Below are 72,089 nucleotides of genomic sequence, written 5' to 3'. Positions count from 1 at the left end.
GATAAATTTCTCAGTTATTATTCTGGTGGTTTAAGCAGCCTAGGATGAAGTGATTAGAGTTAGTTTCTTCCTGGGAACTAAAGGGGTGCAGTGGTGCACCAAATGACCCTCCAGGAGCCTACTTAAACTACAGTTAGCCTATCTCGTAACTATTATCCACAGCAAATGTTTCCATCCAGACATGGTTTGATTTGCTTTTTTGACGAGAATGATAGCTGAGAAATTTATCACAGATATGACTAGACTTGTTTTCATTTTGCCCTTCCAATATTGACCTGGTGTCTTCCTAAGCCTGCTGAGTAGCCTGCTCTCCAATGTTGACCTTCTCCAGTTGCTCAGACATATACTATAAAAAGACTATGCTAAATCTAACCAAGAAGATCTATCCCAAATAGTCATATTCATCTGACCCTAAATAAACTAGGTCATTAGGATTAAAACAGGTCATTAGAAATCTTTTGTTAGTGCAATTATACAGAGTGTATGAAGTTATGGTAAAGGGAAGATAACGACAGGACTACAAAACACAGAAATAGAAGAAATTAGATCTCAAATTAATAATTTAAAGTGTTAGCAAAAGTTATGCACATCTTAATACCATGACAAGCATTATTTAGCAAGGGTGAATCAATCAGTGACAAACAGTTGGCACTAATAAATGCTGTTCGTAAGAGCTGTTCGACAGTGGAACAAACTCCCTCGGAGTGTAGTGGAGTCTCCTTCCTTGGAGGTCTTTAAGCAGAGGCTGGATGGCCATCTGTCGGGGATGCTTTGATTTGGATTTCCTGCATGGCAGGGGGTTGGACTAGATGGCCCTTGTGGTCTCTTCCAACTCTACGATTCTATGATTCTAAATGCAAAAAGTGAAGAAGGTCATTTTGATTTTGAACTCCCTATCACAAGCCTTCTAACTGGAAACATCAACATTTAGCATGTTAACACACTAAGTGTAAATACACTAACACTATGACGAATATACTAACCAGAAATCTGAAGTTAGAAATGGCATGCTCCAGTCTAAGGGAACACAATGGCTGTGAAGTGCTATCTGGGAAGGGGTTTAACAAGGGGATAATGATATTATTCTCTAGAAATAATGGAACAACTTGAAATGTTGGTCTTTTAAGTGTAGCAAGTAATTTTACATTTGTTTTGAGGTGTCATCTAGAGGAATTTGGGGGCAATTTTGTATTTTTAAGTATATTTTTATGCAATTTTAAAAATAAATATAATGTGTAAAGTGTTCCTTTCTAAATGACAACTATGATCTACTTTTTTTAAAAAAAAATAGCAAGTAGACTCATCCTTCCATATTTGCAGCTTTATTATTTGCAGCTTTGATTATTCACGGATTTGATTAGTATGTTCTCTCTAGGAATATCTAGATCCTCCAGTGCAACTCTATGGTCAACTTTAACTAAAAGTTGCACTGAAAGGCCTAGAGATTCCTAGATAGAATACTCTACTAGGCATTTGTAACTCCTCCAGAGCAGTTCTATGGTCAGTGTCTGTTGGATGTTGACCACAGAGTTGCACTGGAGGACCTAGAGATTTCTAGAGAGGTCTCCTCTCAGGTAAAACATGGTATTTTTGTTATTTGCAGTTTTTCCATATTCACGGGGGTCTTGTGCCCCTAACCCTAATGAATATGGAGGGACAAGTGTAATCAATTATTTTTTCCTGCCTAGATAACTTAAAGGCACCACATCCCATCCAACGCTGGAAGCTAAACAGCATCAGCTCTGCTTTGGATTTTGACCACTATGGAATACAGGTGCTGCAGGCTGTAGTTCGGAAGAAGAAACTGGAAAAAACACCTCTGAGTATTTCATCGATAACAAAACCCTATGAAAATCATGGGGTTGCCAAGAGCTTTAAAAGCACATTTTGTTGTTATTTGTTTGCAGTTGTTTCCAAAACACATACACACACACACACAATTATTTTTGGAGAAAAAAACTCCCAGTTCTGACAAAAATGCAGACCTAATCCATAGTACCTGCGTCAGGATATTTGTTCTCTTTCATTCCAGATTTCAATTAGTGATTCAGGGCATCGAAATATCCGGTTTGATTCTAAAGAACAGGTACGTGGCCAAGGGATATATTCCATTCTTGGATGATAGTCTCTAGAAACCAAAAAATGAAAAATCCATTGCTCCCTGTCCTATTCTCTGGAGCAGCAGAAAACAAGCTTGCTCCATCCTCAATATGACACCCCTACAAATACTTAAACAGGGCTATTATATCAGCTCTTAACCGTCTCTTCTCCAGGCTAAAGATACCCAGCTCCCTAAGTCTCTGCTTATACGACATGGTTTCCAGACCCTACACCATTTTGGTCACCCTCCTCTGGACACACTCCAGCTTGTCAACATCCCTTTTGAATTGTGGTGCCCAAAACTGGACACAGTATTCTAGGTGAGGCCTGACCAAAGTAGAATAGAGTAGCACTATTACTTCCCTTTGTATTATCTCCAAATAAAGGGATAACAAAATTGGCTAAAGTGGTAGTATGCTTCTTAGTCCCTCTAGGAACAGCTAGTCTTAGAGTAACCTTTTAGTAGAATCCAAAAAAGGTGAAACAGCTTTATTTCACCAGGGGCCCACACGATTAAGGCTACAAGAAGCTTAAAATGATTCACCAGGTTTCAGCAGGAGAAGATGGCATAATGGGTCCCCTATACAGGCTCTGCTGCAATACTTTGCCTTTTTCCTGCTCAACTATAACCTGGCAGCTGCCATTCCATCAAGCTGCAGCAGGAGAGAGATGTTGCTTTTATGGATCTGCAATCTACTCTGGGACCCTTTCCAGCTAAACAGCAGAGTATAAATGCTCTAAATAAACAGGCAAACAAGCAGAGTCACTCCATCAGCTCTGCTAGGAAACCAACCCATTTAGGCTCTTCTTCTCCCTGCATTATTCCTATCTCAGCTGTTCCTTATAAGAACTTTTTGGAACTGGTGCTCAAGTTTATCATCTTTCTTCTTCCCTCCTCACCACTTCTCCCTTGTGATGTTTCTTTTAGATTCTAAGCACGGCAAGAATCAAGTGTGACAACAGGGCATGTGTAAAATAAAAATGCTTTGAAAGCATTCCAAAAGTTATTTTGGCTTAATTGTATGATTGAAATGCACTGAATACATAAAACAGTTTAGATATTGGAGGCATTGTGCAGCCAGTTGTGCTTTAAGATGTTTATATAAATATATTTCCTGCAAAATATATATTATCTTTATATTTAGATAGTGTCTAGGTTTTTCAAAATTTAAAGGAACAAATCACAATGTAACAAGTACCATAATATTCACTTCACCTGTAAACTAAGTGATGGAATCATGTGACTCTCCTGGAGCTGTTGGACTGCAATGCTCAAGCCAGAATAATCAACGGTGAGCAATCTTAGGAGTTACAATCCAACATCATCTGTAAGGTAACGACTCCTACCATGTCATACAAATTCTTCCAAAACATAATTAGAGTCAGGCCAGGCAGCCAAATCTCGCTAACTATTTCCCCTTATTTAACAGTTTCAGATAACCCTCTTGGTCAGTGCTAATCAAAGCAATGGTCCGTGGACTGGTGCTGGTCTCCAAGCCATTTGCTACTGGTCCTAGGAAAGCTTTGAGGAAAGAAAGGAACAATTGTATCCAAGAGTCACAAATACGATACTGGTCCCTGGCTCACTCACCAAAAAAAGTCAATCATCCACATCAGACAGCTCAAGAACCATTGTTCTAGGTCTCTTGTTCTCTAACCTGAGAATTTCCTAATTTCCATTCAGAACAGCAAAATAAATCCTGATCCTCTGTGTGTGTCTGTGTGTGTGTGTGTGGTGATAAGTGAAAATAAGTCTCACCAAACCTAAAACCAATCTAAGACTGTTGTAAAACATAAAGAATTTTGGTTGGCCCATATGCAGGAATAATCAGTTACTATTGCAGAACACTGGTCTCAACTGGCCAGGACTCAAAAATAGGACATACTCTGACTTTAGTCCAGTGAGGCAAAGGGGGGAAATGGGGGGAGCCCTCAGTCCAAGTATTAGTGTGCAAGAAAGACAAGAGGAACCAGCAGCCTTTAGGGCCATGGGGGACATGAAACCTCTTTTCAGAATCCCTTAAAACCACAATGCAGTCTCAATTATAATTTTGTGCGGTGGTGTCTCCTGCTCTTTGCCTGCCCATACAAATTCAGTCCCTTAGCTGCATCTTTCACTGGTGGTGGCAGGGGCAGTTGGGAAACTCTTGCGAGGCTTGGGTGCAGGACGTCACTTCTAAAGTTTGGAATGGCCCCATTTAGGAACAAGCTGACTAACTGGGAGAAAGAGTTAGAGTATGTGGCTGTCAGGGAGACGTGGAGGCAAAAAGGAGCTTTCAGATTTGGAACTCTAATTAAACTTTGTGAGCTTTGCTGGGACTTGGCTGTCAGGTTGGAACTGCTCCTCTGCTCCTGGTTTTTTCTTTCATTTCAACAGTAATAGCATTTACATTTCAATACCACTTAATAATGAAATCAGCAGAACTCAGCTGTTAGTGGTTTATAATCTGTAGACCAATTGCCCTCAACAAGCTAAGTACTCATTTTACTGACTTACGCTGAGTCAACCTCGGGGGCCCTGGGATTGAACTCACAACCTTATGGCTGCAGTATTGGCATTTAACCACTGTGCCATTGGGCTCCTTCCATTGGACAGGCTGAGAAAAGAGGTAACAAAAGAAACAATGTTTGTATGTGTATGGGTGAACACTTAAAGCTGTGTGGGAAATACATGTCTCTGGTAAAGCAGAGAGAGGAATGTCTGAAGTTGATTCTTGGAAAGAGTCCATCACCTTAGAGTGGTTCCTGTAGTTAAATCTCTCCCTTTCCCCATCCACGCCAGTCTCCAGTCCCAAGCATGTGGCCTCTTGATAACTCTACCTACATGCACACTGGCTGAGCCCATCCCAGTGAAAAAGAATTGAGTTTCCTTCCTCACCAGGGAGAAGCTTCTTCCTTTGTACAGGTCACCTTGAGAGCAGAAACCGAGCAGCTGGCTGAGCAGCAACAGAAAGGCCTCTTGTCCACACTAGCCTTTGCTGGAGGAATGGCATGGTCGAGAGGCTTCTCAGCTGCAGGTCTGCCAGCTGCTTTGGTTGCTTGCATCCAAGGTGACTAAGTGCAAAGAAAGCATTGACCAAGATTGGTTGTTCTGAATCTGCAGTAGAACAATAGACCCAATATGAAAAAATAGTAATTGCCCTAGATGAAAGGGAGCAGTAGCAATAAAAGGTTTGGGGACCACTGGTCTAAAACAAAATATGGCTTAGCCCATAAGGTCCAGGGACATTCTTAAAATGCAAAATATAACAAGCATGCTAAAACTAGTTATGTGTTGGGTGAATGAGAATCCCCTATCTTTCTATATATCGGATTCCCAGTGATTGGGCGGTATATAAATAAATCCTATTATTATTATGTGACACTCAAGGCATAAAATACCTTGAGGTTCATATTGAAAGATGGGAAATTAAAACATTCAGTTAATATACAGGCTGAGTACCCCTTACCTAAAATGTCTGGGACCAGAAGTGCTTCATATTTTCAGATTTTTTTCCGGATCTTGGAATACCTGTATTTGCATACACATAATACACAACCTGTATGCAGAAAACTGAGCAGGCTTAGATTCAAAGGCAGGAGAAGTGAAGATCAGGGGAAGGAACACTGACAACCTAAGATATGCAGATGACAGAATACTACTGGCAGAAACCAACAAAGACCTGGAGCAATTACTTAAGAAGGTCAAGGAGAAATGTGTCAAGGTAGGCTTAAAGCTGAACATCAATAAAACAAAAATAATGGCCAAGGAAGAGCTACAAGAGTTCACCCTAGATAATAAGAAAATTGAAATAATCAAAGTTCCCATATCTTGGTTCAAACATTAATCAGAATGCAGACTGAAGTCAAGAAATTAGAAGGAGGTTAAGATTAGGAAAGTCAGCCAAGAAAGAAATGGATAGGAGCCTAAAGAGATAACTCTGAACACTAAAGTGAGGATCATACAAGCCACTGTATTTCCCATCACCATGTATGAATGTGAGGGGTGGGCAGTAAAGAAAGCCAACAGAAAGAAAATAAATTCTTTTGAGATGTAATGCTGGAGAAGAGTGCTGAGGATACCATGGGCAGCCAAGAAGACAAACAAATGGGTGCTTGAACAGATCAAGCCCGAACTATCTCTGGAAGCCAGGATGACTAAATTGAGGTTGTTGTATTTTGACCACATTAAGAGAAGACGTGATGTGAAATTGAAAAAACAAGCAAACAAAAGACAATGCCAGGTAAGGCAGAAGGAAGCAGAAACACAGGGAGGCTAGATGAAAGGACTCAGTCAGAGACGCTATAGGCCTAAACCCACAAGATCTTAGTTGAGCAGTTGAAGATAGTGGTTCTTGGAGATGGTTCATTCACTGGGTCGCCATGAGTCGAGGTTGACTCAAGGGCAGTTAGCAACAATACACAACACAAGTAGTGTAGTATGTACTGTATTTGCTAGGCTGGACAGAGACATAGTTGGATAGATTGTTGTTGTGTGCCTTCAAATCATTTGAGGACCTGTGAAATGGCATGAATCCAAACACAGCGCTCAACACGAATCCATGCCTCACACCATTTCATAGATACTCGCATCACTCTCCAGCCTTGCATCTTATTCATTTCCTACTTGTTTTGTGGATGAGATGCGAGGCTAGAGAGGATATGAGAGACAGGTCCAAAACACAGTGCAGGAATAATCCAGTTTGAGACTACTATAACTGCCCCTGGCTCAATGGTAGGGAATTCTGGGAACTGTAGCTCTCTGCGACATTTGAATTTCTCTGTCAGAGAGCTCTGATGCCACAATAAACTACAACTCCCTGGGTTTGCTAGCACTGAGCCAGGGCAGTTATATCAGTCTCCAATTGGATCATTTCTGCAGTGTTCTGGGCCACAGACTAACAGGAGCACTGAATCCATCACCCTGAAGGTGGAAGTGAGTGGCTGGTAGCAAAATATTTTGCTTTTTGGAGGTTTGGGGATTTCTGGATTAGGGATCCTCAACCTGTATTTATATTAGAGCTTTAAACATTTAACTGCGCACACTGGCTCAATGAACAAAGGAGATTTGCAAACAAGTATTACATGAATACTAAATGTTCAATAACTGCCACTCTACTTGAGCGCTCTACATTTCAAGAGAATCCCAGTTTCATAACCCTTCAAAAGAACTTGTCACACTTACACCACAGTAAGACTCAGCACTGAAGTATGGGAAAGCCTTTATGATCTGGGCCCTTCCTTGTTCTCATCAAGTTTCAGATGAGCCTCATTAATTGCATAACAGCATCTTTAACATACTTCTAACTCTACACTCATCCCTCCATATTTCCAGCTTTGATTAGTCACAAATTTGATTAATATGTTCTCTCTAGGAATATCTAGGTCCTCCAGTGCAACTCTATGGTCAACTTTAACTAAAAGTCACACTGAAAGACCTAGATATTTCTAGAGAGAATACTCTGCTAGGCATTTGTAGCAACTCCAGTGCAGTTCTATGGTCAGGGTCTGTCGGACGTTGACCACAGAGTTGCACTAGAGGAGCTAGAGATTCCTAGAGAGGTCTCCTCTCAGGTAAAAACATGGTGTTCTTGTTATTTGCGTTTTTTTCCATATTCACGGGGGTCTTTTGTCCCTAGCCCTAGCAAATATGGAGGGACAAGTGTACATCATATATTCACTCACTTGAAATTAAGTCCCTCTCAACTTAGGGCAACTTCCACCTCAACAAGGATAGGCTTCCTGCCAGGAATTGCCTCTTTTCAGATATATGAGGGAAGAAAGGCATAGCCTGGTAACATATACACTCAACCCGCCCAGGCCTTTTACACCCTTTGCAATACTCTGGTAGGAACACCCTCTTTCTGCACTGGTTGTTGCTGTTGCGTGCCTTCAAGTTACTTTCCCAACAAGTATAGAAAAAAGGGTACACACACCACATACACACACCACTGTCCTATTCAAGTCATTTCTGACTTACTGAGACCCTAAGGCAAACCTATCATGGGGTTTTCTGGGCAAGATTTGGTGGGTGGGTTGCCATAGCCTTGACCTGAGGCTGAGAGAGTGTGACTTGCCCAAGGTCACCCAATGGGTTTTATGGCCTGGTCTTCAGAGTCATAGGGCCCAAACAGACAGGCCAAAATAAAGCTGCTTCGGGTCACTTTGGAGGTATGCTGTTTAAATGATGCCTGCGTCCTAAGAGGCATGGGCCAAAGCCATGCTCCATTCCTAAGGACTGAGCACAGCTTTGGCGCAGCTTCTGGCCTCTTATGATGCGTGCATCATTTAAACAGCATACCTCCAAAGTGACCCGAAGAGTTTGGGCCCATAGTCCACAAGGGGGAGGGGGAAGGCAATTCATGCAGCCTTTTGGGACCTAAATTCCTAAGTGAGGCCCGAAACACACTGCAGAAATAATCCAGTTTGAGACTGTTTTAACTGCCCTGGCTGAGTGCTTGGGAATCATGGGGGGCTGTCGTTTATTGTGGCACCAGAGCCACAACAACAGATAACAGTAATAACAACAGAGAAGGCTAAGTGACTCACAGAACTATAGTTCTCCAATTTGGAGGGGGGTAAGCTGCCAAGGGAAGCATCGTCATTATCATCACCATTTCTTCATATGCCGCCTTTCTCCAGCAACAGAAGCTTTCAGCGAAGCGTTCCCAGGCGCTGCGTAACTATTATTTGCTATTTGGCGTTTTTAATTTGTTGCCTGCTTTACTTTATTGTACCTTTCCCTGTATTGCTATGTATTTTATATGTATTACCTTATTATTTCTTAGATTGTACTCCATGGGCAGGTTTACTCTTATCTATTTTATTGTTTTCACGTAGAGCGCTGGGTAAATCAGCAGCGCTATATAAACAAAGCATAATAACAACAACAATAACAATAGGTCCAAAGGACACTGCAGAAATAATAACAACAACCCAGTCTGAGCCTGCTTTAACCGCCCTGGCTGAGTGCGAGGGTCATTCCTGGGAGCGACAGCCCTTTGAGACATTGATCCTCCTCTGTCAGAGAGCTCTGGAGCCACAACAGACTACAATTCCCAGGATTCCCTGGAGCCAGGGCAGCTCAAGCGCTCCCGACCTGGAGCATTTCTAAGGGCTCTCAAGCAACCCTCCCCAGCCCAGTGGTAGGCGGCAGCAGCTCTCCACAAAAGCTCCCAGGGGGGCAACCATCCGCCTGCCTCCTCCCTCCTCCTCCCCTTCCCCTCAACAGACAACCTCCGCCTCCTCCTCCTCTTCGTCAGGCCAAGAGCCTGTTTATCTCTCTTGCTGGCTGGCCCTTTTCCTTTCCCTCTGCGCTTACCGTGGCTCCGAGCCCAGCTGTTTAGGGGTTGTATAGTAAGGGGCTGCTTGCCCTTGCCGAGGAGGAGGAGGAGGAGGAGAAGGGTGGTCCCCCTTCAGCCTTCGGCTCCGCTCCCAACCGCCGGCAGTGCTGCCGCCGTCGACGCCGCCCCTGCGCAGCAAAATGATGCCATCTCACGGAGGAGGAGAAGAAGGAGCGAGTCTCCTCCGAGAGAAGAGCTCGCGCCCCTCCGCGCCGGCGCTCCTTGGCCACTGGCCCGAGCAAGGGAGCGCGCACGTACACCTACGTATTACGCAAGCACGTATTACGCAAGAGAGGGCGCACGCACTCTCCCCGCCCCAACTGGCCGAACGGGGCCGCGCATGCGCACTACTGCCCCCCTCCCCGGCAAGGAAGGCAGTGAGGACTAGGCGGAAATGGATTGATTGAGAGACGGAGAGAGAGCGCACAGTGGTCTCTTCATTTCAGGGGCGATGGCGGAGGACACGCCCACTTCCGCACGCCGTGAATGTAGTAAAAAAAAGACAATGAAAAAGAGAACACAACACTGTTCGTTTTACCTGAGAGAAGGCCTCTCTAGGAATCTCCAGGTCCTCCAGCGCAACTCTATGGCCAACATGATCTGCCAAAAATGGATCACAGCATCTGTGCTGCTGGAAGAAGTGCCCAAAGAAGTGTTTTCTCTAGGAAGTTCTAGAGCACAACTCTATGGTCGACTTCCAGCAGAATCTTGCCAGGTTCCTAGGGAGAATGTACTAATGAAAGCCGCAAAAGTCAAAGCCGCAAATGTGGAGGGCTGACTGTAGTTGGGTTCCCTGCCCTCGGTCCGCGCTTAAGAGAGGTCCCTGGGCTGAACAGCAGTGTCTCTAAAAGTGAGGGGCAGAGGAGGTCCTGGAGAAAATGCACCAGCTGGCATGCAAACACATAAGTCCAAGACACGCTGCAGGGGTTGTATATATTGCCCCTTTCCTAATCAAATCAGGGCTGCGGCAATCGCACACCATTGCCCTGATACGGCCATTCCAGGGTGCAAAAAGGAGCCACAAAAAGCAGCTCCTTTTTGCACCCTGAAAAAGGTGTGATAGTGTGCCATTGTGGCTGTACGGTGCTCCTTTGGCGCTGCATTGTGTGGATGTAGTGCCAGAGGAGCGCAATGACACCGTGTGGTGTGTGGGGTGGCGCACAGCATCGGTGCACTGGGGTGGAGCCAGGGAGTGCGTCATGTGGACGCGACACCCCAAGTCCGCCCCCAAATCGCTCTTTCTGTACAGGGCCTGCAGAAATAATCTAGGTTGACACCCCTTTAACTGCCCTGGCTCAATACTAGGGAATCCAGGAAATCATAGCTGTTTGTGGCACCAGAACTCTCTAACATGTCTAAGGACTGAATGTCTCACAAAACTACAGTTCCCAGAATTCCCTAGCATTGAGCCAGGGCAGTTAAAGCGGTCTCAAACTTGATTATTTCTGCAGTGTGTTTTGGACCAGTGTTTTCAAGAATGAAGAAGCTATGGAAGAAATAATAATGGGCCCCGTACAGACAGGACAAAATAAAACTGTTTAAATGATGCATGTGTCCTAAGAGTTAGGACTGGAGCGTGGTTTTGGCGTGGTTTCCAGACTCTTAGGACACATGCATCATTTAAGCAGTATACCCCCAAAGTGACCTGAAGCAGCTTTATTTTGGCCTGTCTGTATGGGGCCAATGATACGGTTTATGGCTGGCCAGGGATGACTTTACATGTGTGTTTTATTATGTATGATTTTGTGTGAACTGTCAAGTTAACAGTCTGTAAGCCACTCTGAGTATTTGTTTCTGAAAAGTGGGGCATAAATACAATAAATTAAAATAAATACATTTTAGAGCATACTCACTTTTAGGCTCAATTGACTGACAGTCTGTGGAAATGAGCCTTGAACTCTGTATGTGGTAATTCTAAGCAAACCTGTTTGAGGCATTACTCCTTGTCTGAGGCTGCATCCACACTGCAGAAATAATCCAGTTTGAGAGCACTTTAACTGCCATTGGCCCATGCTATGGATTTCTAGGAAATTATAGTTTTGAGAGGCATTTAACTTTCTCTGTCAGAGTGTTCTGGTTTCCCACCAAACTACAGTTCCCAGAATTCCATAACATTGAGCCATGGCAATCAAAGCCGTCTCAAACTGGATTATTTCTGCGTATCGAGCTTAAGGAGGCACATAGTAGAAATAATGCAGCTTGACACCACTTTAAGTGCTGTAGCTCCATCCCTGGGATTTGTAGTTTTACATGTTCTGTAGCCTTTTCTGCCACAGAGCACCGATGCCTCACAAAACTGGAAGTCCTATGATTTTGTCAAATGGAAGCATGGCAGTTAAAGTAGTGTCAAACTGTATTATTTCTACAATGTAGATGCACCCTAAGTCCCAGTTAAGATAGCAGAAGCTACGTCTGAGTAAATATGCATAGGCTTGGGCTGCAGAACAGCTTTGGCCTACAGGAAAAGTACGGTCTGTTACCTAGTCAGTTGTAAAACTATGACCCAAATTGCATTTCCCACGCCCAAGCATTTGGCTAATGCTTAGTTTGAACTATGAAAGAACTATGCAACCTCAAAATGAAAATTAAATTTAAATTTATAGAGTGCCTAAGAATGTAATCCTAAAAATACCTACTAGAACATGTTGTGCCAATGAATATGAGGACATTTCACACTCTGTGCCAAGAATGGCCGACTAAAGCTTTATTTAATGGGGTGGGGGGAGGAGGGAAGAGGAGGAGATGGAGAAAATTGGGGATTGGAGACAAATGTAAAAGGCAATGGAAAGGGGGAAACCAATTGTAAGTGATAGTTTTCCAAACACTTGAGCTCCTGTCACGCACTTTGCCCTTTTACCCTCAAGATCCCTCCCTGGATCAGGTATTTGGGCCTCAAGGTGATCCCTATATGGACCAGTGGCTGGGTTAGTCTGTGAGGTCGCTGGAGTAAATGTGACCAGACCACCTATCAAAACGTAACAGAAACAGTGAGACACAGCTGTAAAAAATAACAAGTAGAAATGTATTAATACACAATTAAATCAAACATTGACCCTGAACTATTTAAATCATTCACAGCACCCCAAAACACTGTTCAGTTCTTCTTCCTAGCACAGCTCAGTTCTGTGAAGTTCTGGGAATTGGAATTCCGTGAGACATTTCGCCTTCTCTGTCAGAGAGCTTTGGTGCCACAACAAACTAACATCCCAGATTTCATAGCACTGAAATCTGCAATGCAGATGCAGCCATTGAGCCATGGCAGTTAAAATGGTGTCAAACTGCATTATTTCGGCAGTGCAGATGCAGCCTAGGCCACCCTTTCCCTATCTCTCTGCAACCTTTCCCTTTTCTCTATGCCATCTTTTCCCTTTCACATTTTCTATGGCCAGTCCATTACCTAATGGCCAAATGTCTGATGATGGCCCTCTGCATGCTTAGCAAGGCTGGTCTTTAGACAGCAGGCATCCATTTTGGCACGGGGTCCATACTCCTAGCCTTACAACCTTGGTAGAACCTATCAGCGTCTATTATTATTGTTATTATTATTATTTTATTTTCTTATATCCCACATTTCTCCCAATATAGGAACTGAAAGCGGCGAACAAGTATAAAACAATATACAGTCACCCCTCCTAACTCACGGATCTGGGATCCGAGCCCTTGAATATCCGCGGAGGGGCGACCTTTGCTATCTCCAATGGTGTGCGCACCCGACACATGCCCCATTCGAGCCTATGAGGCTTGAATATGTTTGAGCCTCCATTTGCATGCGAAAATGGAGGGCCAACTGTAATTTAAAAACAGTACAACAATATTAAAATATATAAATTTAAAATTTAAAAAACAAACAATTTTAAGAGTTAAAACAGTTATAAATTAAAATATAACATGTTAAAAATACAGACCATTAAAATTTATGTAGCACAACATCAAAAATTCAGACCTTATCAGCTTAAAAGGCCTGACTGCACAAAAACAGCGTTACCTGGCGCTGGAGGGATAGTTGGGGTGGCACTATCCTGGCCTCTCAATGCACTCTGGTGGCAAACCCAAGATCACTCCCATACCACAATACAGTGACAGAGTGTGGGCAGGAGTCTTAAGACATTTTGGTCTTCAAATCTGGACTGAAAATCCATAGTGTTGATTCCTGGATATCTTGCTACAATACTGTGCTCCAAAAAATGAGTATTCAGTCAAAACACATGGCTAAGTACATAGACATGACACTGCCCAGATCCAAAGTATAAATGGGACACCCTTGAATTTAGTGCCACACAGTCGCAGAACTAATATACCCACTATACCACACCAAGATCAATACAACTTCAAAGGATCACTGTGTTCTGATGTGGCACAATAATCAGGGTATCATATGCCACTACAGACAGGCCAACATACACCTTCCTTGCACTCCTACAGCGTTGTGACTTGCAGGAACTACATACAATACTTGGTTAGACAAAATAAAGTTAGAACACCATGGAGATTATCGCACTGCGTTCTGAGAACGTTCCTATCATCACGTGATGAGAATGTTCCTGGAACAGATATTACTGCATTAGTAAACTAGAACGTGATCAGAACGTGATCAGAACTGCATTTTACCGCACAGCGAAACCGTTCTCAGAACGGTTTGCTGTATTACGTTTTGTGGGCTGTGTTCTGATGACGTCGCCACTCAGAGGTTGGACGGCTCGGGAGAGGCGCTGCTCCCAGGAAAGAGGAAAAAGGGAGGCTTGGCTTACTGAAATCCCTCACCTCCCTTCCCCATAGGAATCAATCCAAAAACGGAGCTTAAAGAGCAGAGAGCCCTATGGGTCTTCATCTGAGGAGGCAGAGGTTGCTTGGCTATGGGGATGTCCTGCCATCTCCCCCTCTCCCCTCTTTCCCCATAGAAATCAATCCAAAAACGGAGCTTAAAGAGCAGAGAGCCCTATGGGTCTTCATCTGAGGAGGCAGAGGTTGCTTGGCTATGGGGATGTCCTGCCATCTCCCCCTCTCCCCTCTTTCCCCATAGAAATCAATCCAAAAACGGAGCTTAAAGAGCAGAGAGCCCTATGGGTCTTCATCTGAGGAGGCAGAGGTTGCTTGGCTATGGGGATGTCCTGCCATCTCTCCCTCTCCCCTCTTTCCCCATAGAAATCAATCCAAAAACGGAGTTTAAAATCTCTCCCAGATGCAGACCCAAAGGGCTTGCCTCTGCTCCTTTTAAACTCAGTTTTTGGATTGATTTCTATGGGGAAGGGAGGTGGGAGATTTCAGTAAGCCTAGGGACTCTGGCTGGGAGAGTGCTTCTCAGCCTCACTGAGAAGTCTTCCCTCCGAAGATTCTCTTGGGAGGAAAGGAAGGCAAGCATCCCCCCCTCCCATCTTGTCTTCCCTCCGAAGGGAGTCCGAGGATTCTCTTGGGAGGGAAGGAAGGCAAGCCCCTATAAAACGCTGGGGCTTCATATGCTGGCATATGTTTGAAGAAAATAGGATAAAACTTATGTAACTTGATGGGCCAAGGGCAGAGTCCCCTCCTTGGCAGCCTGGGCTTTAAGGGAGCTCCACGGAGGTCCCTTCAAGCGGAGGGAAAGGGAGGGGACTGGACCAAGGGGAGAGCCCCTGCAGCCATTGCAGCTCTTTAAACCGGTTAGAAAAGAAGAGTCCTCTGCTGTCATCCCATTTCCTCCTGTGTGTGTGCATGTAATGTGTGCCTTCAGGTTGTGAGCTTCCCTCCCCGCTTTAACTCTTGTCTGGCTCTTTGCTATGGAATTCTGGGAGTTGTTTGCTTGCTTTTCTGTGGTGCTCCAAACAGAGGAGCTTTTGTGGGTTCCCTCCTGGAGGGAAGGAGGAGAAGGTCCTGGGCATCCCTGCCTCCTGCATTGTGACAGCACAGGAGCCCCACTGGACATGACACTAGAGGCCCCCGCAGAAGCAGCCAGACCCTCTCCCTCTTGCTCTCTGCTCTGGCCCCCCTGTTTCCCTCTCTCTTTCTCTCTCTTTCCCTTCTTTCCTCTTCTCTCACTTGTCCCAACTTTCCTCCCTTCCCTCCCTCCTTCTTTCCCCCCTCACACACACACACCTTCCCTCACTGCAGTCGCTCGCCTGCCTGCCTCCCTCCCTGCCTGTCATTCTTTCAGCCAATCAGGAGACGGAGGAATGAGAGAACGGATTTGAGAACAGATAAGAATATCGCACACACTTCTGTTGGAACGTTCTCATCACGTTTCAGCTCTCTGGGAACACATTCATATCTGTACCCTCCTGGAACACATTTGGAACACATTTAAGCGTTCTGAGAACCCGATTGGAACACATACGTGCGGTATACTCAAATGCGTTCCGTTCTCATCACGGGATGAGAACGTTCTCAGAACCCAGTGCGATAATCTCCCATGTATTCTTTGGTCTGTCATCTCAGCAGGGCTATACCTTTCCATTATGCTGTGAAGAAATGGAATCTGCTTCATGCAGCACTCTTATTTTTTAAATTGACCTCGGGCTCCCAAAAGGGTATGTGTCAAGCCATAAATCAACCCATATTTAATCTCTGTGCAATTTCTTTCCATCCAAACTGATCTGAAAATGAAAAAGGAAAACCACAAGTGAGCAGAGTGCTGAAACCAAAATTGTTTCTGTTTGACATAACATTTTGGGGGATTGCCTTTTCTCAGCATGTTAAAGACAAGCTATATTCCAGTGTGTGTGAGAGAATTTCAAGAAAAAAATTCAGCATTCCTTATAACAGTTGGAAGTGTAGCTCCAACCTAATTTGTGCATATTCCAAAACTCCTAGGATATCCCATGCTTTCAGGCTGCCCCATTTTAAGCCATAAAAACTGGTGGTAAGAATACAACCTACAAAACCAGGTTAAAGGCAAAATATTGGTTGCCAAGACATTCATGAAATATGCCCAAATAAGATTTTCTCACAGCACTTTTAAACCAAATTAAACATTTGTAAGGTTGAATATGAAATGCTTTTGAAATAGATAATGAATAAGCAGCTTTCTGAAGTATAAACAACCAAGAGCCCAGGTTTAAATCACTATTCAGCCATGTAGTGGTGACCTTTGTCCATTCACTTGCACTACAACAAAGAACAATTGAGACAGTAAAATGGGTAGGGTGGGGGAATAGAACTATTCCTATTATCCTGAGTTCCTTACTGTAGGAAAAAATGGAAAATTAAGGTAATTAGCAAATAAGTTAACTTGCAGTATTGCAAGTTAGAGACAACTTGATCACATGTTTGTGAAACAAAACAAAAGCCCACAACTGTTTTCAAAAAGGGAATATGAAATACAAAGAATAGTAGTCATGTTCTGAACCATATTTCTGTTCCCAAGTGTTCACATTCCTTTGCTTGTACTGGACATTGGGCTGCAAGTTTCATCTTTGTAAACCCCAATGACTTGTATTCAGATGCATACTACAAATCTACAGCGCTATATAAATAATAATAATAATAATAATAATAATAATAATACCTCTGCTGAACCTAAAGGTGATACATGGCCATCAGAGCGAGTAGCTATGGTTAGTGTTATTCTGCATACATTTGCCTAGTTTCCTGTTAAAGCTATCCAACCTGCCTCAGGGGAGAAGGCAGACTGTTGTTAGGATAGGGGGGGGGGGGTGTTTTGTGGGTCAGGGCCAGCAGCATGGGCCAAGAGCACTGATGATTTGGAGAGGCCTGGGGGAACTCTGTGGAAAGTACGGAACAACTGAGAGGAAATAGTGCCATGAGCTGGATGGTGACACTTTTCTTGTTTGTTGTTGTGTGCCGTCAAGTCATTTCCGATGTATGATGACCCTAAGGCAAGCCTGTCTTGGGGGTTTCTAGGGCGGAGAGTGTGTAACTCAACCAAGGTCACCCAGTGGGTCTCTGTGGTCAAATGGGCAATTGAGCCCTGACCTCCAGAATCATAGTCCAATACTCAGACCACTATGCCATGCTGGCTCTCAGTGCAAATCTGCATAAGACAGGGCGGCTGTCGTGGCTGTGTATATATTTTAAATGGGGGGAAATTAGGAGAGTTTTAGCAGTGGGATTGAGAGATGAAAGCAAATGCTGGTGTGAAAAGTAGTTCAATCTGTTTTGCTTTTCTGTTATTTGAGAACCTTTGCTTTCTGCCTCTTTAAGGGAAACTGAATAGAGCTCTGAATGCTGGAAGGAAATGATAGATCATAGAAGAGTTGTGTTCAGTTTCACATTAAAAGTGGTACTCTGTTAGGCTGCTGCCAAGGTGTAAGAGCAGATTTTGTTTAATAAAGTTGAACTTGTTTGTAACTTGCTGGAACAGAATATAACACAATGAAGGTTATCGCATCAGTGCCTGAAACGTTTCTATTCTGTTCCGAAAACGTTTCAAGATGGGAACGGATATTATCGCATTCGAAAATGTAAAGCGTTCCAAGAACGTAACGGGAACACAATTTACCGCATTTGTCCTTATAGGAAGCGTGATAAGTATGAGAACGTTTCAATATTTGCACATGCGTATTTGTAACAGTGTATTCTTGTTCATGAGTACCACATACACAGAACAAAAGGCTTTTACAGGGAGATATTTGTGCAAACACAACCTAATCTTTTTATATACAAGATACATATAGACACACACACACACACACACACACGTATACACACATATAGTCCGCAATCTATATATACAAAAATTTATATATATATATATATATATATATATATAAAATATGCATATATATGTATATATTGTGTGTAATATATTTATATTATATATAATATATATTTTGTATATATTACATATTTAAAATATGTATATTGTATATATATTGTATGTATACTTTTAGACACACACACACACACACACACATATATATATATAATTTTTATACATATACATAAACATAGGGTTGCCATCCCTGGGGACCTCCAAACTAGGAAAAATGTAGGACAATGTTTTAAAATGTAGGACTTTTTTTTTAAATTTCCTGGCCAGGAAATTTTAAAAAGAAGGTCCTACATTTTTAAACCTTGTCCAGGGCCAGGCTAGAGCTGGGGAGACAGCCTCTCTCAAGTCCCAGCCAGGCTTTGGAGGACTCTGCAGTCGAAGAGCCCATCCAGGGCCAGGCTAGAGCTGGGGAGACAGCCTCTCTCAACCTCCAGCCAGGCTTTGGAGGACTCTGCAGTCGAGGAGCCCCATCCAGGGCCAGGCTAGAGCTTGGGAAACAGAATGCAGGGAGGGAAGTCCTTTCAGCCGATCACAACAAGGCAGAACATGGGAACGCAAGTAAGAACGGATTACATTACCGCTCTGACATTTCTTGGACCGTTTTAAAAACGTTTCCACAAGCTTGGATCACTTTCTCATCCGTTCCCTCCGAGGAACACATATGGAACACTTTGAGGGGTATGTAGAACGCGATGGGAACCCGATGGGGACAAAAATGTGCGGTAGAGTTGAAAGTGTTCCGTTCCAATCGGGTTCCAAAAATGTTCTCGGAACGCGATGCGATAAACTCCATTGTGTAGTGGTGATTCTGCATTTGCACAGCAGAAATAATCCAGTTTGACACCACTTTAACTGCCATGGCTCAGTGCTATGGAATACTGGGAATTATAGTTTGTTGGGGCACCAGAGCTCTCTGACAGAGAAGTTAAATGTTTCACAAAACTACAATTCCCAGAATTCTATAGCACTGAGCCGTGGCAGTTAAAGTGGTGTCAACCTGGATTATTTCTGATTTAGCCTTTGTTCTGCATATGTCTGTACATCTACTGTATTTTGTCTCCTAAAAAGCTATCTACCACCCCTTTTACCCAGTTGACTACATATTTCATTATTGCATTTACATCAGGTCCTTAGGTTCCTTTCAAACTGAAGCAAGCGTCACAGAACACACTGTGAACTAATCATTTAATAGGAGTTGGTGCATTTAAAACTGGAGCTGAGAGACGTGTTGATTTATGTTATGCTGACCTACAAGATAATAGCACTGATTTTGATATTGGCAGTTTTCAAACTATATAAGTACTTATTCTTTCATTAACCTTTTAAACACACTGTAGAATTTCCCAATATATTTGCACCCATCAAGTGGGCAAACATTTGGGCTTTTCTAGAGATGCCTTATATTTCTATTTGTGCTTTCACTGAAAATGGAAATATATATATATATATATATATATATATATATATGAAATTCTATGAAGTGGATAGTGAATACCACAAGTTTCCAATTAACCAAGTTTATTCTTCATTAGCAGGTTTTACAGGAAATTAAGAAATACAAACATAGCATCTGTTCAGTTTCTATAAAAAGAGATGGCCAGGGCCCCATTCACACTACATAATCATATGTGCAAATCCCATTATATACAGTGGCATAGTAAAACAGTGTCCCTTATATAAAATGGTAAAATCAGGGCTTTCTTTTTAGAAATTATATCGATAGGTAGATAGATGATAGATAGATGATAGATAGATAGATAGATAGATAGATAGATAGATAGATAATATTTTCAAGCCATTGATGGTTGAATCCGTGGATAAAGAATCTGTGGATACGGAGGGCTGGCTGTACATTCTGATTCTAGTATTATGACAGAGAGCAAAAATATTTATATCCCCTTTCTCAGAGCCATGCAGTTTTACTTATCTCGATCACATGCTCCTTTAAAAAGACTGTAACTTTGTTTCATAGGAGAGTTGGGCATATTGGTTGCCCTTCCCTGCATCATTTTCAGATGTACAATATCCTTTTTCAGATGCACAGAGTGGAGTTCAGTCATGTGATAGATTTCTATAAAGGCTTTATTGGCAACTTTATTTTCAATCTTGAATCATCTCCAACATAGAATTTGTCTTTTTCAAATCACACTATAGGTTGTTATGTTACACTACCAGAATATCTGTACTTTACCTTGAATGTTTGAGACCTTGAAGAATTTACAAATGGAAGAGGGCACTATTTGAGAACTGAAATTTTCTACCTTCAAACTATTATTCATATGCAAATTGGTATTGATGTATACAATTCAATTATCAGTTTGAATAACCAGTGGATTGTGCAATCCTAATTCTTAAAATGTGTTGAGAGGTTAGAATTAGGCACAAGCCGTTTTATCAGCAGAATCACCCACTGGGTGATCTTGGGCAAATCACACTCTCTTGGCCTCAAAGGAAGGCAAAGGCAAGCTACCGCTGAACAAATCTTACCAAGAAAACTCCATTATAGTTGGTTTTCCATAAGCTCGAAATGACGTGAAGGTACACAACAAATTGTTGACTCAGCTGGCCCCTTTTCATCTTCAGGTGCAACCCTGACTAGCCAAGATCTTATTTGGATCTGGTGTGACTTGGCTCCTTTACTACCCCATCCTACTTCACCCCTTCTCTGTTTCATGTTTTGGTCCTTCAGCTGCTAGATCCTAGTCAGCAGAGCAGTCCTACCAGCCAATTTCTCTGTTGGAAGATTTGTGAGATCAGCTGGCAGAACAGGATTTTAAAGGGTGAACAGTATTCCATAGGCCGAAGTGCATTTATGACTAACCTTTTAAAGTCAGCACTGTTAGGATTGTACTTTTACCCAGTTAGGATTATGCTACAATAAAGCTGCTCCTCTGGAATTTGTTATTTGAAATAAACATCCTCTTAAATACAGTTTAAGACTTTGTCCTCTTTTTTTTTAACTTTGCGGTGTGCCTTTACAGTTCTGGCTCATTTCTGTTCATGCTCATAGCAGCTGATGAACTATAATATGGGCAAACTGTCAGTTGTCATTGCCTTGACAGTTTTTCTCCAGCCATCATATGATTTACTTAGAAAAAAAGGATTCAATTTATTGTAATATTTTCTAGAAAATAGCTCTCTTTAAGAGGATTTAAAAAACAAAAACTTCTGCTTCCATTTGCCTCTGTAAAATGATCTCATTGCTCCATCCTGAATTGGTCATTGTTTGCTTATCATATAACAGAACACACTAAAATTGAATGAAAATTCAGTTATGCTGAATCAAATGTTTAGTCTCTCTCTTTCGATAGAGTACCCATATAAAGTTGTTTTGTACGTATATGAAATTTTGTCTTGGACTTGACTTTGGCCATAATTTAAATGATAATTAATTAGTCATACTTGTCTAATCACAAAAGATACATACAACCATGAGGAGGCCTCTAGTCACATAGACATTCCTAGCAAGAGACATGTGATCAACAATTCAGATACAGTGGTCCTGGGTTCAAGTTTCATGGAACTGTAATCAGCTCACAAGAGCTGAACCAGAGTATGTATCTCTACAGCACTTGCTGTTCCTGGGGTTTTGGCTGGTTTTGATGGTTTAGGGGAGTGAGAAGGAGGATCATATAGTGTTAAAGCAAAGTGCCGCATTTCGGTGGCACATGAGGGCATTTTATGGCATATTCCCCCCACACATAAAATTGGAAGTATCTGCAGGCTCTGGAGAGGGCTTGGGGCTTGAGAGCCAAAAGGGGTGGGGTGGGAATCTGCCTCAGAAGCCACATTGTCATGATTATAGCAGTAAATACACAGTAAATGGCATGGCTGCTCCTATGTAAAAAAAAAAAAAAAAATCTTAGGAATTATAGATGAAGAAAGTATACAAAATTCTCTAGCTAACTCATGGTATTACAGTTCCCAGAGTACCTCAATTGAAGGGGAGAAATATTAAATCTACATTTAAGGATACAGTCCTATGGACACTTTCTTGAGAGTAAGCACTACCGAATCCAGTGGGACGCATTTCTTTAGAGACACACGTAGGATTACCCTATTGCAGAGGAAAACTGCTAGAATGGGTTTGTCGATATGGAATCAACCCAACAGCTTTTGAGTTTTGATTCTCCTTGAAGGCTTGTCTATGTGGATTGTCATTATGAGCACCCCATTATCACCCATGATTGGATGCATTATTAAGACTCAAGGAGATATGCAACACAATGCTCTAATCATAGGCCCTATTGATTTCAAACATTCAAACATAGGCCCTATTGAATTCTGTTGGTAAATGGAGTAGTACACATTATAAATGTTCAAAGTGGAGTATATACAGAGACTAGATTATAGCATTAAAAAAGATTTCACTTGTTCATCCCCATTAGCTGTCTCACTATCTTCATTCCATAAACAATTTAATATTTCCTGAAGTCATGTGGGCAATATTTGCACATTCTCACTGCTATTTGCCACTATGGATGCACCACCACAAATTTACAGCCGTCGTTTTCTTGTCATTGCCAACAGTAGGGAAATTCTGTTTCCATGAACAGCCCTGTTTGTTTGGCTCACAGACTCAATTCAGCTACATTACTTACATTCTGCATGCCCAGTTGTTGTTGTTGTTTTACTCAAATGTTCCTATTCTGATGATTAATGGATGGGGGGGGGGGGTGAGGGCTGGAATCTGTTGCAAAGATGTGTTTAAATAGCTGCTGAGGGAACACAGCACTTTGAAAATGGTTTCTTCTCTTTGGCTTGGCTCAGTTAACACCACCTAAAATGATTACTTTAATTATCTAAAGCTGGTGCAGGCAAACCCCTGGAGATTGTTTTTGTAGTCCTCAACCCCTCCAGACTCCCCAGACCATCCATATTTCCAGGACCAGTGATTCATCCTTAAAATAGGTTGGAGAGTCACCGTGCACTGTTTAACAAAACAAATAAATAAATAAATATACTGTAGTGCAGCTGCTGATCTGGGAACTAATGAAAGAAAAACATTTAAATCCTGTAACATCAATGCCCTTTAATGTAAGTCTGGCAGAATCATTTCTGTTAGAAAGATGCTTTTTATTAAAGAATCAAACCAAAACCATAATCCATTTTGTGTCTTTATGTGTTTCATCCAGAGCTGTACATGGAAGAGAAAGATTTCCACAAGGTTTGATAAAGCCATTAACACCCCCTTGTTGCTGACTTTCACCTTGGCCTGCTGGCTGAGTGCATCTAGTGGTATAGTGACATCTAAAGTCACTACATTTTAAGTCGTTTATCTATCACACAGATAGATAGGTGCATCATTGCCCCACTCTGCTCCAGGGCCCCAGTTCCTAGGCAACTGATACTGCCTGTTTGAATAGCCTGTGTGCCAGAAATGGGAATGGTGTGACCATTCAGATACAGTTTGATTACATTTCTCATCATCCCCACCAGCTGGCTGGCTAAGAATAATGGGAGCTGTAGTGCAACACATCTGGTGGACCGTCACCCACTCCTGTTGTATAATGAACAGCTATGGCAGTTTGATAGCACTTTAATAGGAATGGGTCTGTCCTACTGAATCCTGGGGTTTAAGATTTGGTGAGATACTTAAACTCCTCTGTCAAAGAGTTATAATGAAATGTTAGATAGCTCTTTGACAGAAAATTTAAAGTGCCTCCCAAACTAAAAACCCCAGTATTCCATAGAACAGAACTGTGGCAGTTAAAGTGGTATCAAAGTGCTATAATAGCTTAGTGAAAATGGCAGTCTGCCACAGTGCATGTCCAGCTAATATTCAGCTGGCAAGTGAGGCTTTACAGACTCTCTGTATGTATCCCTTTCCCCCTGTGCAGCTGCATTACATATATAGGCAGCAGAGAACATTGTTTTTACCCAAATGGATCTGAACTTTTTATCCTACCTAACCCAAGCCACTCTGTAGCATCTTTCTTGCTTGACAAATGCACACTTAAGCATTAGCTGCCTGCAAAACGTTATTTTCTTTGACCAGTCTTTGAGACTGGTTGATTATGATGAATGTAGGAAGGTTATCGCATGGGGGCAAAACCGTCCCCCGATGTGTTCTAATGAGCACGAGCGCGGGCGCGCACGGAGCGTGATGGGAACCCGATGGGAACCAGAACGCTAGTTCACCACACGGTGGAATGCTGCCGCTGCCGCCGGCGTTCCCATCGGGTTCCCGATGTGTTCCAGGAGGCGCCATTTCTGGGAACACTTTTGAAACTGTTCCCAGAAATGGCGCCTCCTGGAACACATCAGGAACCCGATGGGAACGCCGGCGGCAGCGGCGGCATTCCACCGTGTGGTAAACTAGCGTTCTGGTTCCCATCGGGTTCCCATCACGCTCCGTGCGCGCCCGTGCTCGTGCTCGTTAGAACACATCGGGGGACAGTTTTGCCCCCATGCGATAACCTTCCTGGTGTCAGTAGAATGAGTGAAAAAAGATTTAGCATCAGAGGAATGGGATAAGGTGATTGATGGACTTAGAATCACTTGAAAAAATAAATTGGAATAAAGAGCTATACAGTTAGAGAAAAGGATGAAAAGCATACCACAGAATACATTTTACGTACAGGAATTCATAATGACAGCACCTTTAGCCACACTACCAAGGAAAACCCCAAAATTCAGTCAGCTATGTTCTTGTAGGTAGCTATGTTCTCTGTGTACATACATATCAATGAATACATTGGGGAGACATGCCCTCCCCTGATCAGCCATGCAGTTTGACTTGTGATCTTGACCCATGATGCATCTCTTATCTAACTTCTCTGGGTTATCTGATAAAGAAATGCCAGACCAGACACAGATAGCTTCAGATCTTCCCAGCAGAGCCTGGAAATTTACTTTTAAAAATACTTATCTAACAGGAGCTCAGGGTGAGGATTGGGGTAGGTCATTATTTGCTTACAAGTAGCCATCCAACTTGAAGAGGGAACTGACCAGCAACAACTGACTTCATAATAGTGATTACAGACACAGGAAACAGACCCCATAAGAGACCCAGGTTCCAGCTCTCCTTGAATGTCTATTCTCTGAAGCCAATGGAGCTTCAAAAGATTGCAACAAGTATGTTGTGCATTTCATTTGGCCAAGAAAGGTATCACTGTTTGGTGGATTTTTGTTTGAATGTACTAAGTGGCCAACACAGCTATCCCTGTAGTCTGAAAACAGTATTACAGGACCTGGTAATGTTGTCTCCTACATCAGGGAAGATGTGCAGACAGGTCAAATGCATTGGGATATGGTAATACGTTTTGTTTGCTGTATACTGCTGCTGCTTCTTTTCTTCAATCCAAAAAACACTTTCCTTATCCCAGAATGTTTTTATCCTTTTATGCTCCATTCTGAAATATTCCAAAGTATTCTGTTTCTACTCCAAGCATGATTTGTTAAAAACATTTTGCTCATCACATCAGTTTTTAAGATCCTAAATCCTTAAAGAGAGCCAGTGTGGCATAGTGGTTTGAGTATTGGCTATGACTCAGGAGACCAGGGTTTGATTCCCAGCTCAATCACAAAATCTGCTGCGCAATCTTGGACAAGCCACACTCTCTCAGCCTCAAGGAAAGGCAATGGCAAACCTCCTCTGAACAAACATTGCCAAGAAAACCCTATCATAGGTTTGCCTTAGGGTTGCCATAAGTCAGAAACAATTTGAAGGCACACAACAACAGCAACAACAACAACAACAGCCTTAAAGTGCTTGGTTTTTCATACTTAAAAAAACACTCCCTCCTCTTTCGCATTCACACACAGTTAAGTAGCTATGCTTGAGTATGCAACCAGGACCTTTTGGCATTATTGCCTGCAATTGGAATGGTGCTAAGAGAGGGGTCTTAGACCCACTGAAAAAGGTGCTGAAGGGAATGGGCACGGAGGAGGGCTGCTTGCCTCTTCCTAATCTACCTTTTGCCCTTCTAGGGCTGGAATGTGCAGCACCAGCCTGAAAGAAGCCTTGGAAAAGCTGAGTAAATCCACCCTTCTTGTGCAAGATTCTGAGCCTAGCACTTTAGTGCTAAAGTTTTAGTAGCAGCAACAATAGATGGTTTTAGATCACTGCTGACTTATGGCAGCTTATGAATTTTCTAGCCTTTTCTTAAGAGAGCCAGTGTAGTGTAGTGATTTGAGTGTTGGACTATGACTCTGGAAAACAGGGTTTGCTTCTCCATGCAGCCATGAAAACACATTAGATGACCTTGGGCAAATCCCAGCCACAGAAAACCCCATGATAGCTTCGCCTTAGGGTCGCCATAAGTCAGAAATGTCTAGAAGGCACACAACAACTTTCTCAAGGAGGTGATTTGCCATTGCCATTCTCCTTCACTACTTGGTATTCATTGGCAGACTCCCATCCAAGTACTAAGCACAGCTGACCCTGCTTAACTTCTGAGATCAGACAGGATCTGGTGATTTCAGGATATTTAGAGTATTAAAAATATTTAAAGCAAAAAAGTTGAGGCAATAAGATTTTGGATGGAGGCTCAACAAGAAATAGCAGATTTATGTGAGAGAGTTTAGGGAAATTTATTAATCCAGAGAAGCCCAGCATGTCACACATTTGCTCATCCTGCAATACAGTATATAATTCTTTAGTCTGTTATGCCTCAATGCATTTTGCATAGGACAAACATAGGTTCAGTCAGGGTGGCATATCATTTTTGTTTGCTTGCTTTTATCTCTATGCCAAATAATAAATCACAAATCAGACTTCCAAAAAGGGATATATTTTTTAAAGTAGAGGGATACTTCAGCCTCACAGAACACTCTGTCTCTGCCCTCAAGGAGGCCATTCTTCAAACAAAAGAATTTCCAAGACAGATTACAAAAACAAAAACAAACAAACAAAAAAAAAACACAGCCAAATGAGAAACCATTAAAACACTCAGTTCTATCTCCTGTGGTTTGAACCAAGAAAACGTTTTTTTTATTTCATATTTTTATAAATAAATACATAAATTTTATTTCTTCGTGATTAAAATAAGTAACCAGATCATCTATGTAGGTTTGTCTTTTTGTGACTACCCAACTTTTGCTTAAGCCTTTCGGTTTAAGAAATGTTCTCTGAAAGGGCTGCATTTCCATTACTCAGGATGTCATATTTCTAACTCACAAGACTTTCTTTTTTTCTCCTGTATGATTTTTAACATCCTTGCCTGATGAAGAAAACAGTGAAGCTTTGAAAGCTTGCAACATGTATTTTTTTTGCTTTTCGTTGGTCCAACAAAGGTATAATTTTTTGTGGATTTTGGATATTACTGTACTTTGCCACAGGACTAGAGATCACTCTGAGGTTAGCTCAGTTGACATGGACAAAGACATTTCATCATCATACATGTATTAATTTGTTTTTCATTGATGGATATCTTACCTCAAGGACTATTCAATGGCCACTTTTAAGAGGCAGCTACCTTTTCCTTTTCTGTTCCTCACATCCAACGCTAACCCCACTCCACTATTATATAGGTATCTACCAAATGAAGCTGCACTACTTGCATCTAAGGAAGTGGGCTGGTACACAAAAATCTTGTTCCAAATAACACTTGTCAATCTTTCAGCTGCTTCACAATTTCCATTGTTAGTTTTAAAAGAATAAGTAGTTGCAGTTCCAAGGTCCAAAAGACAGACTAACATGGTTATCCATTTGGAATTTTTAACTTTACATTCCTGTTTGCCAATGTAATCAAATAGTTATATTTAGTTACATAAAACAGCACACCTGAATGCAAGAAACCAGAAGTCTGTGATGCCAAGCACACTCGCTTCCCATCCACTTTGCTGAATGACAGTGGGAATTCCTCCAGATTCTTGTTCAAAATGATTATAGCCTCCATTCAGTATTATTCTGCATTATAAACTAATACAAAAATGGCCACCCAAACATAGGAAATAAACTAGACTGAAGGTGTATAGGTCATTGTGTAATAAAGGAGGAAAATGTCCCAAACCTGGAGAATATAATGTTGGCTCCATAGCATAGATTCTCCCTGGAGTGTTTCTGGTCAATCGCTTTGGTAACTAAAGTGTTTTGAACTGTGTTGCGCATCTCAACTTGCCATTTAGAACTTTGAATTTTGAAGGAGACAAATCAGGAAGAAAGGAGATGAACTGAGGTTTTCTACTGTCTGTGAATGCCACAATAGCCTTTAATTATACACTAAGAAATGCACTTATTGCTGTTGTACCTAGTGGGAAGAAATGCCAGTGGCCTGGCTGGGTTTATCTCCTAGCAAAGGATTACAGGTTCCTTCACCACAGTCTGTTGCTTTATTCTCTCACACACAATATCATAATAGCTGCTCTGCTGTGGTTCAGGAGGAGCAGTGAACACATGTTTCTGTCAGTCTTCCTGTTCTCTAAACAGGCAATTGCTGCCTGTTTTAAATTGTTGGATCTTGCTGACATTGTGGGTGATTCACAAAACTCATCCCCAAGAGAACACCCTAGCACAAATAATATTACAACCTTAATCCATTGGCTAAGCCCAACTAGAGCCGACCCATGGAATTTGGTGCTGAAACTGCTCGGATTCCCAGTGATTGGGCGGTATATAAATAAATCCTATTATTAATATGGCAAGTTGACACTTATATAAAGCTCGTTGATGCAATCAATCTATTTGAGTTGGGAGAAAGAATAGATGTAGGTTTCTAGCCATTTATTTTTAACAGAAATGACGAAGGCTAAATATTGGTTGCTCACAAAATGTTAGAATGTGTATTTTGTTATTACAGTAGTGCATGGGCTTCTGAGACTGCAGTTCTGTACAGATGTATTTTGAATGACTTCTATCAAACTCAGTGGAATTTACTTCTGAGTTAAAGAAAGAGCCAGGCCAATTGGGAGTGATGGGTGTCTGGGCAGCTACCCACCAGTCTGTGCCATGGGATGAGGAAGTGGGTAACTCAGTGGCAGCTCCTCATCTCTTCTAGTGGCCCCACTTGCTTGTTGCTGTGACAGGAGTCAGAGGCCACACAAAGCCTCTATGTGATTTTAGGTGCCTGCTATAGAAAACACACGGTGGGAGGAGAAAATTGGGCAAATTGCCAGTGCTGTGGTAAAGGTAATTTTCCCCAATCCTTCATCCATAACTGTGGGACCAGCAGGCATTGAAAACAATATCCAGACTCCGTATTGTGTCATACTTCCTTATCTCTCACTAGCATGGGTGAAGAATTAGGGGAACCATTCCCTCTGTCTTTCTCTCCAGTGTGGTGAGTGGTTTGAATGTTGGACTATGAGTCTGGAGACCAGTGTTTGATTCCCTGCTTGGCCATGAAACCTTCTAGGTGGCCTTGGACAAGTTACATGCACTCATCCTCAGGGGGAAGCCAATAGCAAAGCTTCTATGAACAAATGTTGCCAAGAAACCCTCATGATAGGGTCACCATAAGCTGAAAATGACTTGAAGGCACACAACAACAACTTTACTCTTTCCATGGCAAGGAGGATGCTTATAGAGGTGTTTCTTTGTACACAGAAGCACATGGGGGGGGGGGGGGTTGTATCAGAGTTGTAGTTGTAATGCCTCCTCTTTTAAAATGAGGTGGGGTGGCTAGGGGGCATAATTACTTCTCCCTCTTGTGTTGCTAATCGCTAAGCTCTGCAACTATTCTGAATAGCTGGGTTCTGAAAGTGTGTTATCAGTGCCCATGCAGATGCTGAAGACTTCACTTGACCTCTTTTATAGCTTACAAAATATATCTAAGTTTTCAATTACCTCTTGCTCAATCAATATTTTTCTTCATAACCTCCTTATCTGTGCAAAGCCACTATCTCCAATAATTATTTTAAATGGGCAGCAACTGCATGTTTAGGGAATGGGAGGAATGTCACAAATCAGTTCTGATGTTTGGCTTTTTCCAAGAAGGATGTCTTTAACGGTGACTACATTTGTTTTATTACAATAAAAATGCACCGTACACGAAAAAGGGAAGTGCACTGTGTCTGCAGATCAACAAAAATTGGGAGAGGAAAATGCTGAAGTATGGAATACTAAAATGACTACTCATTTCCTGCATTGTGAAAGCCGCAGAACGATCACATGGCAAATATTATGATTTTTATCTATAGAGGCTACATGAAGGTAGTAGCCTAGAAGGTCACAATGTTTTTAAAATTATGAAAGCTTTCAGAATTGGTTTTGGCAAAGCCTTAGTGTCATGCATCACATTTTTCAAGAATATGTGTGCAAATTATACATTCTTTAAGAAAGACTGACTATTGAGGGAAGTAACAGTACCACTCTATTCTTTGGCTAAGTCTCACCTGGAATACCATGTCCAGTGGTAGAAATCTTAAATGATGAGTTGCTGTGTAGATCTGTGATTTCATCAATGAGGGTAAATCCTTTCACCAATGGAGATTATAATTCTTCCACAGTTCCTACAGCCAATTCTGGCCATCCTTCTGATGAGTTTTCCTGGTACTTAGCATGGCTGGTCCTTGGATGATAGCTACAGTGTATGCCAGAGGCAATCTGGTGCTGTGGTCCAATAAAATTACTTTTCTAAGCTCTGACCTCGATGAGGCAGCCAAATAGGCCTCATGGGGATGATGCATTTGTTGCTATGTGCCTTCAAGTCAGCTTCGATTTATGGTAACCCTGTAATAGAATTTGCCCAGAGCTGATTTCCCATTGCCCTCCTTTGAGGCTGACTGTGACTTGACCAAGGTCACTCTGTGGGTTTCCATGGCTGAGAGAAGATTCCAACTCTGGTCTCCTGGAATCCTAGTTCAACTCATCTTAAACCAGTACACCATGCTAGCTCTTTATGTTACATGCTGGAAATAAATAGTTAATCTGCAAACTGTGTGAAGGGGGTTTCCATCAGAAGTTGTTGTTGTACACCTTCAAGCTGTTCCTGACTCATGGTGTCCCTAAGAGGCCCTACATGGGGTTTTCTTGGTAAGTTCTTTCAGGTGGCGTTGCCATTGCCATCTTCTGAGGCTGAGAGAGTGTGACTTGCCCAAGGTCACCTAGGAGGTTTACATAGCCAACTTGGAATTCAAATCCTGATCTCCAGAGTCATAGTTCAGTACTTAAACTACTACACCACACTGGCTCTCTATCCGGAATAGTAAATAATAAACATCAGAAAAGATAAGCTGACCATTCTGTCCATTATTAGAGCAAATAATTATAGCATGTAGGATCTTTGAAGATGATTCTTAACACCATTCATGTAATATGGTGAGAGACATTGGCTTTCCCTTTCGTTCAGCAGAAATTGCTGGTTAATAGCACATAGGCAATGGCTAATGGGAGTGAATGAGGAACAGACAGATTGGAATCACCTGAATAAGATAACCATGAGAACCTTGGGACAGGTTCACCCCTCCAGCTGGGAAGGGCATATGAATGAGAGAGAAAGAAATAGAGAAAAGAAATCAGTGGTTGGAAATGTTTAAAGAAGCATTGACAGCACTCTTTGGGATCTGCTGCCATGTAATTGTACCCTTTCCCTCTAGTTGTGCTCTATTTATACATTAATAAATCAGGAAAATCCTATGCACACACACACACACTACTAAAACCTGCCATCAGTTTTTTGTTATCTTTCATCCAGGGGAAATGAAGCTGATAGCACTGTCCCTGGAACCTCTTGGCATCCAGGGAAGGAAGGAAGAGCACAACAATAGTTAATGCTGTTTTTCTTGCTGGGCGGGTCCCTTACCCCATCAAATTTAGTAGCATGATGATATTGATTCAATTATATCTTGCATAGGAGAAGATAGCCTTTTAAAAGGAAGAAATTAGAGAAGGAGATTGACTAGGGAATCTTGGGGTCTCTCTTTTCTTCAGTCTTGGCTAATGACCCCTGGAGTTTACAAATGGAGTGGTTTTCAGGGTCATCCTAAGGGATTTGGCAGCCTGAGGCAAAGGACAGAATGCCCCACCACCACCAGTATACTGAAGCTATCTGGGCTGGTAGCTGGCTCTTACTGCTATAGCAGACCAGTATAAGGGACTCAGGACAGATTTCTTGGAATATACCATTGCATCCTCCAGTAGGGGAAACAGGCAGAAGTTCAGGTGGAACTGCCTAAGATAGTTGTCTTATTTTAATGTTATGTGTAGACCTGAAGCTATTGTAGGGAAAGAAGAATAGGGAAAGAAGAATAGCCTTGCTCGTGTGGAAGGTTTGGGGCTTTGTTGTTTGCCTTCAGATGATAGCATGCTCAGATCTGTCAACTTGGGTGTTCCGGTTGTCTTTGGAGAAAATAACAGCAGTAACTTAAAAAATATATCGGAAAACAATGAACATGTTATGAGTTTGGCAGGACCTGAGGCACACATTATTGAAATGTCATAAACATCATTCACTAGGTCTCTGGAGCACCCAGGGAACCACATTCCACATTGGCGTCACTCACAAATAGATAGTATACTGTGTGCTGTACTATGTGAGCAAAATGGTAATTTTTCTTCAGTGAGAAAATACTGTGGTTTGTGTATTGCAACATAATCCATCGGAATGAACTGTGGGGTGTAAACATTTGGATCTTGTGCTACTGTCACAGTTGAGGAGAGGACAACTGCTATGCTTTGAAATAATAATTATTTTTTATACAAAAAAAAAAAAATCTGAAAAATCCTGAGGTGAGAAGGGCCATATAACCTCACAACTCCTGTATGTGTAATCATGAGCACTCCAGAATTCTAGGACAAGGGGGCATAAAGGTTAACTTGCTGTACCAGACAGAAATAAGTCTCTTGCAGCTACTAAATAATAATAATAATAAAACTTTTATTTATATACCGCCCTTCCATTGATCAGGGCGGTGAACAACATAGTAAAAACAGTACATTCATTACATAGTACATAGTAAAAACAGTACATACATTAAAGCAAATTAAAACAGTCATAAAACCCCCCCGGTCAGCCATCCGACTTGCCGTCAGCAAAGAGAGGGAGGCCATCCAGGTCTTCACTCAGGGAATGCAGTTTGAAATAGAAGGGTTTTTAAATCCCTTCTAAACTGAGCCAGGGAGGTGGCCGAGCAGAGCTCTGTGGGCAGCGTGTTCCAAAGGGTCGGGGCAACGATGGAATACGTCCTCTTTGTTGTAGAGGAGAGTTTGGCCCCAGGAACCCTAAGTAATTGCTGCCCAGAAGTTCTGAGGGTGCGGGGCGGAATGTATGGGGAGAGGCGGTCCTTCAGGTATCCTGGGCCCAAGCCATGTAGGGCTTTATAGGTAATCACCAACACCTTGTACTGTGCCCGGAAGCGAATAGGCAGCCAGTGCAGATCTTTAAGCACCGGTGTAATATGGCTGGTCCTGGAAGTACCGGTGACCAGCTTGGCCGCCATATTCTGTACCAGCTGTAGCTTCCGAGTATGATACAAGGGTTGCCCCATGTAGAGCGCATTGCAGAAGTCCAATCTAGAGGTTACCAGAGCATGTACCACCGTTTCAAGGTCCCTCTGGGCCAGGTATGGGCGCAGCTGGCGAATAAGCCGAAGCTGATAACAGGTGTTCTGGACCGTCGCATTCACCTGAGATGTGAGGTGGAGCGACGAGTCAAGAAACACCCCCAGACTGCGCACGGAGTCTTTCACAGGAAGCGTGATCCCGTTCAGGACAGGTGGAACCACCGCCATTCCTGGACCAGGGGAACCTATCACGAGTACCTCCGTTTTCTTTGGATTCAGGCTGAGTCGGTTTTTCCTCATCCAGCCCATTACTGACTCCAGGCATGCCACGAGAGGAGAGACGCCATCCTCGGTCACTGCATCAGTCGGAGACATAGAGAAGACTATCTGGGTGTCATCAGCGTACTGATAACCCCGCGCCCCATGTCTCCGGATGATCTCTCCCAGCGGTTTCATGTAAATGTTAAATAGCATGGGAGACAGAATGGCTCCTTGGGGGACCCCAGTTGTAAGGGCCCTCCTATCGGAGCACACGTCTCCCAGCTGCACCATCTGGAACCTCCCGGAGAGGTAGGACCGGAACCACTGGAGCGCAGTGCCCCCGATTCCCACCTCAGCCAGGCGTTCCAGAAGGATACCATGGTCTATGGTATCGAAAGCCGCTGAGATGTCCAAGAGCACCAGCAGGGACACGCTTCCCCTGTACTGGGGTGTATTACATTCCCAAGGACAGGACTGGAAGCTATTGCTGAGAGAAATATTGGCTGCTTCCAGAGAGACAGCTCCTAGCACTACTAGTCAAGAGACACTGCACAGCTATTCCATCTTAGCCTGCCAGATCAGGGAAAAGTTACATTTTTTCTCCTGCCAGCATGGCTGCTGTTGATTCTGGGAGTCATAATCTGAGTAAGTTATTTTTCCAAACCCTGTTATGCAGTTCTATTCCTTCTTTCATTACCTGATATTGCAGTGTGAGAGGAAAAACAAGAAGGATGGAGAAAAAGCAGGGGGCAGAATAGAAGATATCATCACATCTGCCCCCCCCCCCCCCACTTTCCCAACCCTCAGTAAAATTCTGTGTTTGATGCAAAGTGACTGCACAATATAAACCACATTTGAAAGCACTCTTGATAATTCTCTGTATGCAGGTCTACTCAGAAGTAAGTCCCACCAAGTTAAATTTTAGTTCTTCTCAGGAAAATGAGCAAATGATTGTAGGGTTTGTTTAGTCCTTCTTTGTATTTGTGTGGTAAAAACAAAGCCAGGAAAACATTTGCCCACACAAAGCCTTGCATTGTTTAACTTTCTGCCCTTTGCAATAAGGAATTCTTTAGAAATTATATATACTGAAATGAAAGCTGTGGCTCCCAATGAGACAGAGTTCACATGGAGAAGAGATAATCAGGGAAAAAAAAGAAAGAAAGAACCCAAGAACTTTACAGCTAATTGTTAAGAACTGTCAAGTGGGTTTTGCCACCAAAGGTGAAACTCCTAAGTAAACAGAGACACATTTTCTGGTTCTAGATTCTTCTCACTGTAAGTGTACTGCAGAGGTGAGCTGGAGGAGAAGAAAATTATAGCACCAGGCTCTATGATATTCTAAGAAAACATTATCACCCTTGACCAACTGCTTGGAGATTCATAACATACTTGTATGCTAGACAGAGTATAATCCTGGCACAGATACCTATATCATGAGACATGCACTAAGCTGAGTTTAGGAAAACACCCCACTCAGCCAGTGACACACTATAACAGTATCATTTCTCTGTTTCCGATATTCAGACTTTGAATGTCATGCTTATGTAGCTCAAACAGCACCATCTGTACATAGGATGGAGTGGCTATCATGCTTGGAAGAACCCCAAAGTTTCCAGAAATATGAAAATTTGTAAGGGGGAAAAGCCTTGACACAAAAGGGGAATCCCCCCCCACCCCTCACCCCCGCAGTGGCTGAAATATTATATTTTATTAATACTGGAGGACTGCATCTCTCTGAGCCTTCAGCAGCTGCCCATCTTATTCCAATGTATCCTAAAACACCCTGATGGGGGACTGAGTGGCAAGAGAATGCTAAGTGTCTGTTTTGGAAGAAATGGAAGGTGTGGTGGTGATGATGATGATAGAATGGAGTGGCTAGAATTCTGAACAGCTGACAGGACTTATCCCCAGATCAGTTCTTATATTATCATAGCCTAAGGGCACAATGAACTGTGAGCTGGTGAGTCCCTCTAACCACAGTCACATATGTTAACAGGTGATATTAGATAAGCTGCTGTCTCTCGTTCTCAACAGCCCTACCAATCAGCAATTCACAGATAATGGTACAGGCATATCTTGTTGTAGGGATCTCTAAGAGAATAAATTGAAGCACTTTGAACATCACTCCTGAGTAGTATAGAATAAAAGCTGATATGTATTTTCAAGAATATTATAATAGAACTTCAAAGAGTAGACAGGTAGCGTGCCACAGCCTGTGACTCTAATCTAGTTTAACAGCATCCCAGATCTGGCCTGTTAAGGTTCTTCAGGCTCCCTTGCATCTTTCTACAACTTCACTTACTCAAAAGGAAGATGGAAGGGGGTGAAGAGTCAGCTGGTGGTTAGGTGGGCAGTCAGACAGAGTCTTCCACACCAGAAACCAGCAAAAGAAAAGAAGAGTACACTCTGTCACTTCTTCAAGAGCTGGCCGAGTTCTGACCTCAGTATAACCCTACTGGTTTTTTAAAGTAATGTTGATTTTCCTGGCTTTTCTCCCTACACCCACATCCACTTCACCCCAAATTTTTGTGCATGGAGAAAGGGAAGGAGAAGGAGAAAAGGAAGGGAGGCCAGATTCCTTAGTCAAAGTACTGGTTGTAAAAACTCCAACTGATATTTCAGCCAAACAGCTGGGAACATCAGGATGTCCTCTAGCCCATGGAGATCAGGGTAATGGGGTGAATCTGGCTGCCCAGCTAACACACCTATCCACCTGCAGTCAATGGCTGGGGCAGTGAGACGCATGTTTGCTTCAACTGCCATCAGTCACAGCCAGTATGCTAGTGATCAACAATGATGGGAATTGTGGCCCAGCAACATATGGAGGACCTCAGGTTTCCTGAGCCTGTGTTAAATGTTTCTTGACTTTTGTTTTAAGGGCAGCCTCACCACTGTTGAGTTACTGCTGACTGTTCAAAGTGGAAGTCCAATATGTTTCCATCTTCTGACCTTACACATGATTTAATTTCTATAGAACTCTTGAGAAGTGCAAGTTTAAAGGTAATTTTCATGAAATTATTCATATCACCCCATGCACTGATGCACACATCTAAGCATATAAATAGAAAGTGCTATCTGCACTGATGAATTTGCCACTGTCCTAAGATTTGGAGTCTTTACTTATTAGATAAGGAACAACAGAAACATTTAATGCACCACACTAACACACTAATACAAATAAGGTGTGTCACAGGGCTCTCATACACAAACACATGAATACACTCAAATATAAACAACAACAACAACAACAACAACAACAGATTGCTCATTGTAGAAGAATCTTCCCAAGCTTCCTTCATACAGATGAAATTACAAGGCAGTTACTTCTATGAGGTATTATGTTGGTAGCTGTGACTTGTGTATGTTTAAATATCCCAATCATGAAAATGGGACTGAATAAATGGAAATAACCTACCTGCTTGGCTCGTCTCCTCCTGGTGATTGCCATTTGGGTGACAGAACATCCCATAATCTCCCCACTCCACATGTGTGACTGTAGCACTCATAGATCAAGCAAAAATACCAGCTAACCTGTGGTTTTGTGTCTACATTTATGTCTGTGTGAAAGTGATGTTCTACTTTCAGTTCACTAGTAAACTAGTGCAGATAGCTGCAGTTTCCTGGCATTTCTGTTGAGATAAGGAAAATGTTGCCACATGTGAAAACACAAGGAATGGCAATATTCAGAAAACTGTGAAGCAACACTGCATCTGCCTAGGATACTCTGTCAATGACCTTAACATTAGAATACTTTGGCAAAGGAATTACAAAAGCAGATCCCAGTGTGAAAGGCAAATCATCAATGGATTTAACACATTCTGTCTTTTATGCTTGAACAGGGAGAAAGGTTATTTGTAACACAGCAGGATTATCAGGTCATCAACCAATGCTTTTTCTTATCACCTGTTTGCAAAGGAAACTCTGACAGAGAAGGCTAAATATCTCATAAAACTACAGTCCCCAGAATTCCATAGCATTAAGCCAAGGCAGTTAAAGTGATGCCCATCTGGATGGATGCAGCCCAAGAGAGACACGCCAGTAGGACAGGGAGAATCCTCTTCAAATTATTCTCTTGTCCATGTGTTTCATTGCCACTTTCTCTAGGGTCCCGTGCCTTCTTTGCCTTACCTCTCGACTCTTAGAGGTTATTCAGATAGAGAAAATAATCCCAGTAGAATGTGGTTTGAATCTTTGTTGTTCGTGCATTTTGAATGTACCCAAGTAAATTTGGGGGAGGGGGGGTGCTGCCAAAAAAAATACCATTTAAGCTGGGATAATTGATCTTGGTTTTTCCACCAAGTTTTCCTAAAAGATTCACACTGTTGGCTGTGTGAATTACCGATGCAAATAGACCTGTGATAAAACTCTGCATGCCTTGAACGCGCTTCAAATACATCTGTATCATGCACTCCATTTTCATCCAAGTGCTGGCGTATGTGAGAACAGAACTTGTAGAAATAAGCAGAGATGTGATTCTGATTTAAAAAATAGTGTGAACAACAAAACCGGAATGCATGAGTGAAATTATTCAGATAGTCACACTAAAAAACCCAATGCCCGAATAACCCTAGTTTGTCATTCTTTCACTTCTCTCTGTATCTTTATATCCAATCTCTGCTTTGTCTTTTTTCTGTGTATCATCTCCACTCCTCCATGTGACTACTTTTATGGAATTCTCTGGCATTCTCTTGAGTGTCTTTCTACCTCCATTCCCTTTTTATCTTGCTTGTCCATCCATTCTCCCTGTGCTCTCATTATCTGCACAGATCAGCCTTCCTTGCTTCTGCACCATGAGACATTGTGTCATGAACCTCCCATTCTTGCTTTTCACTCAGTTCTTCCCATTTGTTCTTTGCTGCCTGCCATTCTTGCTGCTTGTCACCACAGTTGCTGCAAACTAAAGAGTGAAAATGTCTGGAGATGGATTGCACGGGAGGTGTGGGGAGGTGTAAAAATGAAAATGCTACCCTTTACCCATATCCTTCCATGGAAAACGCCCTCAAAATTATGCTACATTTGATTGAAAGAAAAGGTACTTTAAGTGTGTGCTTAATTTTCACATCCAATAATATAAGCATAATTTAATAGAATTAATATTAATGAATTGATCCCTTTGGATATAGCATTAATTGTACCTTTCATTTCATACTCAAATTTGACCCCCCCCCCAAAAAAAAATCAAATAGTATGAGTTGGGTGTGTAATTATTTTAAGGGCTGCAAAGGAAGATTTCCTCTCAATGCAAATTGCAGCTTTAGAGAGGATGTTTCCTCAGAGCTGCTACACTAAGGAGTTAAATTCCTCCTCTCAGTTTGATATGATCCCAAATTATCTGACAACCACCAACTAATCCAAGCTGATGTTATGTGCATTTTTTTAAAATGACACATTAATGCAAAGGCAGATCTAACACCAAATCTAATTTGGCCCTAAGAATATTGAATTGCTTGTTGTTAACTGTTGACAAGTTGACTTCAACTTATGGCTACTCTATGAATGAGAGACCACCAATTCACCCTGTTATCAACAGCCCTGCCCAGATCTTGCAGACTCAGGGCTGTGGCCTCCTTGATTTAGTCTATCTGCCTGTAAGGGGGTCTTCCTCTTTCCCTACTGCCTTTCCTCCTTTAAAGCTTTATCCTTTAATTAAAGTAAGCTTCTCATAAAATCAGATGCAGGGTGTGAGTTAAATGTCAAGTGTCAAGACTCCTAAAATACCATTCTTGTGAATCATAAGGTCAACAAGTAATTAGATGAACAAAAGGGACTCCTCTACCTAGCAATTACATGTGCTTTCAGATATGTTGCAATAAAAGGAGATTGAACTTCCTTGGGACAAGGATATCATGAGGTCTGGATTTTTAAAAGAGGCAATAAATGGGTGATATGTAGATAGGGTTGCCATAACCCGGCTGCAACCGGGTTTTTCCCGGTTTTGGCGGTACCTGCCCGGTCACGGCATGGGTGCAGCCAAAAACCATGAAAAGCCCGGTTGCAGCAGGGTTGCTAGGCAACCCTCGGGGCCTCACTGCCCTCCTCCTCCTCCACTGCACATGGCCTGCTCGCCTCCTTCCTGGTCTCCGCGGGGGCCAGGAATGAGGCGAGGCCCCGGCGATGGCCGGCGGCCTGCTCGCCTCCTTCCTGGTCTCCGCGGGGGCCAGGAACGAAGTGAGGCCCCGGTGATGGCCGGCGGCCTGCTCACCTCCTTCCTGGTCTCCGCAGGGGCCAGGAACAACGCGAAGCCCCGGCGATGGCCGGCGGTCTCCTCGCCTCCTTCCTGGTCCCTGTGGGGGCCAAGAACGAGGCGAGGCCCTGATCCTGGCCTCCGATCGCGGCGAGGCCCAGGGCCCAGGCGGGAAAGGAAAAGCCTCCTTAAGTGGAGGCTTTCCCTCGCCACTTGGCCTCCGCTCCCCGCCGCGATCGCAAGGGGAAATGTAGGACAAAAATTTCAAATGTAGGACACATGTTTGTGTGTCCTACATTTGAAAATTTTGTCCTGCATTTTTCCCGGTTTGGAGGTCCGGCACTATGGCAACCCTATATGTAGATTAAAAAAAATTCCTAGAAAATTCAGTGTCCAATAATCAAATAAAGACATTACTTATTTCTGTTTTGAGTATGCATTCATGTGCGCTCACCGTGTTGTTGCTGCTGTTGTTGTTGTTCTATTTAGTTATATTTCTCTTTCCTCTTAGAAAATGCCTGCATATATAACAAATCTTCCTTGCTATCTGGCTTCATGGATTACATATACATTTCCTGGCCTATGCCATGAATGCAAATTCTGGTTTTTTTTGCTTTGAAGTGAGGCAATGGTCACTAGGGTGTCTTGGACCACACTGGGACCTGAGCTGATGGCAGCTGGTGATTCCATGGCAATTTAGTGTGTGATAATCCCCACCTCCATCCCGAGTCCCGGCTGCAGTCCAGGAAGCTGGAGCCGATTTAAAATGCCAAGCAATAAGCTTGTAATATTAAACACCAAATTAGAATCAGTGTAATTCAGATAAACTTCTCACATTGAACATGCACCTCATTAATATACAATTTTAAAGTTTTTCAGTGTAAATATAACATAGTTCCCCCCCCCCCAATTTTTTCATTTCCCCCCATAACTTCCTGTGTCTGGTCATAGCTAGTTTGAGGTAGGCCTTCTCTCCACTCACTAGTTGTCATTCAGTTTATTCATGTAAACAGTCCCAAATGTAACCCTATTTATGTGTGGAACAGAAAAGGAGATATAGCAAAATTCTGGATTAATGCATTAGGAAGGATTTTAAAAATCCAGTTTAGGAAAAGTAGCACACATTAACCTATTTACCGTAACTCAGCATTACATATTGGCATACAAATCAGTTTTCTGGACCTGATCATTGTAGAAAGAAAACTTCTGGATGAAGGCAAGGCCTCACATTCAGTATAGTGTGTGTGTGAGAGAGAAAGATGGTGTTCACTTCCCTATGCTTGCAATTGTTGGTTCTCATAGCTTGATCTCTTATGGGGAGCACACTGATTCTGATCATCTTTTCACTTTCACAACAGGTGCCCTATCAGAAAGTATGATAATTTATTTTAGGAGCAGAAGACAGAACAAAAATCGTGTGAAAAGGTTCTTGACTGTATCTATGCAAAAAGATCTCTGGATTCACACTATTTTCTATGCAAGACATCAAACAAATTAAAAATAATGTTTATAATTATTATTGGTCAACTAGGCATACTGTTCAAAAACCAAAATTAAGTAGTTTGACAGAAGCATTCTGTCAAACATTATCTCTGTCTCTGATTTTGAAACACAGTTACATCACATTGAATATAAAGACAAAATTAAAGCCATTTTTAACAACAGGGCTTCTTCAGATAGACTACTTAAAATTGTATAGTACTGGAGATGTTGCTATTAATGAACTGTCTTTGTTCTGCTACTCAGTTTGGGGATACCATGATTTTCACAATGCTATCTCAGATACAAAGGCCAGTTGCACATTGCCAAAGAGAGATTAAAAGAGGCCACAGGTTTGCATAACATCTGCCTATGTATGGATTCAAATTCATAATAATGACTATAGTTTAAACAGACATTATGCTCTAATGGGGATGACTGATCCCTCATTAGACTGAATAGGTCTGCTCAGTCCACTGTCCAGGTGCTATCTGTTTGTGGGAAACTGCAAGGCCCCTTATGTCCCCTTTTTTGTCTTTTATCTTTAAGATGGATTAGTGGACCTTGCAAAGAGAGGTTATCTTCAACTAGAGCAGCATGCTCAACATGGTGGGCCATGCAAAGGTGAGGGTCCCCAGAAAGCTTCTGGAAAAGAAAGAAATAATTGTAGCCAATGGACACAAACATGGTTCCCCCTGGCAAATGTGGAGGTAGGAATTGCAGTTCTTCCACATCAGCTAGTTTCAGAAAACACTGAATTAGAGGACTGTCTTCTCAAGGTAGGACACATGTCCACCTTTTATTTGGGCACTTTCCGGTATTGTTGTGACTGAAAATTGCCAAATTTGTAGATTGAGCTTCTTCATTTGAACAGCTAATGGAATTGTGACAGTTTTATAAATAATTTCTAAAATGCCCCTTTCTTGATGGCCGTAACGTAAAATCTGACCTCTCTTTGCAAATTGATTGGAAACAGAAGAAAGCTATATTGAATGTAGTAGTTATATGATACTGTTAACACCCATTGTTAATATGTACTTCAGAAAATTGGAATGTAGTTGTTAATTTTTGTTCTGTGTCTCTGGGAGATGCATTCTGCAATCCATACAATATTTCTGCTTTCTTGTTCCTTCAGCTTTACATAGGCATAAAAGACACCAAAATGGAACTGGTTGTTGAAAGCTAGCACGTTCATTTTGACCTGCAGAAAAATGTACAAGAAATACATTTCATTAGGGGGGAAATCAGAGACAATTAATTGTGCATTACATCTTTCACTCTCAAGGATCTCAAAGTCCTTTACAAGCAGCAGCAGCAGCAGCAGCAGCAGGGAATGAAGCACTGTTTTTGCTTTTTTAATATCTGCTGGACTGAAGCGAAGCTACAGCTGAAGCTTTGGGGCAACAAGGTCAGAAACATTAAAGAAGAGACTCACTAAAGAAATAAATGCTTCTCTAAATGCTGAAGTGCAACATTCAGTAAATTAATTAGAAGTATTCTGAATAGAATCCCACTATTTTGGCTTCTGGGGCCACACATATAAATGGCTATGAGCATTGGTTCACTGGGAAGATGAGGCAGCTTGTCTAGAAGCTGTCATCACTCAAACACTTGGTGGCCTCATGATGTAGGAAATAAGGACAGATAAATCTACCACTTTTTATTTAGCCAGATTTCTCATTTTCCTTGCTACAAGTTGCTTTCAACCTTAACTTGCACCTGTCGAATGCAGCAAAAACTGCATCCATTTTTAAAGTGTGTACATAAAAACATACTTTCCTATTCCTAATATGTACATTTTGTCATGCACCTTTCCTAATATGCCCACTATTGCAATTACTGCCTGCAGCTTAATGTGATTATGTGCTTACCTTGGTGTAATGAAAAAAATAAAATAAAATACACTTGTTCTTAATATTCACATTGTAATATACATTTATTTATGTAGGAATAAGTTGGGGAAATTTTGAGAAGTGTAGATTTGGGTGTATAACTGTGCCTTGGTTTACCAGATCCAAATCTGGCAAGATTGTACAAAAATATAGACCTGACAAATGCTTCTATATCCCCAGTAGTAGCTCTTCATTCATAATGAAGTGTCACATCCTGAATGCTCATCACTGTTTTTTCTCACCACTGACTCTGAGTAAGTTGAAGGAAAATCAGTGTAGTGAAGAGAGCACTTTAAGCTAGAGAAAGAACATCTTACCTCATGTTCAAAAAAAGCGTCTTCTAGTGTTTTTTCACCTGTACCACCTCCTACAGCTTCAAAGCAAGCCCTGTATTCCTGAAAGCACAAACAACCACCTAAATAATAGTTTTATTTAGCTTACGTGTATTATTTCTAATTGTTTATAAGTATTTTTTTTTTGGTAAATATGTTCATTGAGAGTGCTACTCTTGTGGCTCATGAGTTCCCAATTTGGTTTCCTCCCCACTCAGGAATACACAGTACTTCCACAGAACAATTATACTGGCTCAGTAACACAGCATGTGCTTTGCAACTTGCGTGCAACAGTCCTAGGTTCAACACTGACAGGTAAGGCTGGGAAAGACTATTGACTGAAACTCTGAGGAGTTGCTGCCAATCAATATAGACAATATTTTGGCAAAAGGATCAATTTTTGTATTTGACATAAGGCAGCTGCGTGTGCATGCATCAACTACTTTTACAAAGTAACATCATCTATGAGGTGACATTGTCTTCCAATTTTGTGAGGAACGATTATGTCTGTCAATGCACCCACCATGCAGTGTGGAAGAGAACTACAGCAACATGAAATGGATTTGTCTGAAAACAAATATTGGATTTCCTGTGGCTGCATCTTTATTCCAGCCCTGTTGCATGGTTACAAGAATGAGCAACTAGAGAATTGTAGAAAATGAAGCTTCGTATTGTACCATGCTTCTTTTCAGAGAGGCTGGGGTCATTATTTAAAGCCTGGATGCTGTTTGTGCCCTAGAGAAATGAAGCTGTGGTAGGCACCAGTTCCTATTATGCCAAAGTGGGTTGACCTCATTGCTGGCATGGCTAGATTGCCCCAGGAGATCTGGACTCTTGTTGGATCAATAGGAAGAGAGCTGCTGGCTCTTGGGAAGTCAATCTAAGAGGAACAGATACATCTGTGGCATGCCTGTTACATGTGAATGGGCACTGGGCTGGCTCCATATGGGGGGGGTATGTCTTGGCTTGCTGGTTACCTAAAGAGACATCTCTGTCTGGGACCTTGGGGGAAAAGTCTTTTGAGCACCTGCCTACTTGAAGGTTGACATTTGGCCCCTTTCCCCAGATGGCAGAAGGGAGCTACCTACTCATCCATGCCCTGGTGGGCTCCAATCCAGACATGGTTGATATTCTCCAGCATGTAGGCTGCATGATGGGAGAGGTGGCTTGGACAGTAGGTAGATCACCCAGTAGTTGAAACTGTGGCTTATGCTACACTAAAAAGGCTATAAGTTGTAACTGACTATCATCATCATCATCATCATCATCATCATCATCATCATCATCATCATCATCATCATCATAGTATTTATTTGTTTCCCGCTCTTTCCCCAAAACTGTCACCCAAAGTGGTTCACAATATTAAAAGAACAGTGCAATTGAAAGGATACAAAAGTGATACATTAAAATAGAATTAAATTATTACAACATTAAAATATGTAATATTTTGACTGGTTGATGCCCTTCTTTCCATCTTGTCCATATAGTCTTTGGGGATACAACACTACTTTTGCTTGGATGCCACTATACACATTTTCTCCCTAGCTCAACCTGCCTCATTTCTAAATCTTTGATGTCTGGCTATATTTATGGATCATTATCACAGTGATCTCAGAGGAGGGTTGTGTACAGTCATCTCCAAGTGGGACAGAATCTCAGATAAGTTTCGCATAAAAAGTAGAGGGAGTTCTGGAATACACTCCCTTTTGGCATGAAAAAGACCTCAGGTAGAGCTCCCTAACAAGAAATAATCAATTCCGTGGGACTCAGGGGCAACTGATGCATCCACTAGTGTAATAATGGCAAATTTTCTTGTTGCTTATCCTCCAGCTGCTTTGAGTTGAATGAAATCTCTGTCAGTGTCAAACTGTGGTACTGCACTAGTAGATGTACCCTTCTACTCAGGGCAGTTGCAGGAGGATCAGAGGTAAAATCCAGAGTGAATTCATCCACCCAGCAGCAGAGGATCTATCAGCTATCTTGATGGGACAGGGTCTCAGGGGAACACAATATAAGAGTCAGGAATCTTTTTATCTTCAAGGATCAATTTGGCAGCAGTCTCAGATGTCAGATTCCAGCATTCAGTGGTGTTAAGAGCACTAAATGGTGCCAAAGTGAAGTGGACGGGGTTTTACTAGTTTGAACATTTCCCAATCAATCATACAAATCAAAGCTGAAATCTATGTATGTCTACTCAGGAGCAAGTCCCAGACCTTAGGGTTGCCATAATTCTCTACTAAAAACCAGGGCAAAATGTAGGACAAAATTTAGACCAAAATATAGGACAATTGTAGGATAAAATGTAGCCCAAAATGTAGGACATTTAAGAAAAATTGAGGACTTTAAATGTCCTACATTTGGGGCTAAATTTTATCCTACAATTGTCCTATATTTTGGTCTAAATTTTATCCTACATTTTGTCCCGGGTTTTAGTAGAGAATTATGGCAACCCTAGCCCAGTGAACAGACATCCAACAACTATCCAACAGCAAACTAGATAGTTTCGTGCAACAGTTTCTTACACAGTTTTTTTAAAAAAAGAAAAACTTAGATTATGGATGAGAGTTAGCAGCAGAAGACCCTTATGAGTGGGACAGAAAAGACCTAATGGCTACTTTCTCCTGCCTCAGTCTTAATAGGTCAGGACCTAAGTATTTGCCTGACCTTGCTCACTACTCTTGTTCAAGTCGACTCCAACTTATGGCAGCCCTATAGTAGGGTTTTCTTGGCAAGATTTATTCATTGCAAAATGTTTGCCATTGCAAACATTTCCTTTTAGGCTGAGACATTTTAGCCCAATGTCACCTAGTGGGTTTTCATGGATGACCAGGAATTCAAGCTCTGAACTCCAAGAGTAGTCCAAAATTCAGACCAATACACCATGTTGTCAATACACCGGTCAGCACGTACATCATGAACTTAATCTCTTTCCTCAACTAGTCAAAATCCACACAAAACTGGACAGGACAAAGTCAGTGCCTCCTCCCTTGGCAACTGCTCCATGTAATTCCCATAGTCTTAGAATCAGCTCTTTCTTGGGTTCTTTTCATTTAGATTGTGGCTGAACAAATGCCTAATGTTATTTCTTTGGCACTACATATCATGGAATGTTGAAAACACAGCATGCTTTTGTTAGTAGCTATCTTTTATTTACATACAGCGTAGTAGTCAGCAACGCCCTTCACTTGCTCATAATCCTCCGCTTTGGCAAGCATATCTAAACCTTCTGGATACAGTTTTCCACACGTTGGATACAGCTTCTGTCTGTCTTCTTTACTCAGCTCAGTGCCAAATGAATTGATGGTGATAATAAAAGCCCGCCGGTCTGCTTCAAACTGAATTAAGGAAGAACACTTTTAATCAATTTGAAATCACACAGTTTTAATCACTGAAAATCATTTGGGGGATATTTACTATTAAGTCAAATGTTAACAATATGTTTTTAAGTGGAGGCTCACATTTCTTCTTGGCCGTGGCTAATAGAAAGCAGCTGCAAGAGTTTGAACGAATGGTCTGTTTTGTTTTTAATAACAGAAAGGTTAACCAAACATTTTTTTCTGCCAACTGGGAATGCATGTTATTTCTACTAATGAAAGATAGTGCAAAAGGGTTTTGAACAAGTGCAAACACCATTAGCAACTATGTAGCAGAAGCCAAATTTTTTAACCAGTGAAACCTGCCAAGGCCAGATTAGAAAATGTTGCCACTCTGTTGCTTGGCAGTGACCCCCTCCCTTCCTTCATATGTGGTTTAGTTTTACCCTGAGTTACCTGGGCAAGAATGTGGGCAGCACCACCACCATAGACAGGAGTCTTAAACAGGAATGTGTACCTCACTTTGTTATCAGCTTGGGACATACTGTATGTGAGCTCTTATATTCCAGTCACATAATTCTGTTGCTAGTGCCTATGCCACTTGAGGTGCCTGTGCTGCTGCTAGGATGGCCAAATGCAAAGAGGACAGGGCTCCTATACTTTAAAAATTTGTGTAGAAGAAGGCAATTCTTTTATATACAGGGGTATCTTCTATGCAACTAATAAAAGTGCAGAATCTCTGTTTTTGTATGTATCTGGCCAGCCAGGCTGCAGACTTTAGCACTTCCTAATGTGATAGTAATTCAACATGAGACGTTTTCACCATGAATGTGGGAATGGCATTACGGGTATTGAGCTGAACTGAATTCCCTTTCTTTTTGAAACAGAAAAGAAAAATCTATGCAGTAGATTTTTGTCTAAAAAAAAGTATCTGCCTGTTCAACTGTGTGTTTCCACTTACACTCCCACTTAAGATATTCAAGCATTTATTGCTTATACATTATTTTTACATAGTCACTGAATGTAATGTAAAATGTGCATTGTAACATTCATAACCAGCCCTATTTCAGGATTTTTGCTTGACATGCATACTGTGCTATGGTTTTTAAATTTCTACGCTTTATCAGTCTAATGCTTGCTTATTTTATTCTGAGTCACCCTGATATCATGGTACAAGGTGGTTGGAAAGAGTATTAAAAATCATAATAGAAGTAAGTGAGTAGACATAATGCATAATATAAGCAGCACAACAATGGAGCTCTCCGGCTCAGGATCAACTGGCAGCAAATTAATTCCAAAAGAGGCAGATGTTGATATGCCTGCCAGAATGTCTGGACCAGGATCAAAAATGTCAGATCTGCAACATTCTATCCCAGTGCTATTTTGTAGCTGTCAATTTTGTAAATGAATCTGTTATAATAAGTAACTCAATATATGAGTCTGTCCAAAAGATTTATGTGAACAATGAAATCATGCCACCTTCCTTTACTTCTTAATGAATGCAATTAACACATGAGAGCATAATTATTCATAGCTTCATTATTGTTTCTCTTTAACCACTCTGCAAATATTACTGAATAACAGAGGGAAATGCAGAGGGCCAGCCATACCATTAGACAGAGGGGTCATTCAGACATCGATTTTTTAGTGTGATGATGCAAATCATCTCACTCACACATTTTAGGTTTGTTGTGTACACTATGGCACCACATCAATGTGCATCACTGCAAGTTTCTTTGCTCACACATGCAAGCATTCAAATAAAGATAGAGTCAATGATGTGAAGGCATTGAGAACATTTTCAAGGCACACAGAGATTTATCTTGGGTCTATTCAGGTCTATTCTCATCAATTCACACTACAGATTATGCAGACCTTTTTGAAAAACTAATGGAGGGGGGGGGACCCAACATCAATTATCCCGGATTAAGTTGATTTTTTGGCAGCCCCCCAACTTAATCAGGTGCATTCGGGATGCATGTGAACAATGGAAATTCAACCTGGATTCATCCTGAATTATTTTCACCATCTGAATAACCGCAGAGTAAAAGCAACTACTTCAGGCAGAAGAGGTTGAGAAAAATAGTAGCAGTCACCCACCAGCCATTTATCCTGAGTCCCTTAGCTACTCTCATCTGCTGGAGACAAAAATTCTATTCCATGCAGCCTGTTCTGCACTCCTGGATACTGTCTCATCACCAGTGCTGGTATAAAAATTCAAGTATCAATCCTGTTCTCTACTTTATGGGGAATGGTTGTGGAGAGAGGATGCCACAATTTTCTCTTTTACCTCAGGCAGCAAAGTATATGGCAATTTATTACAGCCTAACTTGGGCATTAATTATTCTTCTGATTAAATCTTGTCTATGTTTAGTATTACAATGTAATTCTTTATATCCTACGGCTAAACAGCATATTATATTAAATGCCTGGGTACAATTTAAAATCACTATTATTATTTTTACTCTAAAGTAGATATATGTGGCCCGAATCAGGATTGTGACTAGAACTCACGAGTGGGGAAAGTTTAAATCCTCCTTCCATCTGTTTTTACTTAAAATTGTGCATACACATGCAAGAGATTGTGTGTGTGCTTTTTTAAAAAAACAAACTCTCCAGAGGGTTGTGCAAGCCTTCCCCAGCGTCTCTTTAATTAACCACATAAATAGTGCATATTAATTTGTATATTGTGCATTTGCATTTTGTGTGTATTTCATATTTTATTATTGTTGTACCCCATAGTGAAACGTTTGGATTGAACTAGTCCATAAATGCTCATTCATAAGTTAAAAGATAAATAAGCAGAGGGAGGATGCATACACTTCCCATGCTGTGAGAAAAGGGATATCGAACCTTGACTGCCTGCTGTTTATTTTACATAGCATCTCATTTCACCCTCAGCCATTGTTTTTTTAAAGTGAGGTGGATTTTAGTGCACAACTCTGATAATGTTGTATCAAAATGAAATTAAACACATGATTGATATGACTGGTAGTGTTTGAATAAAATTCATCTACAATACTGTGGAAGGAAGAAATACAACCAGTGCAAGTTCTCTCATCCAAAATGTTCAAGTAGGTTGCAGAGCACAGTGGCCAACTGAAAAACTGTCATGAGACAAACTGAAATATCACAAATGTCCCAGCCACACCATTGTTAAAGGCCCTGCAGACCTCTTTCAAGTGAGGTCTTTGATAACCAGGTTTGCTACACAGAGACTAAAATTTTCTTACCTCTAAAAGTGGGCACATTATATCTTCTGTAGTGCCACCTTGTTTTTTGCAGAAATTATAAAATGCCTCAAGATAAGACTAAAGAACAGAGGGAAAAAACCATGAAACATTACATTTAAATCTTCTTTGAAGTATCAGCAATAAACTTTACTAGGGTTTTATTAACTTGATACGTGCGGGAAGTGTCAGTATCAACTTCCCGCATGTTCACTGCAGGAGGAAAGGAAAGCTAATATATTGTCTTAGAATCATAGAATCTTACTCCACGAACCACGATAATATAATCCAATGAGGTTGGCATGCTGAGATTAAACTGCTTTTGTCCCCATCGTTTAAAGCCAGATTAAAGGCAGTGGTGAACATGGATAGATCAACACACCTCCCAGTGGTTGTTGCTACAAGCCCTGGCATGGCATTCAAAATCCCAAAAGCATAGTGCTCGCAAACAGCGGTGTCAAGTCACTACACACATCACATATAGTATCAATAAAAACTTTTTCATATGGCACTTTGTGGAAAAACAGAAGGAGGGGGTCAAAATGGGTCCACAGTCTCTCTCTGTGCAATGGCTAGCAACCAGGTCAAGGGGTAGGGGGGTGTCCACCATTCCCACAGAGGGCCACCATATCTTCGCCACCCCTTCGCATATTCTTTCAAACCACCGGTGTCCATTGCCTGTCCTGGAGCGATACCGGTACCACACAGATTGTGCCTCTCAAACGAGAGCGGGGGACGGGTGTGCCATAATTCCCAGCTTTTTTTTTAATCAGTATGGGAAGGTTTGGGGGCACATTCAGATTTAAAAGTCCCAGATTGATTGAAAAAATCCTATATTTTATTCCTGTTCTTTCCCATTTTATACTGGGTTAAAATAAACTGAACCATGGAACATGTATAAAAAGTTTCTGTTTGTACTAGGAGCTGACAGAAAATATTCTAGGATTAAAAAAATGTGCATGAATTTCAACAATAAGAACAAGAACAAAAACTGGGTCTTTCTGGTCTTTATAACCAGTATGAATGTGTCCTTGGGCAGCACAAACTTTGCTGAAAATTATGGTACTTGCACCTTTAGTTGTCAGTTTTGTTCTGAAGAACCATATATCATTCCCTCTTATTGCAACACATTCCCCAGGAACCCCAGGGAGAAGCTTTTTTGTTTGCACCCCTTAGGAAGTCCCCACCACCACCACCGTTCTGCTGTGTCCTAGAACAGGTTGGTGTAGGCTCAATCCTTTGCTGTTCCCAGCAGTGCTGAAAAGGTGTTGTAAACAACTGGATGCAGAAGTGGTACCATCAGCAACCACCTGGTACAATCTATCCTGATCCATCCTGCCTCTTTTGCCAGTATGGATATGCCTATAAAGAAATCCACTTGTGGATGGGAATAAAATGTTGCAGCTGGTGCAAGAATTGCCAGAAAATAGTTTGGGAAAACAAAAATGTTGTCTTGATCTTTTTAAAAAAAAATTCTGAAATTACAGCATTGAATACCACATACTCCCCATACATTTGTCCTGTCTGGAGGAGACCTACATCTTTTTGTTTAGTAGCTCTAGAATCTACCCTGGTGGGACTCCCTTGAATCCAGTGAAATTTCATTGAGCAAATCCAGCTAGCATTTACTTAAAAGGAGGACATGCATATATATTTGAAAGGAATAACCAAAATGCAGTCTCCCCAAATACAATGCCTTGTACAGCTGAGTATAAGAAAAGATGTGAACATTTTATTCAGGGAAATGAGAGGAAGCAAAAGACACTTGGTTTTTCTAGGTTCTCCCTCACATCTGAACATGTCCAAATTATCTGTACTGCATTCTGTTCTCAGCCAAGGTGGCTATTGTGGTTACAATATTTACCTTGTACAGCTTGTTGCGCATGATTTCAATATTCATTTCATCCAGATCAGTTTCAGATACACAATCTTGAAAAAAATCAGCTGAAATCAGACATTAAAAACAACAAAAGGAACAAGCTAAGTTTTGGAGAAGCAGAAGAAGGGCACCTGATATGATCAAGGATGAAGACATTGGTAGATCCGAGGCCCCAGATCTTCTCTCTTCAAGAACCAAAGTGATGACATAAAGGGGATGGCTCTCCTCTGATATCCTGAAGAACATCCATGTCATCCCTTCTTCATACAGAGAGAAGAATATATTCCTTACCCCTCTGCTTGGAGAATAGCTCTGTTATATCCACTCATCAGAACAATTTATTTGTTTTCTTATTATCCCACTTTTCTTCCAGTGTGGGACCCAAAGTGGCTCACAATGTAATTAAAATGAGGCTAAAAGCAATCATGATAGGAATTTTAAAAGGAATTTGATAAACCATCCCATTAAAACAGCATTAATCTAACCTATAACAATAATGCAGCATCCCCATTAAAAACTTTTCTGTCATAACCAGCCAATGACCAAATCCTGTCCAGGTTAAAAGATCTTTGTGTACTGGAAGAAGGAGAGAGAGGCTCAAATTAATCTTCTCTGGGAAGAAGTTCTATAGCCATCAAGAAAGCCCTAGATGGTGGTGGGACAGAAAGAAAGCCTCCCTGCAAGGAACTCAAACTAATTCAAATAGGGAGAAAGTTTGGACTCAAGCCATATGGATATCATCCCTCCCCCTTCTGCTTAAAATCCCAGGGCATTAACAGGGTATTACAAATAATAATACCAAGGGAAAGAGGGAAGGTAACTGATAGCTGAACATTCCTAATTTGTTGTATATGTACAAAAAGATGATGTGGTTTAAAATGGTATGCTTGCTAATCCAAATCTCCACCAGGTATCTGACTGATAATGCTGAGATAAATTCCAGCCAACTTCAGCCGCTCTTATATTATGGAATGGCCTGTCGGAAGAGATCTGACATATCACCAAACTTGACAACTTAAAAAAAGCCGTCAAGATGGATCTCTTCCAACAGGCCTTCCCTGACTGATCATCTTACTCCCACTGGTATGGACTACCCTGACTACCCCAAGATGTTGTGTGCAAATTATGATGTTGTAGTGATTTTAATATGATCTTATAAGCCTGATGTTGTATGTATGTATTTTATTATTGTTTTATGATTGTAAATTTTTCACTGTTGTAACCCGCCTCGATCCATTGGAGAGATGGGGAAAAAATTAAATTTATTATTATTATTATTATTATTATTATTATTATTATTATTACCACAGTGCCAAATAGAGAGATACTACAACCACATTCATATTTTTCTTTGTTTCATTTGTGACCTCCACAAAAGAAACAAAGAAAAGCATGAGTGTGGTTGCAGTATCTCTCTGCTTTTACTTTTACTACAGTTTTGATTGCAAATGCCGATAGCTATTTTTAGGGTGTGTGTGGGGGGGGGGGGGGGCAGAACACCACTTCATGAAAGCACCTTGGTTCCTGTGAAACACTGAATTATTACTGGATCTCTAATTACCAGTGAGATCCCTAGGGGCCATGGGAGAAATTCTGCCATGTTTTTAGTTTGTGCTAGGATGTTTTAGGCTTCTGAAATGCCTTTTTTACCACTAATATTTGGGATCCTGGCAGGGGGGCTGTATGCCAAGTAACCTGCCTGCATCATGCCTGCCTCCATAGGCTATGTATTTCCCACTCTGATATTCACTTTGATATCTTGTTGACAGACATACCTAATGGTGTGTCCACCAAGATTGCATTAAATAACTCTGCAGGATTTGGAGCGATGCTAACAGCTTCCATTTGCTCAAAGCTGCCCAAAGGATGGCACTTCAGAACCAGTTCATCGATAGGTCGTTGGCGCAGTGTTCCAGTAATGAGCAGAATTACATTGTCAATCATATAGCTGTACCTAGTGGGAGAAAAATAAACATCAGATAAACATTTCCCCCCCAGGGAGAAAAAAGCCACATATAATAAAAGCCAAGCAGTCACCAAACTTTTGCAAAGGTGAATACTAAATAAAATAGTTAAGCATTTGCAAAGCAGCTTCAAGTTCTCTCTCACTATGATTTGTTTACAAGGTGCTGCAGTATAAAAAGCCAAAGAAAGGAGACATACCCCAAAAGCTCATCAATATATCAATATTAAATTGTTCATTATGCTTTTAGTCTGTTTAAATTATCTTGGATTGTTTTAAATTTTAAATTGTTTTGCTTTGTTGAAATTGCTTTGGCCTGTACTTCACCCTGGCTGCAAGTACACTGTAGAAATAATGTAGTCTGACAACACTTTAACTGCCATGGATCCATCCTACAGAATCTTGGGATCTGTAGTTTTGTGAAGCCCCATCACTCTTTGGCAGAGAAGACTAAAGACCTTGTAAGTCTATAGATTCCAAGAGCTACAGCACTTAAAACAGTGTCAAACTGCATTATTTCTACAATGTAGATCAGGGGTAGGCAACCTTTTTGAGCCGGGGGCCAGGTTGCTGTCCCTCAGACAACTGGGGGGCCGAAGCTGGGGGGGAGCTTCCACCTTCCGGGGGCGGGGCCGCGTGCCAGGGGTGGAGCTTCCACCCTCCGGGGGCAGAGCTGCATGCCTGGGGCAGAGCTTCCACCCTCCGGGGGCGGGGCCAGCGCTGGAGGCCTCCCCCTCTTTGCCGGCCCCTGACGGGGGCCCTGGCCCCATCAGAGGCTGGCAAAAGAGCCGGCAGGGCCCACCAGTGCTGGAGGCCTCCCCCTCTTTCTCGGCCCTGTCGGCTCCTTCCCGGCCTCCGCGGAGGCCAAGAAGGAGGGAGGAGGTCGGCGGCCCCCCAAAGGCCCCGCACACTTGCGCAAGAGACCTTTGGCCTCTCACAAGAGGGCGCGGGGCCTTTGACCTCTCGCACAAGCGGAGAGGGAGGAGGCTGGCGGCCCCCCAAAGGCCCCACGTGAGTGGCCTGGTCCTGCCGCCGATTGCCGCCGGCGTGGGGCCTTTGGCAATCGGCGGCAGGACCGGGCTCGGGCCGGTCCCCTAGCCTCGGCGGGCCGCATGTGGCCCGCGGGCCGGGGGTTGCCAACCCCTGAACCCTCTGACTTTCGGGATTTTTAGTGATATATATATTCAATTCAATTTTATTAATGCTTAAGCCAAAGGCCATTCACATGATTAATATATAAAACCAATAACAAACATTCAAAATTGTAAAATGCTCCATCAGATAACTAACATCCGAATTTTATACATTAAACATAATAAAATTCCAGGCACTTAACTAAAACAACATTAAAAACAACTTCAAAAATTAGAAAACATCATCCCCATGGCAATCAACTGCTATGTCTGCTATAACTCTTGCCCGAATTTTGATTGCTGCTGAGGCAAACAATGAAATCTTATAAGTTACCTTAGAATCAATGTCAGACAAGAGGTAAAAAATCTTTTCAGAGGTAGTATTAGACTGTAAATTGAACAGAATAGATCCCATGAATTTGGTTCTTGGGTCAGTATATAGTGAGCAAGAAAGCAAGTAATGAGGCAGATCCTCGATTTCTGGTGCTCCTCAAATACACACACACATATATATAGGCTTTCACAGATGTCCTTTTGCATTTGACCACACATTTGTTGTCTTGCCCTTATGCTGCTAGGCCACATGCCTTACACACTGACATACATGCCCCTATTTTTATCTGTGAAATGTTGGAAGGTATGGTATGGCCAGGTTAGGAGGTTTCACGGTCCAAACCTGAGAGCATAGAAATGATCCTTTGTGGTGTCACAAGGGTGTGTGGCCAGAGGTGTACCCTTTAAAGTAGGGCATCCAGCCTCTGTGTAAAAAATCTTTTCCTTTGTTTTTGAAATTTAAAAGGTTTAAAAATCATTGTTGTTGTTGCTGGCTGCCCTCAAGTCAACTTTGAATCATGGCACTCAGTGGATCAGACATCTCCAAGATCCACTGTCCCCAACTGCTCTACTCATGTCCTGTGGGTTCAGGCCTATAGCTTATCTGACTGAGTCCTTCCATCTGGCATGTGGTCTCATTCTCTTCCTGCTGCCTTCTACCTTTCCTAGCATTATTGTCTTTTCTAATGGTTCATGCCTTCTCATGATGTGGCCAAAATACAACAGCCTCAGTTTAGTGATCCTGGCTTCCAGAGAGAGTTCAGGGTTGATCTGTTCAGGAACTCATAGTCATTAAATATCTCCCAACAGAAAATGGTAATACATCACCAAAAGGAGAAAACACATATTTGCCTAACTTTTCCCCATATTACAGTTGGCCCACACCTTACACGAGCTTGCCTTCCATGGACTTGAGCTCACGCAGAAGGCAGGCTCTGATAGAAACAATGGGACACACATCCATGGCACGTGCACCATTTTCCTTAATAGGATTTAGAAATAGAAATAATATAATGAAGTATAATATCATTTATAGGCAAACTTAAGGAAGCAGTAACTTCAGATCATTCTTGGGATTTTATTTAATTTATACATTTTAAATGTCTAGATTTCCAGTACTGAAGCAGGTAATATTACTTACGTAATATAGTTTAAAAATGTAGAAAGTGGCTCAAAGGCATGGTTTCTAAAATAATGAAATTCTGTCAGTAGTTTGGCTTTTAGTTTGTCATCAATGATAGAAACAGTCAAAGGCCCAGTTTCATTGGCCAAGAAATTCCCATAGTCTGTGGTCTGCAAGTGTAACTTCAGGTCTAAAAACAGAATTGAAAGATTAAAAAAAAAATAAAAATAAAACACACACACACCAAAGAACAACAAGGACAAAATATATTTTATGTAAAGACACAAAGAAGATTACAATTCTACCACCTTTCATACTTTTTCTTCTTACACTCAATAGCCAAGTTCAGACTTTAACACACTATTGTTTGTTTAGTTAAACCATATGTTGTTGTAAAAATTGTTCATTCAGGTCAGATGATCCAGGATCTAAAATGGGGGGGGGGGGCTTTAACTGGGGGGGTTGCACCCCACACCCCCATAATGCCGCACTAGTGCTCCTGGTGCAATGAGAAATTATCCCACACCACTTCAAAGTTTGATTGTTCGGGTTTTTTAATTTTGATCTTTTTAATTTTATTTTTGGTATCATCATCATCATCATCATCATCATCATCATCATCATCATCTTATTATTATTATTATTATTATTCGCCAACTATATACACCATACATTCTACAATACAGTGCAACATACAGTACAACATAGGAGCTAAACAAAATTATAACCACCACACTCTCTCTCAAAAAAGACACACAAAAATGTTTGACTTCCTGCCCTTCAAGTTGAAAACATAAACATATATGTAATATTGTTTTCTTCCTTATTTATACTTAATATGCAGTAATCTTCTAGCTTCCTTTAACAAGTTATTCAGTATCCTGTACCAACCAGCATTGTCATTCCTTTTTCTTTTTTTAAGGCAATATAAAAATGGTTCCTGATCTTTCAAAAAATGGTATCTGCAGACTTCTCTTTAATTATTATTGTCAGTTTGTCCATTTCAGCCATTTTAAATATCTTTAATATCCATTTTGATTATTTCCACCTTTCCCCAACTTTGAGCATATAACATTCTGGCTGCTTGTATATAAGAGTATTGTATATTCACCCAATATATTCACCCAGTATAAAAAAATTTCATTTGTAGCTTCATTCTGAAAATTTCTTGCAAAGATCCCTGTATCTTTCATCAAAATTTCTTCTTCTTTTTGCACTTCCACCATAAGTAGTAGAACGTTCCTTCATGTTTTTCAAATTTCCAGCATATATTTTTAGAACCTTCATACATTTAAGTTAATCTTTCTTGGATAAGATACCACCTATATATCACTTTGTTTAAAAGTTCATGAAGATCATAGCTTAATATTACTTTTAATCTTTTAGCCCACACTCTCACATTTTCCCAACTCAATATTATAGCCTATATTTTGGGCCCACATGTCATACATTCCTTAGTTTGCTTGATTTCCAAGTCCATTTTTAGCAATGTTTTACACATTTTCCTGATTAGATGATCATCATATGTGCATAGTTTTATTTCAAATTCCATCTTTGCTTGTTCAAAACCAAAGGCTTTCCTTCCAGTTTCATTGCTGGCCAACTTTCAGCCCATTTGTGGGGTGGGATGGGGGATTTTGTAGCCTTGGATGGACTTAGGTCTATAGGGGAGGGGGGCAAAACCACCTTGTTTGTAATGTTTTTGAGGTGGTTTTTGGCACTTTGTGTAAAAAAGTCACATTTATTTTAATGGGGAGGGGGGACTCTGGTCTTTCCATAGAACAGTGGCATGACTGAGGAGGTGTGGGGGGAGTGCGGACCATACCAGGTGACACCCTAGATGGAAGGGAGGCACCCAGTTGGACTCTCTTCCCCTTTTGGTGGGGGGGGGGGAGCATGTGCCCTTCCTGGTTGCTCCATCACAAGACTTTCTCCCTGGAGAATACGCCTTGTGATGGACAGGTAGCTAGGAGAGGTTGTGAAACCTGGGCAGCTGGGAAGTGAAGGCAGGGCAAGGGGGGCAACTGGGCAACTAGGCAATTGACAGAGAGGGAGGGCAGCCAGAGAATGGGGCCAGGTGGATGAGGAGGGGGATGCAGGTGAGCAAGTTAGCAGGAGGAGGTAGGGCAGCCCTTCACCCTCCCCAGCTAGGGATGCCATATCCCGCCTGTAGGCGGGACAATCCCGCTTTGGGTGGTGCCGACCCAGTCCCGGTCCAGTTTGGCACCAAAACCAGGACGGCACCACCCGTGGCCACCTCCGCCCCCGCACACGCCGCGGGGGCCTCCAAGGCCTCACTGAGGCCTAGGAGCGCTCTCTGCGGTCGGAGCTCCGGCCACAGAGATGCTCCCTCCCAGGCCCCAGCCAGGCCTTGGAGGCGGCTCCACAATTGCGGAGTCCTCCAAGGCCTTGTCGGGGCCTGGGAGGAGGAGGAGGAGGCTGCTTGCCACTGTGGCGATGGCCGCGATGACGGGCGGCCCCCGCGCCCCTTCCCAGCCTGAGAGGAGGCCGAGGCTTCCTCCCAAGCCTGGAAGGAGGACAAGGTTTAAAAATGTAGGACCTTTTTTTTTTAATTTCCTGGCCAGGAAATTAAAAAAAAAAAAAGTCCTACATTTTAAAACCTTGTCCTACATTTTTCCCGGTTTGGAGGTCCTCAGGTATGGCAACCCTATCCCCAGCAGTCCTCCTCATCAGGTGTCACCAAAGATAGTGATGCCACGGCCACAGAACCTCATGGGCTACATTCTGCCTATGGGCCACATTTTCCCTTTCCGTGAAGCTCCTTTCTAAAATCAGTACTAAAATTTCACAATAAAAACAAATGCAACAAAACCATTAGCTAAAAAAAGAAATAAAAATAAGAAAAAGCTAAAAAAAAATCCCTTAGTAAACAATTAATAAAACAACACTATCTATCACCCCTGGTTTTATTAACTGTTTTCTAAAAGATTTTATTTTATTACTGTTTTCTTATTTTGATTCTATTTTTAGGAACTGGAACCCATTGGGATCAGAATATGTGATATCAAGCGCTCCTCTGCATACCAAGCTCGCTTTAGAAGCTGCACACAAGGACAGTCCCTTGAATATGGGACCACTGAAATCATTTTGAAGCTTCTGGAGACTTTTTAAATTACATCATTGCACATCAATGTGTACCTACCTGTCTCTGCTATTTCTGCTTTAGGCTGAGGCCTGCCAGTATAAACTAAGGAAGGTTTTTACGTTAAACAAAGTGCTGTATAATTAAAAACAAGGTTCTGTTGGTAAAACACTGTACAGGTTATACCCTTACAAGCTGCAAAGGGACAGTCAGGTAACTAAACACATCCAGAACTTTACTGCATCATGACTCTTATTCTGATAGGAAAAAAATGTGTATGTGAAATTCTAGCCACATAATGACCAGAGAATCCTGTGATGACCTTGAAACACATTCATTTGAGGTTAATATATGTGGATTTATTTGTGTTTGAACTCAGAATACCTGAAGGAGCCTAGTGCCCTACTCTTATAGCCTCCAGATGTTTTGGATTCCAACTCATGTCACCCAAGACCATGGACCATATTGTTTGAAGCTGATGGGAACATAACTCCAATGCATCTAGAATGCAACAAATTTGGAAAAGACTGGAATAGGGTGTTGGATTTGGATAGTGGAGAAACCCACACTGAAACTGAAAATACTCATTCAACTATGAATAACCTGTCAGGCTCTCCTTAACAGACTAGTCGAATCAATAACTGAATGAGCAGCTGGGGAGGTTACATGCCCGACATGAACATGATGTACAGGTATTTGTTGAACACTGCTCATACAACATGGTATGTTGTATTGTCATTTGAGCATGAAATCTCTTGCAAACAATATTCTACCTGTTCTCAACATCATGGCTAGCCTTGCCTTCAGGGAGAGAGTAGTGGTTGCCTCAGGCATGATATGCTGGTGTGTGAATAAGTGAGTGCAGGCCATCTTGTCCTTTTCCCCAGGCAGCCCTGGGTGACATGGAGGACATAGTTCCTGTACACACAGAAATGCATTGTCATACCTGCCATTTCTGCAATGGAATGCTGATAAGGAAAGAAACACATGATTTGCCTGAACTATGCAATTCTTTATTAAATATCAGTTGGGGGGGGGGGGGGAATAAAACATCTGGCTTCATGAGAGTAGTGATTTATGTTGCCAAATAATGTATACATTGATCTATCTTTAGAACTTGAGAAGTGAGGCTCATGTGGAAGGAATTACTTTGCACTTCCTCTGCATATAATTAGAAATATGACTATTGCATTTTCCCTCCCCAAAGCTTCAGAAAGGCCTGCCCTCCTTCATTTATATATCAGAAATATCTATGCAGAATGGCATAATTTGTCCTCCTGCTGCTGCTAACAGATGTTGTTTTACTAGCTAAGATTTAAGTTAACATTGTGTCTGCAGCCTAAGCTAAAACAGCAGCAATAAAACAATTACTGACAAAGCCTGTAATAACATTAAGACAAATGGTTGGGTATAAGACACTAGTCCTCCTGATGTGAAGCAGTGGTTTGACATGGCTGGGCTACTAGTATAAATAGAGTATACATCTTACTAAGGTAACATGATAGAACATTGGGCTACCAAAAAGACTGAACCAGAAGTTAGGAAAGTTAATTTTTTGGACAATAGTTCCAGGATGGCCATCTGTCGGGGATGCTATGATTTAGATTTCCTGCATGGCAGGGGGTTGGACTGGATGGCCCTTGTGGTCTCTTCCAACTCTATGATTCTATGATTCTATGAATCCCCCCAGCTAGAACCTGGTATGCTGGCCAAAGGGATTTGGAGAGTTATAGTATAAACACCTAAATTTACCTAGCTTTGGATAGAACCAGTATCAAAAATGCTGTTTTCACACATTGATATCTTAGTAGTATACATTATCATCATTATTTAAATTGCATAATACAAGCCTAGCTCTGATCAAACCCTCAAAATAAGTGACAAATTTTCGTCACTATTTTCTCATTTCATTTCTTCCATCCAGTTACCTCTTCTGAGGAGAATTCATGTTCTTTTACATATCAATAACATGTTCAAAATGATCTTTCATCAAGGATTAGTTAACTATCACATTCAACATGTTCCCCCTCATCCTGCAAATTCCCAAGCAAGACAATGCTATCCAGGCAGCAGTGGTACCTTCAACCTCACAAAACTGAGCTTCAATTTAACCCAACTCACCTTCCAGTGTTTCACACTGTGCTAAGTTGACATAGTCAGAACTCTGCAAGATTCCACCTTTAAAGCCACGAACCAGCCCCTCCAGGTAACCATGATTCACATTGAAGTAAAATTCTGAATAGCCAGGCATTGTGGATAAAAGAACGTGTTTCCCTGCACTCAGAAAGTACTGTGTCTTGTCTTTGACTTCAGAAGATTATAACAAGCAGTCACTAGACCTGGCTTGGTTTTAACTAAGTTGTGACTTCCTGGTTCATTGTTTCCAGTACAGCATAACTGCACTGTCTGTAGTGCTTACACAACATAATGTCACCAGACAGCTGCAGATCTAATTCTTTCCTATTAGAAATCAATGAGGCACTGGGTTAAAGGGGCAAAATAACTGCAGGGACCAAGAAAAGATAATACATGTTTATAATGGATGGATGGTCTGACTGGACAATATCTCCTTGGAAATAGGGATTAAATGATGTCTTAATTGTATTTGGAAAGAAGGGACACTTTTGCATCAACAGTTGTTGTGAAGTATTATAATCAAAGTTAAGAATTATTTATTTGCATTTACACTTAATAACTATAAAATATTAAGATGCAATAAATCAGCCTAAAATAAAATGAATAAACTAGTTAATAAACAAACAGCAGCAACAATAGATTACAGCAGCAGTACAGTTATAGCAGCTTGATTCCATTGTAACTGCCATGGATTCATCCTCTTTGAATTCTGGGATTTGTAGGTTGATGAGGAACTGCGAATTCTCTGTTGTATTCCCCTGAATTCTAGCACTAGAAATCTCTGTCAGGGAATTATAAGCCACTCCCTAAACAGTAAATCCCAGGACTCCATAGAATGGAACCATGGCAGTTAAAGTGGTATTAAACTGCTGTAATAGTGCAATGTGGATGCGCCCCCAATCTGGAAACAACCCTTTCAAGATGAATATTACATGCTCCCTGGCAACATTTTGGCAGTCACATTTTACACTAGTTGCAAAAAATCTCTTTATTTCCTCTACCCTTTCCCCATTATGCTACAAGTTTCTTCCACTTTCTCCAGTGAGATTTAGATCAAATTTTCAAAAGCTCAATCTAATGTTCAAACATAGTAAGGCAGTTATCTACAATGGTACCTTACTTGTAAAATGACATGTGGGGCAGAACTAGGAATCATCTGGCCTTCCTAATGTTATTGGATTGCATCCCATCAGCCCAACCCAGCATAGTCAATGCAGAGGAACACTAGAAGTTATAAGTCAAAACATCTAGAACAATACATGGTTCCCACCACTGGTATGGTTGGTTCTCTGTATCCACGGATTCTTTGTTTACAGATCCAACTATCCATGGCTTGAAAATATGCACAAATAAATTAATAAAATCCAAAAAGCAAACTTTGATTTTTTTCCATTTTAGATAAGGGACATTATTTTACTATGCCACTGTAGTGAATGGGACTTGCACATCCATGGATTCTGGTATCCACAGGGGGTCCTAGAACCAAACCCCAGTGGATACCAACAAGATACTGTATCCAGCCAGAGCAGGGAATCTACATGTTAATGGCCATACCAAAGACACCAATCCTTAAGAATGTATGGATGATTTGCATTTTTAAAATATTATGTGGCATAAAAAATAAGTGTTATTTTTGAAGTTGGTGCTTTTTTACCTTTTTATGAGGAATGCATCCAAGTGTGAACCTCAAAACTGGGCTGAGAATCTCACCTCTTTCCATCTCCCACTTTGTTTTCCCCATCACTTAAGTTGCAGTAGTTTCCCTGGTACTCTAAAGAAGCATCTACCCAAAGGAGACCTACCTTTGCTATCTAGCCCTAATGTAGAACAACTTTTTTTGAACTTGAATGATTGCTTACAACTTTGCAAATTTCGGTTAATAAAAGTACCAGGTAAGAGTTGAAAGATCATACTCTATGATTACAGTGAGGAGGAAAATTGATTGGGGAAAAACAATGCTCATTTATACATTGTTAAAAAGGGGGCAAAACAAAATAGGCACTAAAATAGGACACACATTTCTATAAAATGTGGTACACAGTGATTATGTGTTTTTGCAAATAATTGCTGTAATTTTAAGAAATGTCATCATGGTGAGGAAGAATGTGATTAGGTGACATATGAGCCTTCTCTATCTGCTACTCAGGTACTAATTGGAGATTGGGAACCCTTCATTTTTAAGATTCTGTATCTTCAAGCCAGACTTAAGATGGACAGATGGACAGTAGGTGGATCTGTTATCAAGGGAGTGAGGAATCCATCCTCAATTTTTTAGTTGCTCCTCCTGTAGCTGCTTCAGGTTGTACAAAAACCATCCAAGCAGTGGACCCAAGTGCTGGCATTGCCTCAAACCCCAAGCAGCTGTGAATGGCAGTAAGACTGAGAGTGGATTTTCTGCCCCCCCCCCCATAATGCATGTGCTGGACAGCCCCCCATTTTTATTGACACCCCCCCAAAGAAATATTATGAGTGTCACAGATATTTTTCATAGCAGGGCAAATACAGGTTGAGTTTCCCTTATCTGACATGTTTTTTGGAATATTTCAGATTTCAAAATTATGGATAAAGTAGACTTGACCTGTAGCAACTTTGGGGCAGAATTATATTAGACAAAAGGGCCTGGGGAAACAGTAACCCCCTGCCACAGGCCCAATGCCCTCTTCCCACAGCTATTTTTTTAAAAATGGAAGCGTTCTAATCATGTCTATAATTTCATCCACCATGGCCTTTAACGTTTTTGTTTTAGATTTGATTGGTGTGGTATGTTTTTCTCAGTGGATTTGCAATCCAAGCTGTGTTTTCTTGATGTCAGAAAATATTTCTATTTTGACCACAAGGGGTCTCCCTAGTACTGTAACTCTGTAATATTGGAACTATACAAAACATTCTCCCAACATGCTTCATCAAATCTAGAGTAAGCCATCACATGACAGAAAACAAAACCTTTTAAAGCTGTCTTGTTTCTACTGAGCAAGAAATTTGTCTGACTTTCCTGGTTTTTCATTCATTTGCTAATATTGTGTTTCTTCCACTTCTTGATATCTCCTCCCCCTGCCTTAACATTACAGTTGGCTTTGTCGAAGAAACGTCATATTGCTAAAAAGCAGATGACCAAAAGAATCAGCAGCCAGGAGTTTCTGAGTAACTGGTGCTTTCCTGTATAAATTCATGGGCTTGTGAATCACTAGAGGAAAATGGGAACTGTTGTCTTCATATTGAAAGCATATATCCACAGGGTCTGTTTGTTTGTTTGTTTTCATTCAGAAATAGGTATATTTCCACACAGAGAACTGCATAGCTTTGAGCTATGCAATAATTTCCCAATGGGTCTCTGAATACCGGAGATTGTAGCTGTTGTGAAGTTGAAGGCTTTCATGGCCACATCCATAGTTTTTTGTGGGTTTTTCAGGCTATGTGGCCATGTTCTAGAAGAGTTTGTTCCTGCCGTTTCACCAGCATCTGTGGCTGGCATCTTCAGAGAATGCTGGCATGGAAATAATATATAAAAACCAGCATGGTGTAGTGGTTTCAGTGTTGGACTATGACTCTGGAGATCAGAGTAAACCCACTGGTTGACTTTGAGCAAGACACACTCATTCAGCCTCGGAGGACTGCAGTGGCAAACCCCTGCTGAAGAAACTTGTCAAGAAAACCCCAGATAGGGTCACCTTAGGGTTGCCATGAGTCAGAAATGCCTTGAAGGCATACAACAACAACAACAACAACAACAACAGATGTAAAGGACAAAACAAAGAAAAACAATGTCAAAGAATTTAGAAAATTTTGGAAGGCATAATTGTTAGTGTTCACTCTAAAGGATGGATGGATGAGGAAGGAACTACAGTAAATGGTAGCTGTGCAATGTGTAGGGAAAACCACCAGGCACAGGTGGGGCTAAGAAAGCACATGCATGTCAAATGGATAATTAGGCAAAGCAAAGAAAATGGCAACTGCGTTAGAAGTGATTACAGCCTTTAACTTTAATGTGATAATGTTGCCTTATTTTAATCAAGAAAAGCTGACAAACATATACAAATGTCTTATTCAGACCCTTCAAAGTCCAGTACCATTTAGCACTCCTGTGAGAGTTGTCAAACAGCTGCCACTGCTGTCATTTTCCCATCTAGGCATTCAAAAAGGTCAGAAGTAGCACCACAGCAGAAACAGTAGAGGAGCTCCATGTTTCTTTTAAAGTTGAATTATGTTCTCACTTTTCACCACACTTATCTTTTTGATAAGAGTTGAAAGTCAGTACTTACATGGACCCATAGATAAGTTGACCCAGCTTTACCAAAATTTCTGTACATGCGTATATATAATATACTGGTGTTTTTAAAAAGTTAATTATTATACACACATCACCTGCACTGCGAAGAGGCTGTGGATTTTCATTAATATGTTGCAACATTTGCTTTGGCTACTAGAAAAATAAGAGCACGTGCACACGCACACACAAAATACCTCCTGCTTTGCAAAGATTTTTGTACCTAAGTTTTAAATGGGGGGATTGAAAAATGACAAATATGCTTTCATACTACCCCCTGCAGCCATTAGTTAAATATGGAAGCATGGAAAAAGCACTTATCCAATGGATCCCCTCAACCCTAGACATTATATTCTGTCCATTGTTAGAAAGCTGATGGCCAGGCATAACTGAGGATGCATCTGCACTGTAAAATTAATGCAGTTTGACACTGCTTTAACTGCCATGACTCAATACTATGCAATTCCGGCATTTGTTGTTTTGTGAAATAATTAGCCTTCTTTGCCAGAGAACTCTGGTGCCACAACAAACTACAAATACCAGGATGGAGCCATGACAGTTAAAGAGGTATCAAACTGCATTAATTTTGTGGTGTGGCAGCAGCCTAGGACTACCAGGCACAGAATATGTGTGTAGAATCTAGAACAGGTTTTGGATGCCAGAAACGATATGTCCCAGGGACCTGTTTCTTTTTAACTGGAAGCCTAATGCCAAATAACTGTTCAACTGGTTTGACCAACTGGGCCATAGTAATCAGAGAAGCAATGTTTTATTGTTGGCATTGTTCTATTATATGTCCTTTACCAACTAATTCACTAAAGGACTTCTGAAGTAAGTAGAGCAACTCTAAAATAAGACTTCTGAGGATAATTGCCACATAAGGTGTTGTACTCAATCAAGCAAATAATTCATTTATATCCCACAAGAAAAAACATTTTAAAGTATATTTCCTGAAGAAGATAATTAAGTGTATTTTTAGAAATGTTAAACTATTCCAGTTAGGCTGTACCTGAGGATTGCCTCTTAAGCATTTTTAATCAGATGTTTTGTCAGCTGTGAAATCAGATTTCTTCCAATTATGTTTTTATGCCAGAGAATATATGCCTGATTAATAGAACAGTGATTAATCTTGCAGCTATAATGTTATGAAGGTAGCTACCTAGGAAAATTCATATCTACAGCCAAATTGCAGTCTCAGAATGTGTTAAATTGTTTTGATGGGGTAAAATAAATGGAAGGAAGCAATGTATGTAATACATTATAGCTTTTTAAAAATATTTTTAAAATTTGATCAGATTTGTTATGATGCTAAATTTCCTATACTTTTGCTCAGTTATCAACTAAAATGGAGACTATAGTCAAGATATTAGAAGACTAAAGCTGCATCAACACTGTAGAAATAATGCAGTTTGACAGTGCTTTTAACTGCCATGGCTCAGTGCTATGAATTTCTGGGATTTGTAGCTTTGTGAGATATATAGCTTTCTCTGGCAGAGATCTCTGTTGCCATAACAAACTACAAATCCCAAGATTCCATAGGATGGAGCCATGGCAGTTAAAGCACTGTCAGACGTAGCCTAAGAGTTGGAAAGACAGCCATGAAGGAACTAGATGAGATTCCTAAGTATAAAGATATATTACAAATGTTACCCATGCTGCAATATAAATTTTGGAATCAATGATAACCCTTGGATGACCCCTGACCAGACTCCTAGCCTGTCTGCCATTACTGGCAAAGCGAGAGGACATGTACACCTCCCCTAAGGGAGTTCCCATATTAACATCTCAGAGGGTCCAGGGAAGTCGCATGAAGGGATTATCTCAAGGCTGGGAAGAGTAAAAGGATTGCCTTCCCTGAAGCTATCAACCTCCTCCTTGAACCTATTGTCCGAGAGGCATAAGCCCTTTATACTATCTAAAGCAGACATCCAGGTGAAACGAAAATCTTTAGAACACCTTTGTTTCGGCCAAGCCAGCCTCTTTGCCTCAGGCCAGATTTGGCCTATAAAAAGTCCCCACTCTGGCTGCTCAGCGCGTCATTTTTCAAGGTCTACTTGCTTCACGTCAGTCAGACCTCTGTTTTGGTAGCCGGCATTTCTGCTCAAACCCAGGTTGCGGAGCAGACTTGTCTCACTGTCCATCACTCCATTCGCTTCCCGGAGGGAATCTACATTCTGGTAAGCATCTCCATTGGTAACGCCTGAAATCTGTTCCCATTTTCCAACCCTAATTTTCCTGAGTCCTGAGTGTGTGTGTGAGTGTATGCGCAATGCATGTGTTTTTCCCCTATTTTAATAAATTAGACATCTAGTTATTAATATCCGTCTCAGCTTTGTTTATTGGGATCCCCTGGTCTACTCCGTATACATATCGGGAGGGCGATTTCGGTGGGCTCTTGTGGCCAGCCCCTCTTGCAATATTTGAGCTAAACTACAAATAAAATTCCCCTAAACGGACCCTTGGCTACAACAAATACCAGTTAAGACAAGTTCTCAGATACCCCCAAAGAATCCGTATGTACAGTTTCTCAACCTGTAGTGTGAAACCACAAGTTTGTACCACAACTTCAATAATGCTTTGGCCCTGGTAAACAATACTGGCATATACCAATTGATAGCTTGACTTTGTAGTTGTATGCATATGTTCCTTGATGATGATGATGATGATGATGATGATGATGATGATGATGATGATAGATTGAGACAGAGAACAACAACAAATTAACATCCAACACACAACACACAAAATTAGTTAAAACACACATCAGTTTGAAAGAACAAATAAAACTAGGACACATTAAAACAATTAATCCATCATTTAAAATTAATCCATAGTTTAAAATTCACAATTTTAAAAGTATCAGGATAAGCATGCTGGAAAAGATTGGTCTTTAATACCGTTTTACATTCAGACAGTATGCTCAGTAGTATCTTATGGCAGGTCATTCCACAGTCTAGGAGAAGGTGAAAAAAGTCCTCTGGGTGACAGCTGCCAACCTAGTCCTGGCTGACAAGAGTAAATATCCCCAGAGGACCTGAGGGTACAGTTAATGTGTGTGGGTGGATGGGTGAGGAGACAACATAGCAATTTTGCCCTTTGTGTGGAGGGCTTCTCTGACTCCAACTTGCACCCATGAAGGTTCCATCTATGAAAAAAAATGCAGAGTGGAGATCTAATATGGGAAGCCTGTGGTGTGCATACAAGCTCTTGCACAAGAGCCAACCAATGCAGGGAGAACAATCTCATAATTCACCACTACTTTGCCATAATTTAACACAATTTATCAGACCCAAGCCCCCAAGGCCAAGTTGATTACACCCAATCTACTGTATATGCATAAACCTAGTCCATTATATGCTGAGCTCATTCTGGACAATACCACACTACATTGATATAGTGCTATAATTCCACTTTAACTACTTTGGCTGCTTCCTGTGGAACCCTGGGATTTGCAGTTTAGGGAGGGGCATTTAGAATTCTTAGCCATGGAGGTCTAGGTCCCTCTAAACAACAAACCCCAGAATTCCACAGGTAAGATAATTTAATTTTTGCTTTAGCTGTTCCCCAAGCCACATGATTTTATTTATAATCACAATGATCTTTTTGTATTCTAACTCTAAACTTTTAAAAATAACACTAAAAAATCCATCTCATTGAAGGTTACTATTGAATTTAGGAGACATCTTTCCTTTTATCTTTAATTATTGATGAATTATTATCGTCATGATTACCAGCTGCACTCAGAGTCGTAGCTCGGGTGACTATGTAATTTAGAAAAGAAGAAAAGGTTTAACTGTGCATGCTCTTGGCTATGTTCTCTAGGAGGAAAACATATTGTCATAGTGAGAGCCAAATGCTTACAAGTACTGATTTTTGTCCCTTATGCACAAGCATCTTTCTCTTTTCTGGAATCTCTAGATACTGACACTTGCTGTTACTTGCCTCCTGATCTCCCCTGTGTGATAACCTTGGCACATTGTAATGTGTTAACTCAAGCAGAAAAAAATGAATTATTTCTTGCTGTGAACCATATGATATGATGACAGATGTGTTAGGCATCACGAACTAGTATTCCTGTAAATAGTAGTGTTAGCTTTCACCTTTTTTTCTGTCTGGCAGGTTGACTAAGGACACAGCTGGCATTTTATCTTGGCAAAATGCTGAAAGGAGGAGGGATAACTGATTATCTTTTACAATGCAAAAATGAAGTGAGGAGCTGTTAAAGCCAGTATCTGACAATCAGAGAACAGAGAAGATGTTATAGTTGTTGGGGTTTTTTTTGGTTTTTTTTGTGGGTTTTCTGGGCTATGTGGCTATGTTCTGGAAGAGTTTATTCCTGAGACTTTGCCTGCATCTGTGGCTGGTATCTTCAGCGAATGGTGGCATGGAGGTATGTGGGATATATATACTGTGTAACCTTTGGTTGAGGGGAAGTGATGTACACGTTAATCTGTGTTGGCTTGCTGGTTAATGGCCAGACCTCAGGGTGGAAGGACCAAAGCCTTCTTGCATATTCCTCCCACCCTGAGGCCGTGCCATTCACAAACAGGCCAACAAAGATTCACATGTAAATCACTTCCCCCCCAACCAAAGGTCACACAGTATATATATCCCACATACCTCCATGCCACCATTCTCCATGCCACCATGGAGGTATGTTGGGTATATATACTGTGTGACCCCCAACCAAGGGTCCCACAGTGTATATACCCAACATACCTCAATGCCACCATTCTCTGAAGATGCCAGCCACAGATGCCGGCAAAGTGTCAGGAATAAACTCTTCCAGAACATGGCCACATAGCTAAAAAAAACCAAACCAAAACAAAAAAATCCCACAAAACAAACAAACAAAACCCACGGAAAACTATGGATGATGGCTGTGAAAGCCTTCGACCTCACAGAGAGGACATTCATATGTGCATGCCTCACCCTTGACAACTGCAGCATTAAGTGAACATATCAATAAGAAATCACTGAACCCAGAAAGGGTTGTAATCTGTTTAAAGAAATCTTAGGAAACATATGTCTTGCTGTTTCCATTAAGTACAGTTGTACCTCCACTTTTGCAGCTTTGACTTCTGCAGCTTTGATTATTTACAGATTTGTTTACCATATATACTTGACTATAAGTCAACCTCATGTATAAGTCAAGGTCAGGTTTGGGGGCTAAAATAGTGGATTTTGATATGACCCATGTATAAGTTGAGGGTCAAATTTAGGGGTATGTGACAAAAGATCTATAGGATGAAACAAAGGAAAATGATGCCAAAGAGCTTAACAAAATTCCAGCAGGCATATCTGTTTGTGCTCCCACTAAAAGCTGGGTGAATGAGAGAGCAGAGTGCTTTCAGGACAGATTACACTTTTGCCTTTCACCAAGGGATGGTTCACTTTTTATAAGAGTTAAATTACATTACGTACATTGGCCCGTGGATAGGTTGACTCAGGTTTTTTGGGGGTCAATTTTGTGACTAAAATTTCTAGACTTATACATGAGCATATACAGTAATATATTATCTATAGGAATCTTTAGGTCCTCCAATGAGATAATATGGTCAATGGCCACCAGAATTTTAGGGTGCGCTAATACCTGATCACATTCCAAAATGTGACTCTATCTGATAGGACTCTTTACTTTGCCATGTGGTAACCTCCTATATCGCATCTATTCTTGGTCCAATACTCAAGACACCTTACTGCAACTAAAAGAATTATAGCTAAATTTTCCATCATACACAAAACTTTATAATGTAATTAAACTACCAATAAAACTAAAACAAGTTAAAAACTTAGTTTGGCATTCTAAGGCCCGGTACAGACGGGCCTCGTGGTATGTCTTGGTGATGTGCTAGGGTTGCCTCGGGGCATCTCTTACAGATGCCCTGCAACCCTAGTATGTCTTCCATATGTCAAAATGGTGGCGCCCTGTGCAGATGGGTGCTGCCATTTT

General features: G+C 41.4%; 2 protein-coding genes across 6 annotated transcripts in view; both read right to left on the bottom strand.

The window, feature by feature from the left end:
* WWP1 (WW domain containing E3 ubiquitin protein ligase 1) overlaps nt 1–9,660 on the bottom strand; it is a 70,800-nt gene extending 61,140 nt beyond the window's left edge. For 2 of the 5 annotated variants that reach the window (XM_089517567.1, XM_089517571.1), the window contains exon 1: nt 9,401–9,659. The gene's annotated coding sequence lies outside the window, so the exon portion shown is untranslated. Of the gene's footprint in view, nt 1–1,999; nt 2,068–9,400 lie in introns of those variants that run through there. The other 3 variants (XM_089517570.1, XM_089517569.1, XM_089517568.1) reach the window with 3 other exon arrangements.
* A 31,822-nt stretch (nt 9,661–41,482) lies between these two features.
* LOC149317466 (V-type proton ATPase subunit d 2) lies at nt 41,483–62,030 on the bottom strand. The gene is made up of 8 exons (XM_089518916.1): nt 61,858–62,030; nt 56,652–56,823; nt 53,857–54,035; nt 52,067–52,146; nt 50,206–50,283; nt 46,817–46,993; nt 43,644–43,721; nt 41,483–42,635 (listed from the first exon to the last, which is right to left on the bottom strand). Exons 1-8 carry the CDS (start codon nt 61,985–61,987, stop codon nt 42,474–42,476), a joined length of 1,056 nt encoding a protein of 351 aa, XP_089375042.1. The 5' UTR covers nt 61,988–62,030; the 3' UTR covers nt 41,483–42,473.
* Nucleotides 62,031–72,089: the final 10,059 nt, after the last annotated feature.

This window comes from Sceloporus occidentalis, unplaced genomic scaffold, assembly GCF_023333645.1.
Source record: "Sceloporus occidentalis isolate IW3139 unplaced genomic scaffold, rSceOcc1.0.p SCAF_3, whole genome shotgun sequence".
NCBI classification, from domain to species: domain Eukaryota; kingdom Metazoa; phylum Chordata; class Lepidosauria; order Squamata; family Phrynosomatidae; genus Sceloporus; species Sceloporus occidentalis.
This window is presented reverse-complemented; position numbering and strand designations above follow the sequence as displayed.

Bases quoted from the DNA above. Each gene is read 5' to 3' on its own strand.
- LOC149317466 (XM_089518916.1), bottom strand. From the start codon at position 61,987: ATGCCTGGCTATTCAGAATTTTACTTCAATGTGAATCATGGTTACCTG. The intron at 54,036-56,651 runs GTAAGTAATATT...TTCTCCCACTAG, and splicing joins ACATTTTTAAACTATATTAC to GTACAGCTATATGATTGACA. The intron at 50,284-52,066 runs GTAAATATTGTA...TCTGTTCTTTAG, and splicing joins TGCGCAACAAGCTGTACAAG to TCTTATCTTGAGGCATTTTA.